Source organism: Lissotriton vulgaris, chromosome 3_2 (genome assembly GCF_964263255.1).
Source record: "Lissotriton vulgaris chromosome 3_2, aLisVul1.2, whole genome shotgun sequence".
NCBI classification, from domain to species: Eukaryota; Metazoa; Chordata; class Amphibia; order Caudata; family Salamandridae; genus Lissotriton; species Lissotriton vulgaris.
In genome coordinates, this window is record NC_141690.1 from 45,997,535 (window position 1) to 46,069,623 (window position 72,089).

The following is a 72,089-nucleotide window of genomic DNA, read 5'->3' on the forward strand; positions in this document are numbered from 1 at the left end:
ACTGGGTTATGGGGTATACACCTGTTACAACGCATCTTTTACAACTACCTACTATTACAACGCATCTTTTACAACGCATACCATTACAACGCATTGCGCTGGGGGGCGCTCTAGGATAGGGAATAAGTATAATTTACTATCCAACACCTTCCATAGTGTCCACGGGGACTGGAGTTAGAATAGTAAATTATACTTACCACTATCCAGCACCTCAACGTGCTATGCGTTGTAATGGTATGCGTTGTAATGGTCGCGTTGTAATAGTAGGTAGTTGTAACGGTATGCGTTGTAACATGGTACATCCGGTTATGGCTGTGCTGATGTAGGTCATTATGCAGAATACACCAAATGTGAAAGGTAAGCTTTTTCTTTGCTGAGCCATTTTGCTTCTTAACCGGCTGAGCCACCCTTGCAGCTTTATGGCCAGGGACAACCGAAACCCCCCCCCCCTTGTGTTAACCAACATTTATCAAAGATGGACATGGGAGGGATTTACTTTGGAGGCGGGGGTCGTACAACCCCCGGACGTATTTATTAAATCATAAAATCAAATACAAATTGAACAATATTTACACATTTACGCTGAAAAGGTTTCGTGGCATTTGATTACAATTGATATATACAGATATCAGATGGCTAACCTTAACATAATTCTAGTACAAGGTATTTCCTATCCGAATCTTACATATGAACCATGAACATACAGTAATTACTTTTCTGCGTTTCCTATTTGGGCCTACGGCAAGGTCACTAACTGGTGTCAGATCCTTAACAATTAACCACGATCTCCAGTCAGAGTGCGCATCCGCAGAGGGCCCATTTACCGTGAGGGTACCCCCCCATAGTTACCCCTGTACACTCTATTAACTCCATTAAATAGGGCCCTTGCATCTCTGCGTCGTGTGCTGACATTATTGTGCATGTGCAGGGTGGCAAACCCGCCTAGAGAAAGCGCGACTGCCCCCTCCCCCGCATCCATCCAGGCAACTGGCTGTACTGCCCCTGGAGTTCTAGGAGAGACCACTTGTCCCTCCCCTTGGGCAACCCCATTCAAGAATGGCGCCACCCTCTAAGGAGCTTAAATTTACTGCTCACCAATCATGACTTTACCGCCACAGGCCAGCGTAGTTGACCGACTATCTGCCCCCCCCCCTCCACCCTTCTACACTGAAAGGTCATGCCCTGTCCTTAAAACTCACTAGCTAAGCCATTATATTTTCTAACAGAATTTCATTACCTATCCTAGTCAGGTGGACCCTGTCTTCTAAGAAGCACGGCTTACCCCTGATACACCCATGTGCGATCATCTGTAGCTGAGGAGACCTGAACAATTTCCCTATTTTATTGTTGATCCTTCTTTCTGAGTGATTCAATGCTTTCACAGAATCTCCCCCTCTCCATTTAAACCTGGGTACCATCTACCAACTATGGTGAAGCCCTGGCATGTCTTGGCTAACCACCCCACTAGTGAGATTATGTCCTCCATCAAGCCTCTTTTACCCAGATTCACCAGGTCGTTCCGATCCAAGTGTAAGATAACTATCCTGGGTGGAGCCATGTGTCTACTCAACAGATCTGTAACGAAAGCCCTGAACTGACTGAGTAGAGACCCCCATTACCATGGAAAGATACCGTAAAACCATCCTGTTCAGCTCTGTGTCTGTAATTACCTGAAAGAAAAACTGAATTCAGACGCCTTACATATGAATGATTAATGACCCAAACAACCTGTGCTCCTGTGTCTTGTGGATGTGCCCACCATTGTGAAGTATCTTGCTGCTGGTACGCCAACGCCAGTTTCCCCCCTGCGTGACAGGTTTGAGATACTGAAATGTAAACAGAAGATAGGACAGGCATCAGCCCAAATGCATTGCCACACTCACAACATGTGTAGCTGCACATAGCGCTTATAAAAATTGGAGGACCATCTCCCAATTTTCTTCACACTGTTGCTGTGCAAACCTCTAGCTGTTGCATCTGTGGCAGGCCCTATTATGAATAAATGTGTTCCAAAGCCCTTTGGATCCTAACCTGTCCTGTCTATCGCCATGTCCAATACTCTTTTAAATTGGAACCTGGTAATAGGGGTACCGTCAGCATGCATTAGTAATGCTCCCCCATCGCTCGATTCCTCTGTCGGAGGAACACTTCTAGTTGCATCACTCGGCTGCATGGATTATCCTGTGCACGGTGAAGTACTATCCCTTCGCCACTGGCTTCTTGATCAGTTTTGGCCTTTGTAAGGGTCATTAGTAAAGTGTCGCCCTGTATCTTTGCATGCTCCAGCTGGAGCCCACCTTGCACATCCTGCTTATTGTGCGCCACCAGCTCCGCTACCCTAAATGCTCCTTAAAAGGCCAGTGAAAAAGCGGCTCTGAATAGCAATGCCTCCCCTGCTGATCTGCAAATGCCACCAATTGGGCGTCTTGTGTCCGGAGCAGCCCCCTGGAGGCGCCGTCACCCCTTTAGTGCCTTCCTCACAATGAAACTATTAGTGGGATCCCTGGTGTCCTTGATTTGCACGAAGAAAGAAATTGCTGCTACGTGTTGCCTGGCTGTTGCAGCAGAGCGTCCTTCCTTATTCAAGGTGTCTAAATACGATAGGAATGCCCGTCTCATGCCAGCTATCTGCCCAATCCTGCCCCAGAAAAATTCATTAAGACCAAAATGCCCCTTCATAAGCTTTCCTGGTCCTGGGAGCTAGGCTAGCTGTCACGAGGTTCTGTAGTACCAATCTGCCAGAGTACTTCCGGGAAGAGTGTTGGTGTAGCCTCTGCAGAGGGTAGGTGTTCCCTGAAAACCTGCATCTTGAAGCGAAAGAGTGCATCAGCAGCATTTTTTTGTACCACTGGGACATGTTTAGCCTTCAACTGTATGTTCAGTTTCATACACAACAGTACTATTTCTTTCAAAAGGCGAAGGATCCTTTTACACCGTGCAGCCTGCTGGTTGATGCATTCTACCACCGTCATGTTGTCTGACCAGAAAATCACAGATTGATTACGCAGATGATGAGGCCAAACAGTCAGTGCCACCCAGAGTTCCAATGTTGGCTGTCACACCATTCTCCACCCACCAAGTTGGCCTATGTTGTGCCACCCATTCATTCTCAAGTATGGCACCAAATCCCAAACTGCTATATATATATATTCACTGAAAACACCATAGGTTATAGACCATATATAGTTAGGAATTAGCATTTACAAAACCTTGAAAATTCACTGAAAAAACCATAGGTTATAGACCATATATAGTTAGGGATTAGCATTTACAAAACCTTATTTTATTCGCACAAAACCATAGAAATTCGCATATATAGTTAGTTGCAATAACTGTATATCGCGCACCCGCAATCCACTGCTGATGATGTCACATATTACATCATTCATGACATGGTCAGTGACATCACTGATGACTTCACTGATGACATCTCAAATGACATCACTGATGACATCACTGATGACAACTCAAATGACATCACTGATGACATCACTGATGACATCTCAAATGACATCACTGCGGCGTGCAGAGAGTGGGTCTGGTCAAGGCATCTAAAATGGCTGCCGTGCACAACAAAAGTGTGGCATTGGAAAAAAGCAAGATGGCGCAGACAATGTTTATCAATACGGATTAATTTATAACAATTAATTTTAACAATATATTTACTCGCAGTGTCAAAATGGCGGTCAACACTTCCTGATTTCCTTCGAATCGAACGTTAACAGAAGTCACGCAGCAAAAAAAAAGCGCTTCTACCGCGAAAAATCAAATTTTTTTTATTTGCCCCACGGGACCCTTTAATAACCCCAATATCCTTCCTAGGGGGTCAAGAGGAGTCTACCTTGCCCCCTTTCATTAAATTCCCCCTTCGTTTTTCTCCTCCTCTTGTCTCTCGATCCTACCGAGAGACAAGATGGCGGCCGCACCGGACTGTTTAGAATGTTGACAGACACCGGAGAGCCAATCAGCTTCGCTTCGCAAAGCTCCGTTACGGGAAAAGTACGCGATCTGGAGCGCTATCCGGGACGCTGTCACAGATATATCTGTTTTTTTAAACGTTGATTTCTCAAAATCCACTGGAGCACATATATTGAGACCCAGCAAAGGCACATCGGGCTAACAGTCCCTACAATTTTGCCAAGTTTCGTGTAAATCAATTCAGCCGTTCGAGCTAAAAGTGAGGCCAAACGCCCTATGGAAAAATGAATGGGAAAAACGCCTTTTGGGACCCCCCTTTTTTCTCGGCCCCCCCTTGACGAAACCCCCCCAAATTTTCAGGGGCTGCTCAGAAACAAAATGTGCCATTTTCCTGAAAATATCAGCCGATTCCGTCCACAAAGGCCAAAGTTATTAGACATAGAATTTTCAAAAGTTCCATAGAAAAAAATCCTAACTATATATACCTACTGGCGAGCGCCAGTAGGTAATATATATATATATATATATATATATATATATATATATATATATATATATATATATATATATATATATATATATATATATATTCACTGAAAAAACCATAGGTTATAGACCATATATAGTTAGGAATTCGCATTTACAAAACCTTATTTTACTCACACAAAACCATTGAAATTCCATATATAGTTAGTTGCACTAACTATATATCGCGCACCCGCAATCCACTGCTGATGATGTCACATATTACATCATTCATGACATGGTCAGTGACATCACTGATGACATCACTGATGACATCTCAAATGACATCACTGATGACATCACTGATGACAATGTAAATAACAAGGACCCCCTGTTCGGAAACCAAAGTTCACAGTACAGGGAAATAAACAGTGTAAACAAATTGGCAAATTGTCGACATAAATCAAGAGAGAAAAGTAATTAAGACACCAAACTAATTAGTTAAAAAAAATATAAAGTATCATTTAATTGATTGACATATGTTCAAATTTTAAAAACAGTTAATAAAATACAAAAATTACACACCTTCTTCAGGAAATTCCAGATACAGATAGCAATAATGCTTATATATTCCAATTCACATTTTTTGAGAAACACCATGTCCACACATTTTTATTTTCTTATCTATGTCCCCATTCCTTTAGGAATTTCGTGCTGCTCAAAAAATACTCTTGTAGTTTGTTCCTTATACAGTAACAACTTGCTGTATGAGTAGGGAGTTATAGTGAAAAAGACACCTTCTTTTTAAAATTGTAGAGATTTTTGATGAATGTATGGACAATACGTGTACTTTGTTTTGACACAAATTAAAAATAATTTGATTTCCATTGTTTTCATTACATGGAATATGTTTTTCAGATACTAGTGTGGTTCCTGAAGAAGGCGTTCCTAACAACGCCGAAACGCGCGTCGAATACCACCTGTTTGCCACAAAATATATGTTATGATTACAGGAATTTTTTAAGAAAAATATTGTGTTTACAATTATTTGGTTGTTTTGTGTAACAGATTTATTGTGTGTAATTTTTGTATTTTATTAACGGACATCACTGATGACAACATCCAGTGACTGTATGTTTCTGTAAAGTTAAAATATGTCTTACATATTGAAGAATGAGTGGATGTATAAGTGTCTGGATGAAGGATTTAGTAGGTGCATGACTGACTGTATGAGTGAGTGATTAAATGTGTCTCACTGAGTGCATGGGTTAGTGACTAAACTGTCTTAATTTGTGCATCATTATGTCTGTTGTTCTGTAAACTGCTGCATGTGTTTTTAAGTAGCTATATGAGTAACTATATGGGTTATTGATAGGTTGCCCAAGTATTTCTTTGGGAGACTGAGTGTGTGTGTGGGTGGCTGGGAGGTGTATGACTCTGTGCATAGATGTGTGAGCAGTTGATTCACTAGATGTATGGGTTCAAAAGAGCATGTGGAAATAGCTGTATGGGCGGTTGACTCTGTGCATGAGTGTATTGGTGAGTGAATGGATGTCTCAGTGCTACATGTCAAAGTAAGTACATATGTAAAACACAGTACATGTGAGAGTTGACATATATAAATAACTGTGCATAAGAGCCAGTGAATGTGTGAGTGGCTGTATGGATCATTGTGAACTTGTATCAGGGATTGTATAAGAGAGTAAATATGTGTTAGTATATGTTTGAATAAGTAGGGTGTGTATAACTGTATAGTTGAGGAAATGGAGGTGTGATTGATTCTTTGCATGACTGCCTAGGTGTGTGAGTAACTCCATGGATGAGTGACAGTCTGTGAGTGTCTGTTTACACTGTGTGTATCTAAGGTTATATTAGAGTCTGAAGAGGTCCATCGTATTATCACATGAATGATATCATCAGTGATGTCACCAGTGATGTCATTTGAGATGTCACCAGTGATGTCATCAGTGATGTCATTTGATATGTCATCAGTGATGTCATTTGAGATGTCATCAGTGATGTCATCAGTGATGTCACTGACCATGTCATGAATGATGTAATATGTGACATCATCAGCAGTGGACTGCGGGTGCGCGATATATAGTTAGTGCAACTAACTATATATGGAATTTCAATGGTTTTGTGTGAGTAAAATAAGGTTTTGTAAATGCGAATTCCTAACTATATATGGTCTATAACCTATGTTTTTTTCAGTGAATTTTCAAGGTTTTGTAAATGCTAATTCCTAACTATATATGGTCTATAACCTATGGTTTTTTCAGTGAATTTCAATGGTTTTTTAAAAGCTAATATCTGTAGCTGTAAAATGTATTCTTCTTTAAATCTTAAAATATATTTTACATGTTTTTTATACAATTTTTTGTAAAAAAATTTTTTGTTTCGTTCCCAGTCCGCGAACCGGTCAGCTTCCCGTTAGCTCAATTTAAAGCCGCGACTCGGTCTGCGAACCGGTAAACGTTCCTTTAGCGTAACTGTTACGTTAGAATGACGTTTTGCGTTGTCGCGTAATACGTCATTTGACGCGCCAAGTTAGCGGATTCGGAAGCGGACCGGAAAGCGGAGCAAAGCGCGAAACGTAAACACAGCAGGTCATGTGACTCGGTAATAACACTTTTCATTGGTTCATTTCACTTTTGGTTTCCTAATGATGTAATACTAGGTCATGTGATCTAAAATTAACACTTTTCATTGGTTTAGAACTTTTGCTTTTCCCAAATGATGAAAACCCCTCCTTCTTTCCTCACTCTGACTTTCATCTTGGTGAGAGAAAGACCCTTTTTCATTGTTGAGCAATGGCTTCAGTAGTTGCTTCAGCTGGTGCACCCCCACCACCACCTCCACCTCCTCATGGGAAGAGAGGACCACCTGCTCAAGTATTCATACAAGAAGAGGAGGATCAGGAAGAGGAGGAAGAGCAGGAAGAGCCAGAGTTTTTGCCAGAGGAGCCCAGGAGGTATAATCGAAAAGAAAACTACATCTGGCAATTTTTTTAATTTCCTGAGGGGCAAAAAAATGTGAATGCAAGATATGTGTTTTGCCGTATATGCGATGATAGACTGTCAAGGGGGACTGATAAGAAATACAGCTACGGCAATTACACTATGCATAGGCATATGAGTAGGTGGCACCCAAACAATTATAGTGCTGCCCAGCTTCGTGATGAGCAACAAAATCCCCCTGCGATGGCAAGAAGATCTGTTGTCCAAGAAGTGTCGGGACCAGAGGCGAGGGAGATGGTCCCAAACATTCAAATGAACTTTGGGGAAGTGAAGCAAGTGTGCGTGCGCTGTAACCAAATAATTTGCTACAGAGAAAGTAGCATTACTCTAATTGTGAAAGCTATCAGTAATCATGTTTGCCCGAAACTCCTGTTGAGCCCTTTTCAATGAATCATTTTTGTTTCCCCCCTCCCCCCAAAAAAACAAAAAAATATCAAAATGTTCCGAAAATACAAAAAAAATAAAAAAAATGTTCAGAAAAAAATTTAAAACAACAAAAACAAAAAAAAAGTTCTTTTCAGAACTACCTCCCCATTATAAAAAAAATTGGTAGAATTTTTGAAACTCTGCCAACCTCTATTTCTTTTAGTTCGCTCCTGGTTCGCACTCCGGTACGCGAACCGGGAGCGAACCAAAACATTTTTTTTTAAAAAAGAACAGTAAGTATAAGGGAAGGAAACAGACAGTTATGTTACAAGAAAGACAGCTATAGGGAGTAAACAAAAGATACTGTTACCCGCAATCCACTGCTGATCATGTCACATATTACATCATTCTTCACATGGTCAGTGACATCATCAGCAGTGGATTGCGAGTAACAGTATCTTTTGTTTACTTCCTATGGCTGTCTTTCTTGTAACATAACTGTCTGTTTCCTACCCTTATACTTACTGTTCTTGTTTTAAAAAATGTTTTGAGATCATTCAGAAACAGTAACATTAATAGAGACAGAATGAGTAAATAAGAATGAAGAAGTATGAGAAGAGAGGGACTGAGAAAAATACTGGAAGGAGTAGAATAATTAAGTAATAGAGAAAGGAATGAGGGAAGTAGCAAACGCAGGAAAGTAAGGATTAAAGAAATGAAGCAGTAGAACTAATAGATGTTAAATGTGATAGATTAAATGATTGATTCAGGATGACGATAAGGTGTGTCCTCTCCAAAAGTTTGTTTAAGGTGAGGCCTACTCAGGGTTGCATATCAAATTTATGCTTGTTGAAGAATACAGAGGAGATAATATCAATCAATCAATCAGTGACACTTATAAAGCGCGCTACATACCCGTGGGGTCTCAAGGCGCTGGGGGGGGGGGGAGCCGCTACTGCTCGAACAGCCAGGTCTTCAGCTTCTTCCTGAAGGAGAGGTGGTCTTGGGTCAGGCGCAGGTCGGTCGGGAGGGAGTGCCAGGTCTTGGCGGCCAGGTGGGAGAAGGACCTTCCTCCTGTAGTCGCTCTTCGGATGCGGGGGACGGCGGCGAGGGCGTGGTTGGCTGATCGGAGGTGGCGTTTGGGAGCGTAGAAGTTGACTCGGCTGTTGAGGTAGCTCGGGCCTTGGTCGTGTAGGGCTTTGTGTGCGTGGGTGAGGAGGCGGAAGGTGATTCTTTTGTTGACGGGGAGCCAGTGAAGGTCTCGCAGATGTCCAGAGATGTGCCTGGTTCGTGGGATGTCGAGGATGAGTCTGGCTGAGGCGTTCTGGATCCGCTGGAGTCTCTTCTGGAGCTTGGCGGTGGTCCCGGCGTAGAGGGCGTTGCCGTAGTCCAGTCGGCTGGTGACGAGGGCCTGGGTGACGGTCTTCCTGGTCTCGGTGGGGATCCACCAGAAGATCTTCCGTAGCATGCGTAGGATGTTGAAGCATGCCGAGGAGACGTTGTTGACTTGCCTGGTCATGGAGAGGGAGGAGTCCAGGATGAAGCCCAGGTTGCGTGCATGGTCTGTCGGTTTGGGTGCGGTGCCCAGGGCGGGAGGCCACCAGGAGTCGTCCCAGGCGGAGGGAGAGGAGCCCAGGATGAGGACCTCCGTCTTGTCCGAGTTCAGTTTCAGGCGGCTGGTCGTCATCCACTCGGCTACCTCTTTCATCCCTTCGTGCAGGTTGGCTCTGGCGGCGGCGGGGTCGTTGGTCAGGGAGAGGATCAGCTGGGTGTCGTCGGCGTAGGAGATTATGCTGAGGTTGTGTTTGCGTACGATGGCCGCGAGGGGGCTCATGTAGACGTTGAAGAGGGTGGGGCTCAGAGATGATCCTTGGGGGACGCCGCAGATGACTTCGGTGGCCTCTGACTTGTACGGTGGTAGGCGGACTCTCTGTGTTCTCCCGTCGAGGAAGGAGGTGATCCACTCCAGCGCCTTGTCCTGGATTCCGACGTTGCTGAGGCGCCGTACTAGGGTGCGGTGGCAGACCGTGTCGAATGCCACGGAGAGGTCTAGGAGGATGAGGGCCGCTGTTTCTCCATTGTCCATCAGGGCTCGGATGTCGTCGGTGGCGGCGATGAGGGCGGTCTCGGTGCTGTGGTTGGCTCGGAAGCCGGACTGTGAGGGGTCGAGGGATCCGTTCGTCTCGAGGAAAGCGGCCATCTGCTTGTTGACGGTCTTCTCGATGACTTTGGCTGGAAACGGGAGGAGCGAGATGGGGCGGTAATTCTTGAGGTCGGTGGGGTCCGCTGTTGGTTTCTTGAGTAGGGCGCTGAGTTCGGCGTGTTTCCAGCTCTCGGGGAAGATGGTGGTGTCGAGGGATGTGTTGATGATGTCTCGCAGGTGGGGTGCGATGACAGCGTCGGCTTTGTTGAAGACGTGGTGAGGGCAGGGGTCGGTCGGTGATCCGGAGTGGATGGAGTTCATCGTGCGGATGGTGTCTTCGGTGCTGATCGGGGTCCAGGCGTGGAGGGTGGTGGTGGGGGGTGGTTGTTCGGTCATGGTGTGCGTTGGTTGGTTGTTGAAGCTGTTGTGTATGTCCGCGATCTTGTTGTGGAAGTATGAAGCCAGGGAGTTGCAGAGGTCTTGCGATGGGGTGATGTCGTTGTTTCCTGCGCTGGGGTTGGAAAGCTCTTTGACGATGTTGAAGAGTTCCTTGCAGTTGTGTGCGTTGTTATCCAACCGGTCTTTGAATGCTGTTTTCTTGGCGGCGCGGATCAGCTGGTGGTGTTTCCGGGTGGCAAGTTTGAAGGAGGTCCTGTTGTCCGGTGTCGGTTCCCTTCTCCAGACTTTCTCGAGGGCTCGGCAGTTCTTCTTGGAGCTCTTGAGTTCGTCGGTGAACCATGGGGCTTTCTTGCTGCCGGGTCTGCTGGGCGGGGTCCTCAGTGGGGCGAGTTCGTCCGCGCAGTTGCTGATCCACTTCGTGAGGTTGTCGGCGGCCTGGCTGGGGTTCGCTGAGCTGGCAGGAGGGTGCTGGCTCAGGGAGGTGGCGAGCTGGTCTGCTGTGATCTTGTTCCAGCTTCTGCGGGCGGTCTGTTGCTGGTGGTGGTGGGTCGTTGTTTTCTTGAAGGTGAAGTGGACGCAGCTGTGGTCCGTCCATTGAAGCTCTGTGGTGTGGCTGAAGTTGATGTCCTTGCTGGATGAGAAGACAGCGTCGAGTGTGTGTCCGGCGAGGTGGGTGGGGGTGGACACCAGTTGCTTGAGTCCCAGGTTGGTGAGGTTGTCGAGCAGGGTGCTGGTGTTGCGGTCGTTGTTGTTCTCCAGATGGAAGTTGAGGTCTCCCAGGAGGATGTAGTCAGCGGAGGGGAGGGCATGTGGGCTGACGAAGTCGGCGATGTCCTCGCTGAATTGTGTGCGTGGTCCAGGGGGTCGGTAGATCAGGGTGCCTCTGAGGGTGGTGTTCGGGTTGGTGTGGATCTGGAAATGTAGGTGTTCGGCGGTGGTCAGGGAGTTGTCGGTGCTGGTCGTGAGACGGATGGTGCTCCTGTGGATGATGGCGATGCCTCCTCCCATCTGGTTGGCGTTTCGGTCCCTCCGGACGATCTTGTAGCCCTCTGGGATGGCGATGGCGATGTCGGGAGCTGAAGAGGCGTTCATCCAGGTCTCCGTGAGGAAGGCAACGTCTGGAGCTGTGGTGTCGAGGAGGTTCCAGAGTTCGATGGCATGTCTGTGGATGGAGCGGGTGTTGAGCAGGATGCACTTGAGGTGGGTACTGCTGGTGTTCGGCTTGGTGGGTGCTGGTGCGAGGCAGGTCCGGATGCAGGTGGACTTGCAGGCGTGGCAGCTGAAGGGTCCGTGGGTACGTCGTGGAGAGGCTTGATGGCATTCTGGGAGTCGGCCGGTGTTGAGAGCGGTGAGGGTGGCGGCGGAGTACGTCAGGCGGGTCGGTCGGGGTCTTCGTGGGCCAGGGGTCCTGGCGCTGGTCGCGATCCGGTCGCGGACGGGTGTAGACGGGCTTACCTTTGGCGCGCCTTCGGCGCACAATCGGCGCGCCCGCTGCGCGTGACCGCTGAGCGTGACCGCTGCGCGTCCGCACGGTCGCCATTTAAGGCGAAGTGCGCGGGTGGGCGGAGCAGCTGGGAGGCGGGAGCGGGGAGGGAACAGAAGAGAAAAAGGGGCGGGGCCAATGGCGGTGGCGGGAAGCGAGAGCGGAGGGCGGCGAGGTAGGCGGCCAATCAGGAAGGAAACTGGACACGGCACAGGGGATACAAAGAAATTAACAGGCACAAATTTAGGGCAAAACAGATAAAAACGGCAAAATACGCGAGCAGACGGCAGAAACAGACAAGCACAAATTTAGGGCAAAACAAATAAAAACAGCAAAATACGCGAGCAGACGGCAGAAACAGACAAGCACAAATTACGGTCAAAACGAGGAAAAACAGCGAAATACGCGAGCAGACGGCAGAAACAGACAAGCACAAATTTAGGGCAAAACAAGGAAAAACAGCAAAATACGCGAGCAGACGGCAGAAACAGACAAGCACAAATTTAGGGCAAAACAACTGGGAAACCAGAGGGGAGCGACCACGGCGTCAGCGAGGCCGGCGGCGAGGCAGAAGGCAGGCAGAGGGGAACACACGCAGCAGCTGGTGGCCGTGCGGCGCGGGGGTGTCCCACAAGTGGGTCACACTCACCTGCGCTGCACGGTCGCCATTTAAGGCCAAGTGCGCGGGTGGGCGGAGCAGCTGGGAGGCGGGAGCGGGGAGGGAACAGAAGAGAAAAAGGGGCGGGGCCAATGGCGGTGGCGGGAAGCGAGAGCGGAGGGCGGCGAGGTAGGTGGCCAATCAGGAAGGAAACTGGACACGGCACAGGGGATACAAAGAAATTAACAGGCACAAATTTAGGGCAAAACAGATAAAAACGGCAAAATACGCGAGCAGACGGCAGAAACAGACAAGCACAAATTTAGGGCAAAACAAATAAAAACAGCAAAATACGCGAGCAGACGGCAGAAACAGACAAGCACAAATTACGGGCAAAACGAGGAAAAACAGCGAAATACGCGAGCAGACGGCAGAAACAGACAAGCACAAATTTAGGGCAAAACAAGGAAAAACAGCAAAATACGCGAGCAGACGGCAGAAACAGACAAGCACAAATTTAGGGCAAAACAACTGGGAAACCAGAGGGGAGCGACCACGGCGTCAGCGAGGCCGGCGGCGAGGCAGAAGGCAGGCAGAGGGGAACACACGCAGCAGCTGGTGGCCGTGCGGCGCGGGGGTGTCCCACAAGTACATGTGAAGGCCTACTATTGAAGTAAAACATGTCCACTTCACTCTTGAACAACGGCCAGACCTCTTCTGTGTCCATAGACAGACCTAAACTTCATCTGCACAATGTCATTCGTAAACTTAGAAAACACAAGTAATGTAATTTTAAAAATGTGGAGTTTCTTTTGCTCATTTCACAATCACATCACCTGTGTTGCCTTTGCTTAGGTATCTCATAGTGCAGATGTAGTCCAGCATATGAAACAGTATGCAGAAGTGCTGCAGTGTATGCATTAATACATGTGAAGGCCTACCAATGAAGTAAGTCATGTCCACTTATTACATCATTCATGACATGGTCAGTGACATCATCAGCAGTGGATTGCGGGTAAAAAGTGTAGAAAACATTTACCTTATAATTCTTGTAAACTTTTTCAATTCTTTTTTCATACTTTCAATCTGTAAAAGAGAGAACAAACATTTCAAAAATATTAAAACATGTATTTAAAAATTAGAAAAGACAAGGGAAAAGGTTCAAGAACAAACAGTTTTTCAACAACTTTGACATTTACAGAAGCCTCTGCTTCTCTACGTCCCCTACACAATCCTAAAGATATATATTTTAAACAAACAGTACCTTGATGCTGAAAAACTGAGGCCTATTTTGGAACATGGTGCATCTTTTGCACTGCTGATGTCTCACAATAGTGATGCAATAGCAGCGCAAAAAAGATGTAAAGCCATCATAAAATTGTGTCTAACATTTTAAATGATTGTTTCAGGATGCAAATAAGATGTATCCTTTCAAGAGGTTTCTTTGAGGTGAGGCCTATTCAGTTTTAAAAAAAAACAGTACCCAGAAGTGCAGCACTGTAAGCATTAACTTTGACACTTACAGAAGCCTCAGTTTCTCCATATCTACCTTACATTTCTAAATGTATATCATAAGTACAAAAAGTAGAACATTAATTATACATGTTAAATGGTTTATTTTTGCTGTTCTCAGAATGTTTCAAATTTCACTTAAATCAGTGACTTGAAGGTATTCATCATGTAACAGCGGGGAAAAAAACACAATCAAAATGATTGTGTTTAAAAAACCCATACAACATAAGAAATCTGAATTCAAAACTCCTTAAAATTAACTTACTTTCCATTACGTCGAAGGATGTCCTATGAACAGCGTACACTCTATTGTGCTATAAATATTTTCAGCCCGCCACTTTCTGAAAGAAAACCTCCATCGTTTTGAAACATATGTTACATACAATAAAAGACTTCTCACATTCTACCACATGTTTCCACTTGGCCAAATCATGTTGCAGCGTTTTTCAACTCTTGTAATTCTTGTAATGAAATCCCGTCATTTTCTATTTTCGCAACTTTCAAAAAGAAAACATTTAAGATTACTTTCACAATCCTGGACTACTAATATCTTACCCTTCTTTCTCACTCATGTTCTACTTTTCCTATGACACAGATTTTTTTTTTTTTTTTAAAGTAATTTTTATTGTAGACATACTTTACACAGGCCAATAGTTGCACATATTCAGCATCATTCACAGTGCTACAGTCAGGTTCATCAACTTCTCGTGTACACAGCCTGCAGGCCCACATCCCGGGGGCCGGGCGGCGGCAGTAATTTCGCACCCCCATGCCTGGTTGCTCTTCCTCAGGAGTATGGACTCGGATTTGTGTGTGTGCCTACTTTTCCGTCCTCGCCTAATGAAACCCCGAACTCCCCCCCCAACTTGCCCCTCAGTCCCAAAAACCCCTTATCCCCCCCCTGTTCCCTCCTCCCCCCCATCATCCGCACGGGAACCTCCCGTTGTGTATCTCTAACCTCGGGTTCCAGGCTTTCTCCTCCACCGGTTCTCTTAACACCAGATTATTGTACTGTGCTGACCCCTGCCACGTCTAGGTCCTCCCCGTCATCCACTATCCCACTATCCCTGAGGCCTTGCACCATTACCTCCCAGGCTGTTGCTTGTTCTAGCGCTCTCTCATTAGCTGTTCTACGCGCCATCTGATACCTATGCGTGCTATCACAGGCCGCCCACTTCAGAAATTCGTTGTACCACCTCCTATATGTCGGGCTCGCCCTTGCCTTCCAGTTTCTGGTTATCTCACGCTTGGCTACCATTAAACCCATATCTATGAACTTGCTCGAGAGCTTGTTTTTGGGGGTATGTGGAAACCAATGCAGGATGCACGCCGCTGCATCAAAGTCAACAGTCCGGTCCGTCACCTCGTTCATGGATTCACCCACGGCTCGCCAATAGTCTGATAGGGCCGGGCAAGACCAGAGCATATGCACCAGCTCGACTCCATCTGCCGCGCAGCGGGGGCACCTCGCATCAGTCGCGCCAAAGTACCTCAGGATTCTCCCAGGGGTCATGTACACCCTGTGCAGTATGTAATAATGGATAACTTGAAAACGAGCGTTCCTTGTGCTATTACGCGCCCTCCGCACCAGCTGTGCCCACGTCGTGTCCGGGATGGGCTTACCGAGGTCAGTTTCCCATTTGAGTTTTAGTGCATCGAGAGGCGGCAGGTGCTCGTGGAGCATTCTGTTGTATAAGCAAGATACCGCTTTCACCGTTCCCGCCGCCATCATGGTGTATTGGCACGCCATGGCCGTCTCCGGCTCCGCCAGTCCCAGTCCCCAGTGTTTCTGCATTGCTCTCGTCACAGCTGCATGAAGGAGATAGCCCCCGCGTGGGAGGTCAAAGCGTTCCTGGAGGGCCGAGTACGGGAGGAGCTCCCCGTTTTCGAAAAGGTCCCCTACCACCTGTATTCCTACCTCCTCCCACTGCAGCAGGCGGGACCAATCGCCTCCATGGGGCAATGCTGTCAACATGCCCAGTGGCATCTCCGGGGCATAGGGGTGCTGAATCCCTGCCCGCTTCTGTGCCCTGTTCCAGCAACGCCGAAATGTATCCTGTTCAAGGGACAGATCCCGGGTGGCGAGTTTCTGTCCTAGCGCGATATAGGCTAGTATGTGTCGTGGCGTGCCCCGCAGTCGTTTATCTTCCGGGCCTCGGTAAACCCGAGCCACCTCTTGCGTGAAGATCTGCAATTGGGCAGCGAGATAATAGAGCTCGTAGTCTGGGAACGCCAAGCCGCCCTCATCTTTCGGGCGGGTGAGTGTCGCCAGCGCCACTCTACATCTGCCCGTCCCCCATAGGAATGAAGTGAGCTGGGAGCGAAGTCGGCGGAAAAAGGAGCTGGGGATCCAGATCGGAAGCATTCGGAAGAAATACAGCAGCCGCGGGAGGGCCACCATTTTTAGCAGCGCTATCCTACCAGCAATGGATAGCGGAAGCGTGGCCCAGAATGCCATGCTACCCTTCAGCCCCCTGACGCATCTCTCCACATTGCCCTCGAACAAAGCCGTCGCTGTGTGATAGACGTATACTCCAAGATAGTGGAGACAAGTCGGCTCCCAATGAAGCAGCGGCCTGTGTTCTGGGCGGGCCGCGTCCTCCTTCAGTGGAAAGAGGCTCGTCTTCGCCCAGTTAACTCTTAGGCCCGAGAGGTCGCCAAAACGTCCCAGCAGCTCCTCCGCCCCCTCGAGCTCAGTCGCGTCGTTGTCCAGGAACAGCAGGAGATCATCGGCGTACAGCGAGATAAACTGTCGCCCGTCACCAGTTTGCACACCTGCGAAGTATCGCCCCCTGCGGGCTTCCACAGCCAGCGGTTCGATCGCTAAAGCGAACAGTAATGGGGACAGAGAGCAACCCTGCCGGGTGCCCCTCTCCACTGGGTACTGGTGGGACACCAGGGATCCAACCCGCACCCTCGCTACGGCCGCCGTGTAAAGCACTTGTGTCCACCGGATATATCCTGCGCCCAGCCCGAAACGCGCCATAACTGCATATAGATAATCCCACTCTAGACTATCGAACGCTTTTTCTATATCGACCGAGAGGGCAAGTGGAGTTCCACTCCCCTCCCGCAGTTCTTCCATGAGTCGGATAAGCCTTCTAATGTTCAATGTCGTGTTCCGGGTAGGGATAAAGCCGTTCTGGTCCTCGTGGACCAGGGTGGTCATGTGCGGTAGGAGTCTCGATGCTAGTATAGAGCTCAAGATTTTATAGTCGGCCGTGAGCATCGAGAGCGGCCTATAGGAGGCCGGACTACTACCTTCTCTGCCAGGTTTCAGTAGCGGGATGACTATCGCTTCCCGCATCGATGGGGGGAGGCGACCCGCGGTCCTTGCCTCTTTGTACACAGCCAGAAGCCGCGGCGCTAAGGCGTCGACATATTTGCCATAAAATTCGATGGGCAGGCCATCTATACCCGGCGTCTTATTACGGGCCATGGACTTAATAGCTGTTCGGATTTCCCCTAAGTCGATGTCCCTTCCCAAATCCGTCGCCTGCTCGTCTTCTAGGCGCGGTAGGGTGAGGTCATCCAGGAAAGCCTCCGCCTTCATTTCCCGGTCGCCCGGGGTGCTACTATAAAGTGTCTCGTAGTATCGCTGAAAGCCGTCCACTATGGCCGACTGGGTGTAGGACAGATTACCCCCCTCCCCGGCAAGTTGCAAGATAGGGGAGCAGCGTTTCGTGGGGTTGGAGAGCCACGCCAACAAAGTGCCTGACCGGTCGCCTTCTACATGAGATCTCAGCATGTATGCCCGGTAATCGTAAGCCCGTAGCCTTTCCACTTCAGCCGCCACCGCCTCCCTGGCCGAGCTAACCGTGCACTGCAGCTCCGGCCTGCCTGGTCGGTCCCTCTCCGCTGCCCTCAGCTTGGCGTCTGCCCTCTCTAGGTCGGTCAGCAGCACCCGCCTCGTGCCTACGAACTGTGTGATGCACTGCCCTCTCATTACCGCTTTGAAGGCATCCCATTCCACTGCTCTAGGGCCCGTGGAGCCCTCGTTATTGGCGAAGTATTGTGTCAACCCCTCCTCCAGGGCCGCCCGAATATCGGGTCCTCTAAAGTCTCCGGCCGGAGCCTCCAGGTTGGCACCCTAGGCTTTTCCGTCATCCAGTCTAAGTGGATTAAGAGCGGATTATGGTCCGAGACCGTTCTCGTCAGGTATTCCGACCAGGCAACCTGCGTCAGCACGTCTCGTGTGCACAATATCGCATCCAGCCTAACGTGGAGTTCGTGTACCCCGGAATAAAACGAGTAATCTCGGTCTGTTGAGTGCTGCGCCCTCCATGCATCAGTTAATCCCCAGCTCTCTTGCCATTCTTGTCTACCCTTAGCTACGCGGTACACCGGGGAATCTCTCAGGGGAGGGTGGGACCTATCCAGTTGCACATCCGCCACCGAGTTAAAGTCCCCTCCCATGAGTATCGGACCCACCAGGAAGTGCGCCAGTGTCCCCGACAAGCTCGCATAAAAGGTTAATTGGTCTATATTCGGGGCATATACGCTGCATAGGACTATAGCCTTACCCCGCAACCTGCCCTCCACTACTACAAATCTTTCCTCTGGATCTATCAGCTCTAGTCATTTGAAAAGGCGTCCCCGCCCTCACCCAGATCAGAGCGCCCCTTGCGTAGGCCGAGTAAGAGGTGTGGAAAACCTGCCCCCGCCATCTCCTCTGTAGTGCCACCCCTTCCTGCTTCGTGATGTGTGTCTCCTGTAAGAGCGCTATGTGTATCCCTCTCCTCTGTAGGTAGGCGTGCACTTTATGCCTGCGCTGCATTGTGTGAAGTCCCCTCACGTTCCAGGTCATGCATTTCAAAACATTCGAGTTAACCATTGTCCCATAAGTCACGGTTCTTCTCCCCCTCCCTATTCACACTCCCGCGGATGATGGTCCCTCCCCGTCCCCAAACAGAACCTCCCAACTGGTCAACCCCCAAGAAAGTCAAAATCAGCGTCTGCAGAATCCCCCCATCACCAAACCCCAACTGTGGTGTTCCCCCTCCCCCCAGAACAGGCCCCAATATCAAGATACCAGACCCCATCCAAACTCCCTTAACTCAGAACCCCCAGGTATTTAGTTCACAGCCGGAGCTGCAATCGCCTTAAGGGCGTGCAGAGCGAGGCCTCGCCCAAGAGGGGGCTGCATGACCCAGGCCCGCCGCTATCCCCCCACTACGGAGAACAGCGCATAACCGGTCACCCAGTGCCCGTGCCTGGAGCTAACTCTCCCGCTGAGCGGGTGTACCCCCCTCAAGGCCCATTCCCCTTACCCAACAGGTCCAAGTCAAATGTTCAGGATTTCTTCTGCTGTTTGCGGCGTTACCACCGGATCCTTGGCATCATGGACCCCCGACAGGTCCGACTCCGAGCCCGAGGCCGATATGATCGTCTCTGTGTCCGTGCCTCGTGTGGATTGAGAGCCACCCCCATTCCCAATGGTGATCACTGCTTGCAGCGCAGCTTTACGCTCGGCTTCCGTTTGCGAAGCGGTCGGTTTCCCGGCTCCGCGACGTCGCTTGCGCAGTCTCTGCGATTGGCGCGGCCCCGCCGGCGCTCTTTCCCGTTCCCTTTCCTTCTCCTCCCGGACCTTGGCGCCATCCGTGCCCGCTTTGTAGGATTCCCACCAGTCCCAAGCGTCTGCGGCCAGGTTGAAAAACATCGTTTTGTCGTCCACCACAATTCGGAGTCTGGCAGGGAACAGCAATGAGTATTGGATGCCTTCTGTGCGCAGCTCTTTCTTGATCGACAGGAAGGAGGCCCGCTGCTTCTGCGTTTCGAACGTGAAGTCAGGGAACAGCGTAACCCTATTGTTCGCGATTTGGAACGGGCCATCGTCTCGGGGCCTTTGTAGCAGCAGGTCCCTGTCCCTGAGTGCAGCAGTTTAGCCACGATAGGTCTCGGTGGCAGGCCTGGTTTGGGTGGTCCGGACGGGACCCGATGAGCTCTCTCCAGGGTAAAGAAGGGCGACAAGCCCTCAGGTGCCACCACAGTTCTTAGCCAGTTGTCGCAGTAGGCCAGTAGGTCCGTCCCCCCTTCGCTCTCCGGCACACCTACGATTCGCACGTTGCTGCGACGGCTTCTGTTTTCCGCATCCTCTGCTCGACGCTCTAATACCTGAATCCGGTCAAGAGCCTCCGTGAGTTTTCCCTCAAGAGTTTTGTGGGCCGGAGCCAGGACTTTCAGGGCCCCCTCAGTCTCCGTCACTCTGTCTTTTAATTTGTCATGGTCGGCTCGGAGCAGGCCGAGCCCCGACGCCACCTGCGCAATGTCGTTATGCAGCGCTTCTCTCGTTGCTGTGATGGCCTCCAGGATCCGATCCTGCAGCATCTTCAGGTCCGTGGACTCCCCCACGTCTCCTTCCGCCGCTCCCGAAGCCGTCGCCTCCTCTTGCTTGCCTTTAGGCTTCCCCATGATGGCCTGCGCGTGGTCTCGGGGCTCGGTGCAGAACCTACTCGTCTCACTGCTCCGTTAGCGTGGCGCGAGCACTCACAAAGCTAGGCCACCCTCCCTGTTCAGGCATCCAGCGTTGGCAGTCAGTGTCGCCGGGTAGGGGACAGACACTAGGGGGTACGTGCGTGGTGCCCCAGGCCGTGAGTGGTGGGGCTCCGATGTCGCAGCACCGCCAAGGGTAGGTTTACTCCCAGCAGTCGTCCGCCACTATCCGGGGCCCAAGGCTCACTAGCTCTCGCGGCCCTCCAGCAGGCAGTCCCAATCACTCCCTGGTGTGCGTGCCTCCCTCGCGGTCAATTCAGGGCGCTCCTGGACGTTGGGCTCCCTCTCTCAACCCCCCCTGCGTGTCGCTCTGCTCTGCAGCTCACCTCACAGTTCAGGGGGGGAGGGGGGGAGCGTGCAGGATTCCTCCGGTGTGCCGGGCCCCAGCCGCGTCTGTCAGGCCTCAGGGTGTCCGCAGCGCGCAGCGCTCTCCCCGCAGCCTTCCCGGGCCGCTCGCTCGCGGCCGCTCCGCTGCTCCTCGGATCCTCCGGGAGAGAGCTCCTCAGGGCCCCCGGGGGGGGGAAAAGGGGCGCCTCCTCACCGGTTTTGATCCTCGGCGGGTCCCGGCCGTGTCCCCAGGTGTCGGCCCACAGTTTAGGCAGCCGGGCGTCTCGAGTCCGTCGCTGCGGCCGCCATTTTGGGCGTTCCTTCGGCTTGGCTCCGGCGGCTCTGCATTGCGGCGGAGGTCGGTCCTCTCAGCGGCCCCTCGATCGCTCCGCTATCGCTCCAGCAATGCCCACGCTCGGCCCGATGATTTCCAGGCACAGCGCCGGGCTCCCCGCAGCAGCAGGCAGGATTAGTTTGGGGAATAGGCGCGGAGCTCCGGGCTCACGCCGCCATCACCCTCAGCGTGCAAGCCACGCCCCCTTCCTATGACACTGATACTGCTTACTATGAAGCAGACTTACTTGCATCAGGTTTATATAGTTGGATTTTTAAATTGACATTATAATTAAAAGTTTTGGACCAATAATCTAGACAGCATTGCAGACTTACATTCCCTCTACTTCATGAACCTTTTGCAATTCCTCAGAGAAAATCCCGATATTCTTTCCTTAAAATTTTGGTTTTAAAAACACCAGGTAAGAATTTTTAAGGTCAAACGGCAATTTTTTTTTGAAAGTTACAACAGAATCGTTGCAGAATGACCAGCCGTTTCTAGACTTTAAATAAGCTGTGCAATTTCCTGATGTTGTTGAAGGACCATCGTGATAGATAATTGCTACAGTTACAAAAGTCCTTCCTGATATTGACAGCTGAGAAGCAACAATTTTTTTTATTAAAGTTGACAATTTTGATCCATCAGGCCTACATCGTTGGATCATTAAAATGACATACTGGCCATATCTTCGTATAAATAATGTTGACATCATTTCAGATTTACATTGGCTACACTCCATGTTGTGATCAGCTGCATTTACTAGCTTATTAAAGGAGACTGATTTACTGTCTGGCAAAGTTAAATATATAAATCTTTCTGCGTCTACACTAGTAGTACTTGATACCATACAGTTCTCGCAGTCATGCTGCCATTGATAAGAAAGCCCAAACAGGTGATCTACATCTACACCCTCATCTTGCAATACATCAAGCATATACATTAAAAACTCCTGACAATCCTGCTGATTATTTTCAGAGAAGTCTGTTTGACCTGAACATTCATCTAACAGATAACGAACTTCAGACACACTTTCTACTTTTGTTCGATCAGTGCTACATTTCTCTAACACAGAATTCAACAAACAGCATAAACTTTGTTCCGAATTGAACACAATCTGTTCTTTTAAAGTCTCTAGTGAAAAGAGAACATTAACCACTACATTTGCATAGCAGTTGACACCAGAACTGTTTTCAAATTGAAAACCAACAACATCTTCAACAGAATCCGTTTTCTTTCTGCTTACAATTTTCGGTTCATCGACTTTTCGGCTTTTTGCTACAACCTCCCTACTATTGGTGATATTTCTTCGTTTACGGCCTACCACACGTTTCTCAAACAAAGGATAATGAGGCAAATGTGGCGCATACTCTCTTCTTAACCTATTGTATTCCTTAACACAATCTAGATCCGCACAGATGTTTGTGACATCACAATCAATCAAGTACAATCCCGATAAAGTTCTAACTCGTGACAATGCCACATATGCCATACCCTCTTTGAACACAGAACTGCCAATATTCACTAATGCATTATCTACACTTAAACCTTGCGATTTATGGATTGTCACCGCATATGCCAAGCAAACAGGAAACTGTTTACGGCGAACATATAAGTCTTTAACAAGCAAAAACCTAGCAGAACAACGACCAATTAGCTGTACTTCCTCAATGCCATCAAATTTAATTTTTAAAAATTCAATACCATCTCTACTTCTGTATTTCTCAAAATCAACAACATTACCCATTGATCCATTTACCAGACCTCTTTCAACATGTAAATTCCTTCTCAAAATGATTCGGCAATTTAAACACACATTCAAAGTCTTTTCAAAACCCGCTGTTTTAGATATAGTCTTCTCTAATGAATCCAATTTTGATTTCAAATTCTCAGACAAAATAATTGTTGATCCCATATGCTCTATTCTGTCAATAGCTTCAAGTTTCACAATCTCTTGCTTTTCTAAATTCAACATTTTGTTGTTGAAGATGGCACATTCTGCAAGAGTTGGCATCAAACATATTCCGGATTTCTTCTCAGTAATTTTTTGAAAAATATTCTCAGGCACAATGTCTTGTTCTGGAAATAAACTTGACAGTAATCGTGCATTTAAAGCTTCTTTCCCATGCTCGGTCACTTTTCCAATTCTAATATCTTGTAGAATATTCTTGTAATCTTCATCCTTTGCCTGATGCATATTTTCATGCAGTTCAGCATAATTGAAGTATAACCATATATTGACGTTGCCAATGCTCCCTAGGCACTTCCTGGTATCTTCATGCGTGAGTATTTTGAACACAGGTTGTCCTTTTACTGGTGTCAGCTGCAGAAGATCTCCGAAAACAATGATGTGTTTGCCACCAAATAACACATCATACTCAGTTTTAAGAACTTCTTGCATTCTCAAATGCACAAAGGCAAGCATGATATTGGAAACCATGCTTACTTCGTCAATGATAAGAAGTTTCATTTTCCTCAAGACTCTTGAAACTTCACAACAAGCATCCCCAGATAACTTGTGGTATTGTAATTTGTTGTCATGCTCCACTGGCAGCATCAGTAGACGATGCAAAGTAATACCTTTAATGTTATGTGCTGCCAGTCCAGTAGGAGCGGTAACAACACAAGACAACGATGACTCAGTCCTTTCCTGCAAATAACAAGAAATTGCTTTAATAAGGAAACTTTTTCCAGTTCCCGCTTCTCCACTCACGTACAGTCGGACAGGCTTCAACGACGTACATGAGCACTCTTTCTTCTCATGACTTAATCCATGATCAATTTGCTTGGTAACTTCATCATATATTTTCCTCTGCTCAACGTTGAGTTGTTTTTCCAAGTCTTCTAAGTTAACCGCATCCTCCTGAGCATGTGCCATGGCTCTTTCCACTTCATTCATAGCAGTGGCAGCTTCATTTTCGATAATAGGTCCTCCTAGTGGATCCTGACTCAATGAAACAGAACTCTGACTGTCCTGAGAACTGTCTCTGGCAATCTCGGCTGCAATCGTTGCTTCCTGCTCAATTTCCAAAGTCAACATTTCTTGATATTTGGGAAAAGCAGGACATTCTATGGTCTCCTTAGCAGCAGTGAAAGAGTCTTCGTAACAGAGGAAATCTCCAAGCAGTTCCTCTTCTGCACGCCAAGGCTTGAAAAGTTGCAAAAGTGCTAAATAGAAAAACTCCTTTTTTTCTGGAGATTCGCCACTCAATTTTCGATGGTTTACTAATTGGCATTTTCTTTGCTTGACCAGACATCCCTCACTTCCAATTACAGCATACACTCCTTTCTCAATATCTTCTTTGATGTTCCTCTTGAATATATAATTTTGTAGAACCTCATATAGACAAACATTCTCAAGGTGACTGCTTCGATTTGGATAATATGTATCCAACATGTTGGTCTTTAAAATGTCGGTACTGTTTGGTTCCTTTTCTGCCAAATACTCAATTTCCCGGACAGGTTTTAGAACTCGATTTCGCGTTGCAGCAAGACCAAGACTCGCCCAAACGATACTCCTGGATTTGGCATAGAGACTTGCTGAAGACAACCGGTCAGAACATTCGTAAGCTCCGATTTCTCGATGCGACAACATCTTCAGACTGAAACTGTACAACTTCTTGCTGAGGCTCTTTTCATGGGAAATGTCCCCCCACGTATCCTTCAATTCTGTCTTTTCTTTTTTGGTGATGTAAGATGTCACATACTGAGCCACAGCCATACAGTTGTCAGCCACAAACTGTATATCCATGTTAGCATTCCACATGGACAAAATCACTGGGTTGTAGTCGTTGATGTACTTGGACTCTTCGTTCCTTTTCAAATTGTATGTATTTTTGGGTGATTTCCTCGTCACATTATGTCGCAGCGAAGACATCAAACTGTTCACTCTTCCTTTAGAAATCACCGGTCGTGGAAAGTTGAAACGACATTTGGTGTAGAACTTGTCCTTGTTTCTGAATTTACGACGACAGTACTTTCCACAACGATGGCTTTGGAAACGTAGAACTTGTTCTCTTAGGCTTTTCTTCTCCGTTGCGTTTGGAACAGCACACGTAGAATACTGTTCTATGAAATTCATCACTAAGTCATCCGGATCTGTTCCAAATTTAGGTGCATCCTTGATCCACAGCAACATATGTATATGAGGAGCACCTCTTGCTTGGTACTCCTTTCTCCAGAAGAAATCCAACACCTCTCCAAGAGGTGGATTCTTCTTATTTGTGATGAAAGACATCATAGCTTCAAATCTATGATTGAAGTACCTGCATACATTCACTGGACCCAAAGAACACAGTTCTCCAGGTGTCTTGAATTCAATGTTTTCAATATTTCCATTTCCCTCTCGTAGAAATTCAAGTAAGTCTTCCCAGCCATACTCGGCACAGCTCAGAGTGAGGAACCATGTTGGAGTTCCTAAGTTCCTCAGCATACATTTTAAATCACCATGACAACGGTACCAGTACTCATTAGTACCACACTGACACGCCATGAGATTAATTAGGTGAGAATCCAAAATACTGTCTTGGACATTGACTTTATGCATAAAGTCACTTGCCGAGATGTTTCGCATCTGTATACCACTTTTTAAGATGTGGTTCACTGCATATGACAGTCCAGACAGATCGCTTTCAAACAGGAGATGAAACAAATAGGGAATGCATTGACGAAACCTAGGATCTTCTGCATACAATCGTAAAGTCCGGTATTCAGACGCAGGAATTTGATGAGGTCGCTCATCATATCTTCCTCCTTGACCTGTTGGAAATAGCTGTGGGAAACACCGAGCTTCCAAACTTTCCTCCCAAACACTAATGGGACTCCCTTTGGCTTGTTTCATTTGAAACAACTCAATTGCATTCCCCATGACTTCCTTGGAATGCAAAGGATGAACACTATAATGTTCATATATTTCTTCACTTTTAGAGGCCTCTACTTTCTCAATTTGGCCAATACACAAATCGCTATCCTCTTCATCACTTACTTCCTCTTCTGCAACATATACATTCTTATAGTACTTATTATTTTTCTTCAAATACAATGTTGCCTTTTTGACTTTCCTAACATCCACTAAATCTTGCCATATTTTCTTATTCTTTGTCGGAACCCCATTAACCAAGATAACCAGAGGTTCCTCTTCCACTTTTTCTACTCCAATTGTGTTAATGTTTTTGTTCAAATCTAGAGGCAAATAAACAACTCTTCCCTTTAATCCTCTCTGTAAATCTGATGGAGGCAACTTCCCTGTCTTTGGCTCCATTCTTACAATAGCCTGAAAAGGATGGATACTTTGAATCAAAATAGATTCATAAGTATTTAAATCCTTCAATTCAGAAGGAACCTCAACCAATTCCAGATTATTATGAACCGCCCTAGCAGGCATCTGGTTTTGGTTTAATTTGTTACAACAATAAGTACACACACGTTGATCCGATCCCAAATTAAAATAATTTTCTACCATCAAGTATGTGGCAAAATCCTTCCATTCACTATTATTTTCCCTTTCACTTTTTACATATAAATCCACTAACTTAGTCTGATTCTTATAATAAGTGCGTCGACAACACACACAAGTGAAATTAGGCCTCTCACTTGATTTCATCTGAAACGTGGCAATTTCCTTCTGAAATGTATCTGTACTAGAAACCTGTACATTATCTTCAACATTACCCTCTACTTCTGGGTCAATTTGAACATTCTCATCTTTACTTCCAAAGTAACATAACTCAATTTCTTCACAAATATTCTTGACATCTATTTCAGAACCATGCAAAAGAGCAGCACATAATTGTTTAAGCATAATTGCTGGACTCTTAGCATGATACAACATTCTCACTAATTTTCTCACTTTATTATGATGCACTGCTAGCATCCTGAAATGATGAAAAGCACTCTGGCATACTCTCCTGGAAAGACAAGCCAGTGAATGACCACGCAAACCTGTCATTTGTCTCACTCTGCAAGGATCTAATTCTTGCAACAACTTCATTTTCTGCTTCAAACTTTTCTTATTAAATGTCCGTACAAAATCACAAAGCAAATTGATGGAATCCTGTCGCACACTGCAAATAGAACTACACTTCCAAATGTACACAGGACCCTTAGGATGTCTTCCTAAAACCTCATTACCTAACACCTCGTCTGTCTCTGTTGTCACAAGTTTTTCTTTTTCAACTGGACAACCATCCTTCACTTCATAAGCTCGACCACTGGTGTCAACTGCAAACAGCAAATCATTATCCTGAAAATAACTCTCCTCATTAAAAAATGCCTCACAACTTGAACTATGCATCCATTCTCCGGAAAAAACTTCACAAAAGTTACTACGATTTACTACTCTCTTCCATCTACTATTTGATTTGAAATCAGAAATTACCTTGTTTAGTTTCCTAATTCTATTGATTACCAAAATAAACAACTTTCGCTTAATTTCAAAAGCATGATCAATAATTTTCTCTACATTTTTCTTCTTCTTATAAAATGCCACTTTCTGTTGGATGTATGACGTTACAACGCATACTTTTACTCCGCATACCATTACAACGCGGTATTTACAACGCATACCGTTACAACGCATAGCGCTTTGGGGTGCTGGATAGTGGTAAGTATAATTTACTATTCTAACTCCAGTCCCCGTGGACCCTAGGGAAGGTGTTGGATAGTAAATTAAACTTACCTCTTATCCTAGAGCGCCCCCCAGCGCTATGCGTTGTAATGGTATGCGTTGTAATGCCTGCGTTGTAATGGTAGTGCGTTGTAAAAAATGCGTTGTAACAGGTGCATACCCTTTCTGTTGGCCTTTCTTAATATTTTTTAATAAATTAACTATTATCCTGTTGCGGAACATTCGTTTTCGAATGTCCCTAAACTGTTGTTTCCTTCTACTATCATGCACAGAGTTATCTCTTGCTCTACCAGTAACATTTTTGATTGGTCTTTCCTTTCCATTTAAATTGCTTTTCTTTTTCTGGACTGAAACATTTTTTGGAGAAATACTTTTTTTACTACAAATATTTCTTATGAATGATTTTGTGCTCTTACCCGGAGCTTTCTTGGTGATTTCACGAGTATTTTGGGGAGAGGACTGCTGCAATAATAGATGATCTTGCTGTCTTTGACGTTTTCTAGCCTTTCTAATTCGATTCTTAGTTGGCATTTTTCAAATTTTGAAATGATGTGCAGTTGAATCTGTGGAAAAATATAATAAAAAATGTTATTAACCACTATTACCAAACAGTAAATGAATAACAGTCATCAAAAACTTAACACCCTACTTATTATTTAACATAGCAAATCTTTTGCACCACCACTGCGTCACAAAAGTGACACACAGTGGTACAAAACAGGCATACACCTATCATAAATCTCTCCCTAACATTTTAAATGATTGATTCAGGATGACGATAAGGTGTGGCCTATCTAGAGGTTTGTTTGGGCCCAGATCTTTGGACTGGGGTGAATGTGTGTCATTGATCCACATTCGGTTCATCACCTGTTTTGTTTGTTTGAGGTGAGGTCAACACATGGTTGCAGATGAGATGCACATGAAAGCGTTTTTTTGATTGCCCTTGCACCATTTTTGGGTCAATTTGAACATGGCTATGTTACTCCCATAATCAAAATCTAAATTTGCCAAGCACAGGTGGGAGCGTATTTACAAGAAACTTGCCCCATGAGGAACGCTTTCCATTTAAAAAGGGAAAAATAACATCATAGACACTCAAATGCCTTATAAATATGGCCCAAACAACCTATGAAGCTCTAGCAGTACATATCCAGAAATGTAATTGATTTCAAAAATCGTTTTTAAACACAACATATAAATCAATTGTATACCTACATTCAGTTGGAAATGACTGTAAATGTCCTTGAGACACATGAAAGCGTTTTTTTGAATGCCCTTGCACCATTTTTGGGACATTTTTAACATGACTATGTAACTCCCAAAATCAAAATCTAAATTTGCCAAGCACAGGTGGGAGCGTATTTACAAGAAACTTGCCCCATGAAGAACGCTTTCCATTTAAAAAGGGAAAAATACCATCATAGACACTCAAATGCTTTATAAATATGACCCAAACAACCTATGAAGCTCTAGCAGTACATATCCAGAAATGTAATTGATTTCAAAAATCGTTTTTAAACACAGCATATAAATCAATTGTATACCTACATTCAAGAGGAAATGACTGAAAATGTCCTTGAGACACATGAAAGCATTTTTTTGAATACCCTTGCACCATTTTTGGGACATTATTAACATGGCTATGTAACTCCCATAATCAAAATCTAAATTTGCCAAGCACAGGTGGGAGCGTATTTACAAGAAACTTGCCCCATGAAGAACGCTTTCCATTTAAAAAGGGAAAAATAACATCATAGACACTCAAATGCCTTATAAATATGACCCAAACAACCTATGAAGCTCTAGCAGTACATATCCAGAAATGTAATTGTTTTCAAAAATCGTTTTTAAACACAACATATCTGTTTCAGCTTACATGAGAGACCATGGAATGGGCTCCATGTACAACAATAACTTGTGTTACTGCATGCCAGAATGCTACACCGAATATGCAATTACAATTTCTCAAAGAAACAAAATCTATTTGTATATCACTTGAGACAAAGCCACATTTTAAAAACACAGCTTTCTTCATCATTTTCTCCTTAAATCATACTATTCTCTATCTAAATTAAATAAATCTTTTCTCACCTTAGCAAATACTTTTTGAGTTTCAAAACAGTCTCAGAAATACTCCAAATTGTCTTCAGCAGAACAAAGAGGATGCACTCCAGAGGCTGCAGCTATAGAAAGCACAGAAATGCTGATATTCATTACACATATCTCTCATATTAACCAATCATAACTCTTCCCTCACTTTTTTCAAATCAAAACCCTTCCCCCCTCTGCCCTCTCTGCCTTTTTTGCTTAGCAACCACCTGCTGAAAGACCTCTCATGTTTGCAAGTTCACACAACAATGTTTCAATTGAACTCTCAGTGCACCTGCGTATCCAGTGCAATCCTTCATTAAATGTTTCTTCCTTGACCATTCAAATTACATCTTTCAAAGAACACATCCATCCTAACTTTCTGTTTTCAGAAATGGAAATGCACCAATCACTGCTAATGAATCATTAGCACTGGAAATCCACAGTTTTTTTTCTTTACAAACTCCTACTGTTTCAACTGCCCTTTCATTACCACACTTCATCTGACTGCAGCCCAACCTTCTCTCACCATGTTTAATGTCTGGATTGTTGGACATAGTTACATCTACTGGGCTCAAAGGTATGCTGAGAACAGAAATTTACCTAACCTCAATTTACAAGATGTAGAAATTAAGTGGTTGGGCCAAAGAGGATTAAAATGTCACCAATTGATACCATTGGTGAAAACCTTTATGCATTTGCCAAAACCCGACCTGTTAATTGTGCACTGTGGAGGTAATGATTTGGGCACTTTGACTGGGGTAGGTCTGGAAATGCTTTTAAAGGACACCTTTGAGCAATTAATGGCACTTTTTCCTCAAACTGCCTTGGTATATTCCAATATATGCCAAAGACAGAAATGGAGGTGGTCCAACCAATTTTGTCCACAGAAAGCGAGGAAGCATGTAAACAAATCTGTTTCAGCTTACATGAGAGACCATGGAATGGGCTCCTTGTACAACAATAACTTGCGTTACTACATGCAAGATATCTACAGAGGAGATGGAGTTCACTTCTCAGATGAGGGCAACGGAATTTTCATTTTGAATTTTTGAATTTAAGACTGTGCATTGGTACCTACTTATAAGTACCAAAATGTACCATAAACCCAAAAGCTCTTCTCAGAGCTACCCTACATCTGATCACTCACAATTATTATTTTTCTCTAACTTTTTTCTCAAATTTTCAACAAACTACGCTCAAAGAGCGCTACCCGGTACGCGAACTGGAAGCTAACCGCGCAAAATTTCTAAAAAAAATGTGTTTTCCCCGCACATATGGTCCTCCTCAGCCACCCTCAGAAAACCTAGGGGGTCAAGATGCTTGTACCGTGCTCCCTTCTACCCATTCTGAACATTATTTGCCCTCCATCTTGTATCTTAATTCGACCGAAACACAAAATGGTGGACTCCCGTTACGCTCCTGGTTCGCGGACCGGGACGCATACCGGGAAGCGGTCCAATAAAAAAGGTGGGAAAGTAATTCACAGAAAAACGACTGGAGACACTCTCACCAAATATACATTAGCTCATACTACATAACAATCCCTTTAATTTTCACAAATTTGATTGAAATTCCATTTAGCCATTAAGCCTGTAGACCTCTCTAAATACCGTGAGGTAAATTACTTCACAAAACACATCTGAAGTGTTGGAATTGACAACCAATGAAAATGTTACTTTCATTTTCTACTTTTATTACCTGACATTTGATTGGTTATATACCTGAATATATATAAAGGAAGAGAAGAAAACACAGACATTTTTACTGCTACTTCTTGTTGTACATTACATTTGAATAGCTACTAAACACTTCAACTTGTTTGTGAAGGTAAGTTGTTATTTTTAAAACTGAAGTATATTGTGCACTACAACTTAATATGGTGGACTTTTTCTGATAGAAATATACTATCCCTCTGTAGTAGTTATGGATTTAGATAGACTTCTCTGTTATAGTTATGGATGGAGTTAGGCTTCTCTTGGTTAAATCACATACACTTTTTTATAGTCCTATTTCCACTCTGATACTATACACTGCCAAAAGATAAATTCACTGATAAAAACTGCCTATCTAAAATTAATCCCAACAGTGCCCTATCTCTACTAATATATATTTTTTTAATCCAAATTTCAGGCAAAATGGAAGGCGAGCAGCAAGTTCAATTTAAAATTGTACTGCAAGAGAGCAGCCAAGGAAACATTGATGAAAATCAAAATGAATTTATGGATCAAAGTAGGGACCAGGAACTACTACAATGTGTGGAAGCAGTGGATAACCTGCTTAAAAATGAGGACATTTTACACCCTCATAGACTAGAAAATATATTCAATGACAATTTTGAAATTTCTGACAATGAAATGTTAGAAAGTTTAATGAATTATGAAACACAATCAAAATAAAAAAATGCTTTAAAAATAAAGAAAACAAAAAAAATCAACAAAAACAACAAACAATTAACATACAGTATTTGAAAAGTCTATCATTCTTTTATCCTTATAGTACGCTGCCCAGAACGCTTTCCGGTTCGCGGACTAGGCGCTCACCACGCAAAAAAAAAAAAATTTTTTTTTGCCCTGCTGGGCCCTTTTAAAACCTCCACATAAAACCTAGGGGGTCAAGGAGGATCTACTATGCCCCCTTATGGTAATTTCCCCCTTTGTTTTGGCCTCCTCTTGTCTCTCGATCCTACCGAGAGACAAGATGGCGGCCGCTCCGGACTGTTTAGAATGTTGACAGACACCGAAGAGCCAATCAGCTTCGCATCGCAAAGTTCCGTTACGCGAAAAGTACGCGAACCGGAGCGCTACCCGGAGCGCTGTTACAGATATATATCTTTTTTTGAACGTTAATTTCTCAAAATCCACTGGAGCACATATATTGAGACCTAGCAAAGGCACATCGGGCTAACAGTCCCTACAATTTTGCCAAGTTTCGTGCAAATCCATTCAGCCGTTCGGGCTAAAAGTGAGGCCAACCGCCCTATGGAAATTAACATGGGAAAAATGCGTTTTAGGACCCCCCTTTTTTCTCGGCCCCCCCTTGCCGAACCCCCCCCCAAATTTTCAGGGGCTGCTCAGAAACAAAATGTGCCATTTTCCTGGAAATTTCAGCCAATTCCGTCCACAAACGCCAAAGTTATTAGACATAGAATTTTCAGAAATCCCATAGGGAAAAAATCCTAACTATATATACCTACTGGCGACCGCCAGTAGGTAATATATATATATATATGTAGAATGTATCACGGAATTTAAAACCCAGAAGGTGGTGATCCAGAGAATGTACAGACAGCAGCCGAAAGGCAGACTCAATGTAAGATTTGGCCCAAAACCCTTAGCATATCCACTGCCTGGTCAAAGGAGGCATATTTCAAGCAATAGGTTTCCTCATTGGTGGCGTCATTTATTGACTTGCTTCTGGGGACTGACAGATTGTGAATCAACCTGAACTCCCCCTCCTCCTTCTTTAGGACCAGCTATTCTGCCCAAGCATAATTCTTGTTCAATTTCTGTAGCTGCAACCATCAGATTGGTCCTTACAGAAAGTTGATTCCTACACTCCGGTGCCCCTATGTAATTTAATGCAGGAATCCTGAAGCCGTACAAAAACCCTTATTGTAAAGACCTAGCTGTGGCATGATCTGGGTACATGTTTAACCAAGGGGTCATCGCCATAACATCAATGGGTGAGTATGTTACCAGTTGTGTCCCCTACTCAATCCTGTTTCTTCTTTCCTTCATAACCTCCTTTCTTAAGACATTTAGATTCTGGGTGTGAAGGGTTGTTGCAGATAGAACATGCATGTCTGCACTTTCAAGTGCCTTGGGCCCTGGTGCATGTCCGTCTATCAAAATCCCAACATGTCCCTTTCCATCCCCCCCTGTCCCTGGACTAGGAACCGTGCCCGTGGTTTGGGGCAGCCGAAAGGGCTGTGACGTTTAAAATGTGTGACCCTTGTTCAAATGTTGGACTGTGTTACGCGGATGCCCTGGCCCAAACTGATCCAACCATGATAGAGTGTCGACTCTGTCCCAGGAGAGCAATGGGTCAACTGCTTTGGCCTTCCTGAAATTCATGTCATAATCTTCCCACCCCACGCCCCCATATTTTTCATTAAACATAGTAATCCTGATCTGGTAACAAGCCATCTCTGGTTGTAAATTAAGTGAGCGCTCAGCTATTATCGTCATTAATACAGAGAAGACCCTAATCCAGTTGCTCAAACTCTCCTCTACCCAGAATTTCAACAGTTCACTAGGAAGCGTCCAATCCTCCTGTTTTCTTGAATACTCAATTTCCCTATCATCCCCCAGTAGGGAGAAAATATTAATGTAAGCACTAGACCATACCAATTCCTTCACTTTGCATGTTAAATGTCTGGCTAAATGCTCCCTTCCTGTGGGTAGCACACCCGGGCCCAGCAATGGCAATGTCACTTCCTTACCTGTTGCCACCACTCCAGCCTGCTCCGTCACTTTGTCTTTTCCATTGTTGGTGGCTGGCAACTCTTTGTTGTCTCCTGCTAACGGCACCACTCCTGTTGGTTGTGGGTGAGCTGGAGTACCCAGCCCTTGGCCTGAGCTCCCGCCTGGAGCTGCAATAATCTTTGCCACCAATTTCTTTGCCTCTGCCCACGGGTCCTCACCTACTTCTTTTGCCCTCACTGACATTGGCAACATCCCCTCTTCCTAGCCAAGGAAGAAAAGCTGCAATCTGCGCCACTAGCTCCTGTGGGACCTGAGTGATGTCTACTGGCATTGTGACAGGAGTAGGGACCACTGGACTCGGAACCGGTAATGCTGTTCTCGGTGTGGGCACCACAGGAATTGGTGTGGGGACAGCCGGGATTGGTGTGGGTGCCACCAGATTTGCCAAAGGCACCACTGGGACAGGTGTGGGGACCAATGGGGTACTTGTAGGCATCACTGCTAATGGTGTAGGGCTGCCTGGTGTTACTGGAACTCCTGAGGGACCTTCACCCGATGGTATTTCTCCTACAGGCTGACATGGCATGGGGTCTTTATCTTGATTCTTCCCCTTCCTGGTCCTAACCCGCCTGGGGAGCAGATATAATTCACCCCTGGGTTTTGGGGGCACTATGGTACGCTTAGGCCTGCCCACCGCCTGACTCTGGCCATCCACTTCTACAATGATAAATCAAAAGGTTGTCTTACACACTGGGAACCCAACTAATAATGGACCCTGTTGTAACCTCTGGCCTCTCACCACAATGTAGGCAACATGAAACCCGCACAGCGACTATGCAAATAAGGCACTTCCCAAAATACAGTGAACATTTACTTGAAAACCTACATCATATCCCCCCTGCTAGCTGTTTCAAAAATAAACGGCACCATTTAATGATTAAGGGCCCGATGTAGGTGGCCTTTACCGGTCGGTAACGGCCGATTTTGGCCGTTACCGACCGGTAAATGGGTCAATGAGATGTAGGGGGACCTTGTTTACCGATTCGGTATATTTACCGAATCGGTAAAGTTACCGAACCTCTAAAATACCGAATCGGTATTCATACCGATTCGGTATTTTACATATGTAGGTGGGACTCTTCTGAGTCCCAGAGGCCCTACAGAATCGGTATTTTACCATAAAATAAAACCTCATGGTAAAATACCGATTCCGGTGTGCATGCACACCTATGCCATGTGACAGGCAGACATGCCCTTAGGGCATGCATGCCTGCCACATGGCACCCACGCCTGTATTGGGGGTGCCAGAGGGTGTCAAAGTGACACCCCCTGCACCCTTGATGGATTCGGTATTTACCGATTCGGTAAATACCGAATCGGTAATGCCCATTGATTCCTATGGGCTTCAAAGCCCATACGAAGCAATGGACATTACCGATTCGGTATTTACCGAATCGGTAAATACCGATTTTTACCGAATCGGTAATCAAAACATCTGGATTACCTACATTTCCCCCCCTCCAATTTACCACTTCTTAAATACCGAATCGGTATGATTCGGTATTTAAGAAGTGGTAAAGTGGAGTTTACATACATCGGGCCCTTAATGTATTATGCACCCAATCCCTCGTTTAACATACAGTGCTTCCACTTGTGTATTTTTTGCCACAACACCACTTTAGCGCTGGAAAATTGTCACTTCATTAAACACCTTTTAAAGATGTCAATCACTCCACTACAGTCCTCCGCTCTACCAACTGAGCTACTGAAGGCTCATGGAAAACATCTCCCCGTAGCCTGCTGAAACTCTGACCCACAGTGCTAATCATGCTCAGGCTGACTCTTAACTCACTTCTGGTGCACAAAATAATGGGGCGCCTGAGCACACACAGTATTTAACCAATTTGGCCCCCTGTGGTACCTCCGTAGCATGTGTGTGTGCTTAAAAAGACCCAAGCCTCCCACGCACAAGCACACACAGTATTTCAACAATTTGCCCCCCTTGCGGTACCTCCGTAGCACGCGTGTGCGCTTAAACAGACCCAAGCCTCAAAAATAGCAGCGTCGACGGGACCGGTTCTGGTGACACTATGCTCCCGATCTCCCGACCTTGCTTTCCATGCCACGGAGTCCGTTCGCTGTCCACTGCCGCTTGTTTCCGGCCCAAACCTGCAGATAGGGAAATAGACAAGAAAACACTCACCGCCCTCCTAAAATGCTGATGCGATCTCGATGTCCACCGCCGCTCTCTGCCAAACGCCACCTTGCTCCAAAGCAATCTTCGAGTTCACCTGAAAAACAGAAAAGAAAAAGAATTACAGCCTCCTAGAGGTTGGGTGTGCAGACCGTGTAGCGCAGGGTCAAAGAGGCAGACTCCCACGATCCACGGCCTTTTAAACCTCTCACTGGTCAGGCCGGTTCTAACCAGCCTGACCTTAGCTCCCCATTGACCCGGAAGTGATTCAATCACTTCCTGGTCACTGTGAAGCCCAGGGTCCAATCTACGGTCAGGCGTGCCCGTTTCTCTTTTTCTCTATTTCTTTTTGTTTGACCGCCAGATATTTATGTATTGAATGGGGCTGGTGCCCCGCCATATTTGAGGCGGGGCCGATGCCAGCCCCGCCTTTCTCAACTCACTGTCTAGACTGCCGTTTTTCCCCAAAAGTTAGTGTTAGTCTGAATTCTTTTTTTTTTAAAATTGTCTTTCAATCATCTTTCACGAACTGTGCACTTAGGGTATTATACAATTCCTTCACTTCAGCAGATGCTGTAAATAAACATTTGATTTACTTACAAACCCCATTCTTGTAAGTATGTGAACTGCGTTATCAGGGTAACGTGTGAAGGAATAACAAATTTGGCTAGATTGGCATGTCGCATACACACTGTGCAAAATGGCGTTTGTCCCTTCTCTTTGCTCTCTTATTGTTTCTCTCATTGAGACCTAGCCACTTGACTGATGCCTGGTGGAGCTACCTGATAGCTATAGAGGAGATGGGCTGTGGACTACCCCCTCGGCCGTCACCTACCCAGCTAAACATTGGGCAGACTTCACTATGTTTCTCTGTTGTACTCTCCCTCCTACCCCTTTACTCCACCCACTTTCCCCTTTAGGCTCCTTTTATCTCTTCTCTTTGCTCTCTTATTGTTTTTCTCATTGAGCTGGATTTATTTAACTTTCAATTTTCTACTGTATGTACATATCAACTTATACAATTATTTCCATAGAAAATTTTCATCAGTTTTAATCTCACATCATCCACTGTTCAATGTTCAAACAGTGATGTTTACACTTATAACATAAAAGCTATTGGGGCGTTGTTTGCGCGCAGATAAGATGGCTGCATATTTGTGAGCTCTGGTGAGCTTCCATGAGGCCGTTCGGATTCCTCAGCTCGGAGTTCTTGAAGGCCGGTTCCCGATTTGAATATTGGGAGCAGAATGCAGCGCGGATATGGAGGAGGAGTTGCAGCGCATTTGGAGTGCCTCTAACACCTTTTTTTTGGATGTGCTCCTTTCTCCTCAGACGCAGTGCTTAAGATAGCGGCAGCGCGAGGAGTACGGGTCCGTTAATACTGAAGGCTTCCTGTTCAGAGGTACCGCATTTCGTCTCACAGTATATAATACGCTGTTTCTTTATACGTATGGCGCTTTATGATACAGATTCAGTTGTGGGTTTTAGAGGAGCTCTGAGATGGTCTGTTGTTAACCCTCTACTTACTGAAGGAGTGCAACGCTGCCTACCATGAGGTGAAGTTCAAGGGATGGTCAGCTGCGAGTGCCTTCACCATATTGGCTAGTAACTTATGGAATGCTGCTCTTTTTTTTGTGGCACTTTTTTCCTGAGATGCAGTATATCCAGTGTGAAGGCACTTTGATTGAGTGAGGTGACTGGATGGTTTCATCCTTTATCAAATTAATGTGGGAGGCTTATAAGAGGAAACATCAAAGGTCCTTTTGCCCTCAAACGTATATGTTAGTTCCTAATTTCCAACGTGAAAACCACCCTGTTACCAGTTTATGATAGGTAACGGCTCTGCATCTGCTTTCTAATTGACTGGTTCACTCCTATCTTCTGCTAATGTGACAACAGTCTGTGAATATCTGCAATTACTTTTCTAATACCACCTCTGGTTGGACACCAGCTTCTCAGTGGCGCACCCTTTTGTGAGCCAAGTCTTCCAGATGGTGACACTTCCTGGGGCTCAGCTAAGTGTCTGATTACTGCTGACTGCTCCCTGAGGGGCTTCCTCTGTGGCCTTTCTAGAAAGTGATTTTGTGGTCTGATGCAGTGAGTTGTCGGTAGGGGTGGCTTCTTATCACCTGCATATTTTTACTCCAATGGCAGACAATATGGGTCTCTCTGCAAAGGATTAGGATGCAAAAGGTACTCTCAAGAGATCCAAGCAAACTTCTCCCAAGCCAGAGTTAACGCCTAAGGAATCAACTACTACTCTAGAGATAATCCTTTTACGTCTAAACACAGTTCATGATATTGCGCAGAGTACTAAAACAAACACGGACCTACTTCAAGTTGAAGTTGCAGCTATCAGAAGTGACTTCAAAAGTTTGTCATTGCATTTTTCAAATACAGAATCTCGAATAAGTTCAGTTGAGGACACATCACATCAACAGGTTAGGCATGTGCAGAGTCTGGAACGCTCTATGGCTTCTAGGATAGGATAGGATAGGAACCGTGGGAGTAATTTACGTATTTTTGGTCTACCAAAGGAAGTGGAGAAAGCTGCTCCTTCAATGCTTGATTTTTTACTGGATTGGATCCTTGCGGTTCTCCATATCTCCTTTCAGAAAGACTTTGAAATAGAGCGTGCTCATAGAGTTCCCTCGTTTCGACCTAAGTCCTCGACACATCCTAGACCTGTAATTTTCAAGCCTCTACGAGATCAACACTCAGAGCTTATTCTGTCTCAGATGAGGAAGATCAGATCGATTACCTGAGAGGGCAACAAGATTGCTGTATCTCAAGATTGTGCTAGAGATATTGTCATCAGGCGAAAAGGTTTCTTGAATCTTCGAGAGAGGCTTTCGGAAATGGACATTCCTTTTTCTTTCGCTGGTCCCTCACAATTTAGAATAACTTTTAAAGGTCGCTCTCTGATTTTATATGAACCATCTGAGTTAACAACATTTCTGGATAATCAATCTGAATCACAAATGGATTCTGACTCTCCCTCGGTCTCCTCTGGTTCTTGAAAGAGATATCTTTTCTCTTTTTAATGTCTGGAAATTGGCACTTCTCTGTGCCTATCTTTCCCTTTACAGGTTTTGAGGTTCCTTTTTTTCTGTTGGAAGTTATGGGGCCCCTTATTTCACTTGTGTATATGGGCTGTTCATGTTATTTCCATATTTTTCTTAATATTAAAATTTCCTTTGCAGGTTCATCTCTTCAATTACAGTTTATGGTGACGTCTCTTACACTTTTCGTTTTTACTACCTTTACTTTATAAAACAGCTTATGTAATGGTCTCTCTTTCTTTGTGCTCTGATCTGGATCTCTTTTTTCTCTTTTGAGGGAGATGAGAGACCCTTCTTTCCTTTGGTCTGTTTTTTATTTGAGTATACATGTTATAGTCACTTCTTTGCTTTTTCATTATCTTCTAGTTTGTTTTTTATCCTCTATGTGGTACTTTTTTTTTTTTACTATTTAAATGGTGTCTCTGGATATCATTTTTATCACCTGGTATAAATGCGAATTGCTGGTAACATTTAGGGTCTGCATAAAAAGGCTCATTTATTATTAGCTATGTATTCCACTAACTCTTTTTTCTTCACAGGTAGTAGCCAGAGCGGCTTTAAGAATTTGTGCTTTATTAATTCATTGCATATTGATTGCTTTTTAGATTTGTCTTAGGTATTTCACTTTCTTGTTTCATAGCTCAATTTTTTCAGAGGTATTGCTGAAGGTTAGTTAGAGGCTGCAGTTTTATTTCAATAATTTATGCTTTTACTCTATATTATATATTTCATGGATGGCGTTGATAAATGGATTGAATATTCCAGTTTTCTTCTGGGGAGGGTCGGATCTAAAAGATATTTGATTTTAGGTGATCTGATTATTTTTGCTGTTGGGGACTCCTGAATATTCCTTTTCTTCACAGGCGTTAGAAATGCATGGATTTAAAATTTTTACTAGGTATTTGTTTGATAGCGTTTAATGGTATGTAAAATGAGGTTCTAGATTCAGTTTTTTATCAGTTGTCAAAGTCGATTATATATTCATCAATTTTTCTAGTTGTCTTCCCTTTCATATCTATAATATTGGTACACTTCTTATTTTCATACATATCTTTTATGATTTTGTTATTATAGAGAATATTGTACCTGATAGCTGTGAAGCTTTTTAATGTCTATGTCTGTGTTGCTCTCCTTTCTCTAATGCTTCAATTTTCTTTTCTATTTCATCTTTTCTATGGCTGGTGGTAAACAATAGCCTTTTCGGCTGCCCTTTTCATGTTCCCCCCGTACATGGTTCTGGTCTCTTATAGACTTCCCCTGGTGGGGATTTTCTTCTCATTTGTGCAATTTGTGGCTCTTTTCTTATTTCTTAGTTCTTTTTCTTTTCTATGTTTCTCTTTTTCTCTCTCCATTCCTTTCCTCTTCATGATTCCAGCCTTACCTTCTTACATCTATTTCTATGCGTTTCCTTCCTTTGTTGTTTCTTTTATGCAGTATATATTCTTTGTTGTTTTTCATTCATGGACTTCTTTTATCTTTACTAATTTCCCTTATTTATGGCGGGCTTAAGTGTGCTGACACTTAATGTGCTTGGCTTGAATCATCCAGTAAAGAGATGTAACATTCTGGATTACTGCAAAAGTCTCTCTACCGATATTGTGTTACTGCAAGAAACTAAAATAGCTTACAAGGAAGCCTTATAAACAACGGATTCCAAAAGTGTTGTGTTCAGAGGCTGCTGGGTAGAGAAATAGGGTGGTTACTTTACTTTCTAAAAATTCGGGTTTGTCCATTGTTTCAGCAGAACAAGATCTTGAGGGTAGGTGGCTGCTTACGGATTTATCTAATGGGTCATATGATCTTTATATTATGAATATCTGTGCTTCCAATAGTGACGATCCATCTTTTTGGCAAACAATAACCAAGAAACTTTCAGGATTATATATAAGTTATAAACTGATTGTTGGAAGGGATTTTAATTTGCCAATGGAACCTCTCTTGGACAGATATTCTGCATTCAAATTTTGGCCACCTAGGGTGCATAAAACAATGCTTACCATGTGTTCTTCTCAACGGCTTACTGATGTGTGGAGAATGTATAATCCCACTGGTAGTGACTTTACCTTCTTCTCTTCTCCCCATTTTAGCTTCTCTCGCATTGACTACCTCTTAACCCATGCTAGTATGCCGAAACATACTACAAATGTGTCAATTCACCCTATAGTTGTCTCTGATCATACAGCAGTTTCTTTCACTTTTCTTAATGTGACGGATCTTAGTGGATCACGTACTTGGCATCTTAATACAGAAATCTTACATGATGACAAAGAAGTTGAAGTTCTTGATGCAATTATACATACCTTTTTCATAGAGAATGTATAATCCGTGACATCCCCTGTAGTTCTATGGGACGCTTTCAAATATACCCTTAGGGGCAACATCATTCAAATAATGGCATGAAGGAACAGTGTTATTAAAAAAGAGCTCCTTTCAATTATAGACAATATTAAGCATAAAGAATCATTATATAGCGGTTCTAAAGAGAAAACGCTACTGCAGGAAATTAAAAATCTTAAATATAAGTATAACTCTATCTTGACCAAGAGGGCACATATTGGGGTACAATTACAAAAATCAAAACGTTTGCTGCTTAAAAATCGAGCGGGTAAAGTTCTAGCGGCAACTTTAAAGTATCAGGACACTAACGTTCGATCTACTCAGATTACCTGTATCACAGATTCTGCGGGTACTCGGAAATTCCTGGCTAAGGATATTTGGGAGGTATTTCGTGATTTTTATTCTAAGTTATATACCCCTAAACACCAATATTTTTTGGCGCAGTGCCAACAATTCTTGGCCTCTATTCCTATTTCCACCATTGCTGACACGGATATAGAATCTGTAAGTAAACCAATCGAGTCTGAGGAAGTCATTCAAGCTATTAAGACAACTAGATCAATGAAAGCGCCAGGACCGGATGGTTTTTCTTTTGAGTTTTTTAAGAAATTCAGTTAATCTTTAGGACCATATCTTCAACAGGTTTTTGACTTTTTTGTTTCCTTAGGGAAGGTATTGGGCTCAAAAACAGAGGCTACTATAGTGGTTATCCCTAAAGAAGGGAAGGATTTGTCAGACCCCAAGAACTTCTGTCCAATTTCTTTGCTCAACATGGAAGCAAAAATGTTTGCAAAAATGTTGGCAAAACGTTTGGAGTGCCATATTCCTACACTCATGCATCCTTCCCAGTAGGTTTTGTTAAGAGAAGACTGGCTAGGGATAATATCCACACTTTCTGTCACATCTTAGAGAAAGCAAAGAGATCTAGCTCGCCATCGGCAGCTATTGCACTTGACTCTGAGAAAGCTTTCAATAAGGTCTCCTGGCCTTTTCTTCAAGCAGTACTTCAATCTCATAACTTAGGTGATGTGTCCAATGGAATGGTCATGTCATTATATACTCAACCCAAGGCTAATATTAGAATTCCTGGAACTACTTCATCCTTCTTTGATCTTGGCCAGGGTACCCTGCAGGGTTGCCCATTATCACCACTTCTCTTTTTATTGTCTTTTGACCCGTTACTTAGATTACGTAACCTTAATCAGGACATTCGGGGTTTTCAATTATGGTTCACAGCGCATAAAAACGGCTGCGTATGCAGATGATGTTCTTATCTTCTCAGAAGATATAGTGAGAGCAATTCCTGCTATTTATAGCATTATCAAGGAATTTCCTCTTGTTTCTGGATATAATTTAAACAAAGACAAAACCGAAATGTTTCCTCTTAATCGTTTATAATTTTCTTCTCACATGGGAGATGCGGGATACAAATGGCAGTCTGAACGGCTTAAATACTTAGTGATTTGGTTTTGTGCAACTTTGTCGGATACAGTCTCTTACAATCAATCTCAGGCAATAGATAAATTGAAAAAGTTATTGGAGGTTTGGTCGTCTAAGTTTATCTCATGGTGGGGACGTCTCCAGATATTGAAAATGATAACTCCCATTGTCAATTTTGTGTCATCTATGCTCCCTATCGTATTATATCAGATACCATTTTAGCATTGAAAAAGATTGATAAGAAAGTTTCCTTACACATTCAAAACGCTAGTTGGTCTTCTTTGTGGCATAATCCCAGGATTAACATTCAGGTGGTTGGGCCAACAAAGGAGTTACATTGATCAAGCATTTTTATAATGTTAACAATGAACCTTTACCTATCTGGTGGAATCTTCAATCGTTCTAACAGGAGAACAACAACATACAGTTCGTCCCTTCCTCAGGGGCACTATGGTGGAATCATCAATCATTCCAATAGGAGAGCAACACCATACAGTTAGTCTTGGTTGGCACTTTCAGCAACCCCACCTTTTCTAACTGGCTATCCGGTATTCCGTTGTGTCATTTGTAAATTACAGCTGTTAATTGCTATGCTCTGCACGCCCATCGTGATTTGTGTGCACAATAGTGCTGGATTACCTGGGATCTTCATTACCGGTCCAATTGCGCAGGGCCCTAAGGCGGATGAAAAAAACTAACGGGTCTCTCAAAGGGTTGTGGTTAATGTAATTAGGGCGTGGCTTAAAATACGCAAGCTAAAAATGTGTGCTTACTTAGCATACTGTCCCGCAGACTTGTATTTTGCTGTTTCTGTCATTGCATCTAGATATATGTTACAAGAAGTAACATCATACCTACAAAAAAGTCAGTATTATTGGCTTTGTCAATGGTTGTTAGTTGCATAAGATAAATAAGCAGCAACTATGGCTTATATGATATTGAAAAAGCTTCCACTTGAAGCCCTGGTGACACCACAACAATGTTGCTGCTCCGGAGTTTCAAAAAGAGAAGGGAAATCGAGAGAGAAAATTACTCTTTAAAGGATTTTCCTTCCCCCTACAATGCTCACCTGGCATGACAGCATGCGTAACTTCTCCACTAGTGAGAAGTGAGCAGTGAGAGCAGGCGCACATCAATGTGCCTGCTATCACTGCAGTCCTGAAAAATATGGACTGCCTGTGCGAGGGCACAAAACAGAGCCCGATAGAGACCCGTTTCGAGGCCCCCTCTAAAAAACTGCTGGTGCTCAGCAACGGTAAGACCCGGCCCACTTAAAGCCCTGCAGTGGCTTTTGTGATATGCACCGCCTTTCACACCGATGAAGTCCTTCACGGGCAACAAGGGGGTCCATTGTGATTAAGTATGGGTGAATTTTGCGGATTCGCGGTCCGCGAATTCACACGAAATGGCAAAAAAATACGCGTGTTCGCGGATTTTCCCGCAAACTCGCAGAATTTTTTGCCATTTGCACAAATAATGTGACACGTGTGTCTGTAACTTTGCCACCGCGCCAAAAGGTGCCGAGGTCCCTCGAGTGAGCTATCCATCATAGTGAGGAAAGGGGGGGAAGACGTTGCATACCCTAGTGTGTGTGTGGCGGGGCTTCTATGCGAGTTCACATGCCTCTTGTTTATGAAGGGTCAGAGACCGATCAGAGCAGCAGATGAGGAGAAAGCAGCCTCCTGGTCACAGGAAGAACACAGGGATTGCGCTTGAGAAATTCGTGGATGCAAAGACCTCCATCAAGGATTACATATAATTGTAGGCGGTAGATATGAGGAGGAAGCTCACCTGGACCGTGCTAACTAGTTGTTTGGGCTGATTATAATGTGCAACTGAATTTGAGCTTCAACTCGGGCACCTGCTTATATCTGTAAGTGCTTCCTACTAGTCTCCAGTTACCACGTGTGTCTGTAACTTTGCCACCGCACCGAAAGGCGCGAGGTCCCTTGAGTGAGCTGTCCATCATAGCGAGGAAAGGGCGGGAAGATGTTGCATACCCTAGTGTATGTGTGTGGCGGTGCCAAATGGGCGGGGCTTCTATGCAGGTTCACATGCCTCTTGTTTGTAAAAGGTCAGTCACTGATTAGAGCAGCAGATGAGAAGAAAGCAGCCTCCTGGTCACAGGAAGTACACAGGGATTGCACTCGAGAAACTCATGGATGCAAAGACCTCCATCAAGGATTACATCTAATTGTAGGCGGTAGATATGAGGAGGAAGCACACCTGAACTGTGCTCACTAGTTGTTTGGGCTGATTATAATGTGCAACTGAATTTGAGCTTCAACTCGGGCACCTGCTTATATCTGTAAGTGCTTCCTACTTGTCTCCAGTGACCACGTCTGTCTGTAACTTTGCAACCGCGCCGAAAGGTGCTGAGGTCCCTCGAGTGAGCTGTCCATCATAGTGAGGAAATGGCGGGAAAACGTTTCATACCCTAGTGTGTGTGTGTGGCCGGGCCAAACGGGTGGGGCTTCTATGTGAGTTCACATGCCTCCTGTTTATAAACGGTCAGTCACCGATCAGAGAAGCAGATGAGAACAAAGCAGCCTCCTGGTCACAGGAAGTGCACATGGATTGTGCTCAAGAAACTCATGGATGCAAAGACCTCCATCAAGGATTAAATCTAATTGTAGGTGGTAGATATGGGGAGGAAGCACACCTGGACTGTGCTCACTAATTGTTTGGGCCGATTATAATGCGCAACTGAATCTGAGCTTCAACTCGGGCACCTGCTTCTATCTGTAAGTGCTTCCTACTAGTCTCCAGTGACCACGTGTGTCTGTAACTTTGCCACCGCACCGAAAGGCGCGAGGTCCCTTGAGTGAGCTGTCCATCATAGTGAGGAAAGGGCGGGAAGACGTTGCATACCCTAGTGTGTGTGTGTGGCGGTGCCAAACGGGAGGGGCTTCTATGCGAGTTCACATGCCTCTTGTTTGTAAAAGGTCAGTGACCGATCAGAGCAGCAGATGAGAAGAAAGCAGCCTCCTGGTCACAGGAAGTACACGGGGATTGCACTCGAGAAACTTGTGGATGCAAAGACCTCCATCAAGGATTACATCTAATTGTAGGCGGTAGATATAGGGAGAAAGCACACCTGCCTAGCCTAGACCGTGCTCACTAGTTGTTTGGGCTGATTATTTGAGCTTCAACTCGGGCATGTGCAAAAATCCGCTTGCAAGCGAATTTGCGCATTTTTCGGCAATTTTGCGAGATTTGCGGATTCTGAAATTGCAGAAAATTCGCAAATTCCGCGAGTGGAACGGATTTTGCGCCCATACTTAATTGTGATGCTGGAAGTTTTAGAGACTCGACTGGTTCAGCACAAAATACACTATTCGAGCACTGCAGATGCTACTTTAACAAGTTATGGGGTGACGCATGAATTCTCAGAAGGTTAAATTGGTGCTGCCCCATGGACGCTATTCTCAGTGCTTTGCTGATTGGTTAACAGCACTGAGTTATTCAGGAGCTCATTGGCCACGCTCCTCTGATGTTATACCCAAAAATTGTAGACTGTTTTCGGACCTTGATCACAGCTGGTACAGAGTTCCCCTGCTGCTGTTTTGCATTGGTTACCTTCTATGTGCAAGGTCAGTGGGCCATTTTCATTGGTCTTGTTTGGAAGGCATTTAGCCGCACCCTTGACTCCTAGCCCAGTAGCTCAGTTTTCATTGTACTTCACGCAGTGTGTCTCCTGCTGTAGAAAATTAGCCTGAAGAGAGAGTCTCTGTGGGATTGCAAAGGTTTGCAGCAAAAACTCTACACAGTAGTACAATTCCATTTAAAGCCTTTTATATTCACATGGAAAGATCTTTTCAGGTACCATTTTCAGATACCAGAGTTCCTCTTTTCACAACTTTGTAGCACCTGTTTATTGGGCATTGAATAACATTACTGTGAGTGTCACTTATTGCACTAGGTTGTTGACTGTGGGAAAGCTAAAAGAGTTTAAAAGTAGAGTTCAAGGATAACGCTCCACGATAACATTACAGTCCTAAACTATTTGGAACATTTTAAAGCTCATAGTTTTCACTTGTTAGGAAAAGTGGTGGGTGTTTTGTGGATGATTACATTGTTGGAAGTGTGATACCAATAATTAGCTAATACGCAAAACATTACACCACCACCTTTTTTCCTTTCGACCCCTGGTGAGCCCACTATCAGGTGGGAAAAGTGGTAAAAGCTGTTTTCCTATTATACTCGAGTGTGCAGTACTCTAAAGCACAGAATGGAAGTCCTCTCTTCTTCATTGTCTGGGACTAGAAGGACAGGAAGTGTTTCAACATCTTGCGGACATTGCGGATGATGAAGCAGAGGGATTAAGTGAATTTGACCCTTATATCAGACAATTAGATAGACACTGCCTTTCCAAAGTAAGTACAATTCATGAGAGATACCACTTTGGCAAACAAATACAGAAACCTCACTAACCCATGGAAAGTTATGTTACAAGTTTGTGCAAGTTGGGGGCAACTTGCAAATTGAGGGAGTCTTGAAGAACACATCCACAATCAGTTCATGCTAAGCTGCAACATTGAAAAAGTGAAAGATGAATAGTGGCAGAAGGATGACCTGAAACTTGACGAGGTCTTGTTGATAGTGAAATAGATTGAAAATCCTTTGCTCTCTGTTGACATCATTAAAAGAGAACTTAATTATACGTCTCAATATAAAGTACATGTAGAGAACAAAATGCAGACTAAATTGCTGATCACACATACTGACCAACAACTTTAAAAAAAACATTTTAGTGGAAAATGTTTTCGGTTTTGAGCTTCGAGTCATCAGGCGAATTATAAAAATTGTCCAACCTTGGCAGTTAAGTGTCGCATTTGTGGCAAGGTAGGGCACTTTGTAAAAAATTGCAGCTGCCAAAACAAGAGTAAGGTTAAAAATGTAAAAGAAATGGTTGTAGATAATGACAACATATATGAGTAGTATGATTTTCAATGTGGGGAGGTGGTACTTTAGATCGAACAATGGTGTGTGAAGAGTCCGACTAACAGTAAATGTGAATGGTCAGCCAATTAGTAAGTTGTTCAGTTATGGTGCTATAGTCTACTTGATCCCCAAGGAATTCTTTACAAGCACATTGATTAGTAAGAGCTAGCTCTTTAAAACAGACATTTGGCATTTTGCTTAAGGGGGGGCAACCCATAAAATTACTTCGGTATTTATTAGGTGACTTAGAGTTTATGGGACGATTTACTGCTGGGAAGATTTATGTTTCTTGCATGAGAGATAGTATTATCAGCTGGTTTCTCCAGAAATATGTAAATGTCATCCTGAACCCTAACATTGCATACTTTCAAAGCAATTACCTACAGATGCATGGGTGGATGATGACATTAGCTTTTCTACATCTAATAGTTTTGTAGCTGAGGTTTGGGGGGGGTAGTAAAGAACTCCTGATGACTTACTCCAGGAATTTAAGGACGTTTTTAAAGCCTAGATTGTTTTAAAGGATAAAGAATCCTCATTAGCTTGCAATGTAAGAGAAGTACCCCTAAGTATTAAATAGGATATGCTCAGTGAATTAAATACATTGGAGAAAGAAGGGATTATTGTGAAGACAGAGGCAACTGAATGTCTTTCTTCTGTGGTCACAGCATACAGGGCTTTGGGTAAAGTTCGGTTGCAGATTTGCAGGGACTCAAAAGGGTAGCAGTGGTAGACAAGTATCATCTTCCCAATATCTCATAAAAACTTGTTCAGTTGGAAAGGGCTGATGTTTTCTCCACGTTATCCCTAAACGCGGTGTACCATCAGATCCATTTAGATATTGATTCCATGGGTTTGACTTCCTTTATCTCGCCGTTTAGCATGTTCAAGGTGACCAGGTTGCGTTTGGGCAAAATTCAGCGATGCAGTCTTCCAAAGGCCAATGGAGGATGTTTGTGAAAATATTGCAGGAATAAAGATTTACCAAGATGATGTTTTAATCTATGCTTCCGGATTTTCATTTGCTTTTGCATTTGTCTTTGTTTCATTAGAATAGTCTGAGGCCACATCATTATAGATTGGTGTTTCTTGACGAATTGGTATTATTTGGGTTTCAAGAGGCACTAGTTACATGGCATTATTGCACAGTCCTTTTTTATTCATTACTGATTTCTCCAATTTGATTAGTCTCTCAGCATGAGCCTCTTGGATTGTAGCAAACTTTGGTATTCTGCTATTTCTTGGGAGTCCACTGGGCCTACTACTTATAATTGGCCACATGATTGTGGTTTTACCAGGTCGATGGATACAACTCGGTTCTCCTTTTTACCAGCAAGGGGCGGTAGTACTGCTGATCTTGTTCCGTTGATAGCTAAGACAGGTACTGCTTTTCTGTATGAAGGCCCAAATTCCTTCTTTACCGCGATCTTTTCTCTGACCAGATCCCCAATCTTTGGAATCCAGACAGGTATTGCTGGGACAGGTGGTTTTTCTTCAGTGGATGTCGACTGTTTCAACTTTATGTTACTCAGGTTTTTTCTTTTTTCACTTAGATCCTGTGAAACAGCCAAACGATCTTTGATATCAAAGCTTTTTTCATCTACCACTCAAGTGTGACTATCTAAGTCCTGAATAAGCATTCTAGTTCCGAACAATAGTTCGTATGGAGTGAGACCTTTTAAAGAGTTTCTTGGCAGATTATTAAGACTACGTTGGACACGTGTTAAATGTTTGACCCACCCATCACCTGAACCTAATACCCTTGCCGTTATAGATTGCTTTATGTTCCGTTTTTTTCTTTCCACAACCGCATTTCCCTCAGGATGGAAGGGAGAAGAATACCGCAATGCGATGCCCATACTGTTCATGGCCTCTTTGTAAGCTCGAGAGCTAAACGCGGGACCCTGATCAGAATGTAGCATGCCAATTGCGTATGTGCCGATAAAGACTTGCAAATCTTTTATAACAGTTCTGGCGTCAGCCGAGTGTGGTGGTCTACATTTTAAGTGAATTCTGTCTTAATAATTATGGGGACGCATTTGTCCTACTGGATTTCTGCGTTAAAGATAGCATGAAGCTTTCTAGTAAAAGGGTCCTGGCATTACTCAGGTCGGTTCACAACTGCGATCTCTGTTGCAGTCCGGACAATCCTTTGCAAATTCTGAAACATTGCAGGCTCATCCCCGGCCACCAATACTCTGATTGTAATGGGGTATTGCTAGCTCTTGGTGCCTTGGACCCAGTCCCATGTGTGCGTCTTCAATGAGGAAGACTCTCCTGTTCGTGTTTGGAATTACCCTATCCCCCACTCCAGGGATTCGAGCAAACGGAACGGAGTGTGCATCAATTATGTATGTATTACTGAGTGGATAGTTGAGAGGTAATGCTGAATAATCGCCTTTTAATGAGGCTTTTACCTCTAGCATGGTTTCCCCATCTATTTGTTTTTCTGAACGCTTTTCAGTGGCTACGGAAGCCGGGCGAGCCGCTTCCGCTATGGCTGTGTTAGCCAATGAATTCCCTGCAACGTGAACGCCATCACGTCAATGACTCAATGCGTGTATCACGTGAGTCTTTCGTAGTTCTTTCTGTAAAAGAACTATCTGTTCCCAAAGCCTTTTATGCTTTATTGTGGCACCTGTGTCATCTTTGTAACCGTTTTTGATCCATGTCTGCATGCCACTGTTGTAGGATTTGACGCAGAAATACGAATTGCACACTATTAGTGTGGGGAATTCAAGATCAGCATTTTCAAGCACCATCTTTAAGGTTCTTATTTCAGCTCGCTGAGTTGAACATTTCCTGAGTGATTCCGTTTTGGTAATCATTGATTTGAAACTACCAGAGCGCCAGCGACCTTTAACAATCGCGCACGCTGCATCATAGGATTTGTTTTCTAAATCAAAGTGTTGTGCGAATCTGTCCATATAGATTACGCAGGTATATTTTTCTAGAGGCAGAATTTCAGCTGGCAGAGGATATTCTCGCTCATATACTAGATCATCTAGTTTTTTCAGTTTTGGGTCAAAATAGTATTTAACATCTTCTGTAGCCAAAGAAGTTTCCCATTCTATCCATTCTGGATCTAATACTCCTTTAACCAGGTTATGTGGACTTGTTAACGCCTCAAGGGCTGATTCTGCTGAAAAAATAGTTATTCTCTTGCCTTGGGCTAGGGCTCTTTCTTTAGCTACAGTTAGAATTTTCTCTGTGGAACTGAATTTCATTTCAGCTTCAGTGTACAAATGTGATTTGTAGGCTATAGGTACCGTTTCTCTCTCATTAGAGGTCAGGTATGGGAATCCGCATCTTCCTGGGATGACTCGGATTACAAGATTGCGTGTGTTCTCACGTGTTTGCAATTTTGTTTTAAGTACCATGTCTGTTTGTAGTGATCTCAAAATTTCTGTTTGTTTCTGAGTCGAATTGATTTGTTTGAAATCTGGTTTTATTAATTGAGTTTAAGTTTGAGTTTAAAAAGTTTTCTAAAGCGCTCATACACCCAGCGGTTTCTTGGCGCTACCTGGCTACTGCTACTCAGGGGGCAGGAAGGTTGGGGAGTCTGACCATTTTAAGATGGGAAGGATTGGGTGAAGAGGAAGGTCTTGAGGCCTTTACGGAACAGAGGGTACTGGGTGCACGTTCTCAAGGCGGTTGGGAGGGAATTCCATAAGGTTGGGCCAGTGGTCGAGAACTTGGAGCCCCCCCACTTCTTCCGTTTGAAACGGGGGACCACAAGGAGGTGGTGGGAAGAAGATCGGAGATTTCTTGAAGGAGTGTAGTTTTGAATGGCTGAGTTGATGAAGGAAGGAGCAGCACCTGTCCGGGCTTTAAAGATGGTACAGCCCAGGTTGAATAAGGCACGTTGCGGGACAGGGAGCCAGTGCAGGGAAAGGAGGAGAGGTGTGATGTGATGTGATTTTGATAAGTTGAAAACCAGCCGAGCGGCTTGGTTTTGGACCAATTGCAGACGCATCATGAGGTAGTCGGGCATGCCATGATAGAGGGCATTGCCGTAATCTAGGCGAGATGTTACCATGGCCAGAAGTATTAGCTTGAGCGCCTCGGAGGAGAAGAATCGTGAGACTCTGCGTATTGTCCTGAGGGAGAGGAAGGCTGAAGATACCACGGCGGAGACTTGAGAGTGTAGGGAGAGTTGGTTGTTAATTTTGAACCCAAGAGTTTTACCGGAAGAAACAGGATTAGGTGGGGAGCCTAGGGAAGGGGGCCAAAAGGAAGGGGACCAGGGACTGGAGCAACCACCTGTCAACACCAACTCCGTTTTATCGGGATTGAGTTTCAGGTGGTTGAAATTCATCCAGTCCTGGATGAAGGTCATGATGAACTGAAAATTGGTTATTGAGTCGGGGGAAGAAGAGAGGGAAAAGATGAGCTGGAGATCGTCTGCGTAGTTATACACAGAGACCTCCAGTTGCTGTAAAGCAAAAATAAGGGGGGCAATGTAAAGGTTAAATAAAAGGGGGGATAAAGAGGATCCTTGGGGAACCCCACACTGGATGGATCGAAATTCAGCTGAGTACTCTCCCAGACGAACTGCCTGAGTCCGACCGCTCAAGAAGGAGGATAGCCATATCAGGGCTGACCCTCCGATTCCTGCCGCCTCGACACGTGAAAGTAAGATGGTATGGTCCACCGTGTCAAATGCGGCGGAAAGATCAAAAAGGATCAGGGCCTGAGGTTGATTGGTGTCCATTCCTTGTCGCAGGTTGTCCAGAACGGATATTATTATGGACTCGGTTGAATGAGCCGGGTGGAAACCGGCCTGTCTCGGGGCCAAGACACCATGTCCTTCCACAAACTCACTCAGGGTTTTTACTACATGCCGTTCCAATACCTTTGCCAAGAAAGGCAAAAGAGAGATGGGGCGGTAATTGGCTGGATCCGAAGGATGCGCCCCTGTTTTTTTTAGGATCGGAACGATCACTGCAAACTTTAATGCTGGGGTGACAATACCCTGGGACAGCGAACTATTGAGAAGGGTTAGGGGTGGTGAGGGGCAGTGAGAATAGATCTGCCTCAAGATATGAGCAGGGCAAGGATCCAGCGGAGAGCCGGATTTAACCAGTGGAAGGATGGAGGAGAGTGAATCGGTCGTGAGGGGCGGAATTGAGTCGAGATGTGCTGTAGCTGGTGGGCAGCAGGGGTCGGTGAAGGCCGGGGAAGGCGGGGGGATTTTGGCTTTAATCTTACTGATTTTGTCTAGAAAGAAGGAATTGAGAGAATCGCATAGTGGTTGTGAAGGGGAAGGTTTGAGTGAGGCTCTGTCAGAGTAAGCGAGCTCTTGGACGATGGGGAATATTTCTCTTGGCCGGTTCTCCGCAAACTGGATTTTGGACGAAAAATAGGCTTTTTTGGATTCCAGAATGGATTTCTTGTAATGTACAAGAAGATCAGTGTAATGGGTTTTGGAAACAGGACAATAGTTCCGTCTCCACTGTCGTTCCGCTCGGCGGAGATTAAGTTTCTGGATCATCAGATCATCCGAAAACCAACGGTTAGCATCTTTGGGGCGTTTGGATGAAATGCGCCTTAAAGGGGCGATGGTGTCGCAGCACGCTCTCAGCCAGCTGCTGATAGCTTCTGCTTGTCCAGAGGAGGGCAGTCCAGTAAGGGCAGGGCTGGAAGAGGAGAGGGTGGTAAATAGGGCCTCAATATCAACACGGTTCCATGATCGTGCCCAGACATTTCTCGCCGGGGTGGGTTTAGGTAATGACAAGGGGGATAGGGAGAAGGCGATCAGAGAATGATCTGACCAAAGGCAAGGGGAAATGGATAGTGAAGTGACAGGGCAATCACGGTGCCAGATTTGGTCAAGGATATGTCCCAGCCTATGCGTGGGGGCCTTAACGACTGAGGTGAAATTGAGCGATTGAAGCGAGTCTGAAAACTCTTTGGAAGTAGCACATTGCGCTGGGTCAGAGGGCCAGAAGTTAAAGTCTCCCAAGACTATATTGGAAGAATGATTGACTACCAGAGTCGCCATTAGGTCTTGGAAGCTGGGGAGGAACGTCTGAGGGGGTGATGGAGGTCGATAGATAAGAACGCACGTGAGTGGGGGGGTAAGAGAAGTTGAATGCACAACTAAACAGTCTGATGTTCCCATGGAAGGGGAGACTAAAGGATGGAACGTGAGTTCTTTACGGGCGATCAAAGCGACCCCTCCTCCTGGCCTGCCGGAGGAGCGGTCGGCTCGAATGGCGTAGTAGGATGGAGGAAGTATAGCCAGCAGGGAGGGGAGAGAACTGTCCGAGAACCAAGTCTCGGTAAGGAATAATACGTCGGGTTTCTGGGATTCGAGTAACGTGAAGAGGTCAAGCTGGTGTTTGACTGCCAAACTAGTATTGAGGTACATTGCTGTTACTGCTGTGGGTGAAGGGCCAGCCGGAGACACGGTTGGGGAGTGGTTAGTTGGAAACGAGGCCGTGGTGTTGGTATGTACTTGATTATGAGGAGACAATAATCCCAGATTGGATATTCGGGCTATGGAGGTAGCAGGTAGAGACCACTTGCCTTGCAGATCGATGAGTTGCAACCGGGAATATTGCTTGGGAGAGGCAGAATGGGTGGCCTCTGGCCTCGGTCGGTCGCGGACGGGCGCAGACGGGCTTTCCTTAGGCATGCCTTCGGCGCGCAATCGGCGTGCCAGCTGCGCTCGTCCGCTGCGCTTCCTGGGGAGGCACATTCTTATGTGATAATTGTTGGATGAGCGGTGGGCGTGGCCTCCAAGGGGGGCGTGGCCTATCGATAGTTCGATGCGCTAGATAGCGTTTTACACGCCGGTTTCTGCTTAGCGGAGGGTCCGCTAGTCAACACAGAAGACTGGGGTGAGTGAAAGTTTTGAAAAGCACAACACAATTAACAGTTTTAAAAAAAACGACTCTCCCGGCTTTCCGCCTCAGGAGCAGCGTGGCAACAGGTGGAGACGCTAGTGATCAGCGTCCCTTTTAAGCTGTGGGCGGTGGGCGTGGCCTCCAAGGGGGGTGTGGCCTATCGATAGTCCGATGCGCTAGATAGCGTTTTACACGCCGGTTTCTGTTTAGCGGAGGGTCCGCTAGTCAACACAGAAGACTGGGGTGAGTGAAAGATTTTGAAAGCACAACACAAGTAACAGTTTTAAAAAAACGACTCTCCCGGCTTTCCGCCTCAGGAGCAGCGTGGCAACAGGTGGAGACGCTAATGATCAGCGTCCCTTTTAAGCTGTGGGCGGTGGGCGTGGCCTCCAAGGGGGGCGTGGCCTATCGATAGTTCGATGCGCTAGATAGCGTTTTACACGCCGGTTTCTGCTTAGCGAAGGGTCCGCTAGTCAACACAGAAGACTGGGGTGAGTGAAAGTTTTCAAAAGCACAACGCAATTAACAGTTTTAAAAAAAACGACTCTCCCGGCTTTCCGCCTCAGGAGCAGCGTGGCAACAGGTGGAGACGCTAGTGATCAGCGTCCCTTTTAAGCTGTGGGCGGTGGGCGTGGCCTTCAAGGGGGCGTGGCCTATCGATAGCTCGATGCGCTAGATAGAATTTTACACGCCGGTTTCTGCTTAGCGGAGAGTCCGCTAGTCAACACAGAAGACTGAGGTGAGAGAAAGTTTTCAAAAGCACAACACAATTAACAGTTTTAAAAAAAACGACTCTCCCGGCTTTCCGCCTCAGGAGGAGCATGGCAACAGGTGGAGACGCTAGTGATCAGCGTCCCTTTTAAGCCGTGGGCGGTGGGTGTGGCCTCCAAGGGGGGCGTGGCCTTTCGATAGTTCGATGCGCTAGATAGCGTTTTACACGCCGGTTTCTGCTTAGCGGAGGGTCCGCTAGTCAACACAGAAGACTGGGGTGAGTGAAAGTTTTCAAAAGCACAACACAATTAACAGTTTTAAAAAAAACGACTCTCCCGGCTTTCCGCCTCAGGAGCAGCGTGGCAACAGGTAATTCATAGAGAGGTTTAACCCTCTCAGCATAATTTAGAATGTATGTTCTTCCGAAATTCAGGAAACCTAGTAGTGATTGTAAATTCTTCAGCGTTTTTGGAGCTTGGAGTATAGCACATTTCTGCCCGGCTTTTGCCTTCACTTGATAATTCATAACCTAAAAATAGGACAGTTAGATGGGCAATTCGTGACTTTTTAAAAATGAATTTGTAACCCTCTGAGGCGAGTCCAAGTATTATGGTGTTCATCCTTTTTAAGTGAGTCTTCAGGTCATCATCTGTGAGACAGATGTCATCGACATATGATAATGCTTCATCATCATATATTTGTAGTAACTCTGTTACCCTCGCTGAGAATAATCCTGGGCTATTCTTGAATCCCTGTGGGAGTCAGCAAAATTGTTTTAGCGGTCCAAATATTGAGAAAGCGGTCAAATAGCTGCTTTCTGGTGCAATGTTTTGACAGAAGAATCCATTAGAGATGTCTAATGTCGTTTTATATTTTTTGCGCACAATGTTATTCGTTAGTGCCGCACTATGTGAGTTTTGAACTGCAAATGTTTTACAACAGGAGTTAAGGTGTCTGTAGTCCAAAACTAGACGATAAGAATCGTCTGGCTTGGAGACAGGAAACAAAGGATTGTTCATTTGAGAGGTGCATGTTTGGATAACCCCTTGGTACTCAAGTTGATCTAAAATTTCCCTGACTTGTTTTTTAGCTTCTTGTTTAACTTGGTACTGCCTTTGTGCAGTTTGCTGATTTTTTTTACTGGATTTTGTGGTGAGGTGAATCCTCATCCCATCCTACATGATTTTTGTATAAAGCCGGAGCTTGGGCTACTGCCAACTTTCTTGCATAAATATATTTTTTATGAATCGGGATATGATTTGAGAAGGCAGGCATAATCATTTCTTCGCCATGAGGGCACTCCCTGACAAACTCTGGTGGCCAGTCTTTCTCAGCTAACAGAATGTCATAGCCATTTGAAAGTTTTTCCCAAAAGAGACTTTTAATTTTCCTGGTTTTATCTCCCTCTATACGTAATGTTATTTCATATAGCTTATGGGGCACACTAACTCGTGTGTCTGCAGTTTCCACTTGAATGTACTCATTCGTGTCCACTGTCTCCAGAAGATTCATCAGGGTCTTGTGAGCTATGGTAACTTCTGCTCCGCTGTCTAGCATTGTCTGTGCCCACTCTACGTTTTTCAGCTGTGTCCTCAGTATCCTCGACATGTTTATTCTTAATACTTGCTACCTTCTTTCTGGGAAATTGTAATTTTTTACTTTGATGAGCAGGTTCCTTGTCTTTGGACTTGACGTGATCTTCTCTGTGTTCTGACCGTCCTCTTCTTTCCGATTTCTGTGAGGAAGATCGAGAAGAATTCAGTGAGAATGATCTAGAGGGTCGTGTATCAACATCTTGATATCTGTATGGTTTTCCTATTTTATCCCTATCTCTAAGGTTGTATCTTTTTTCAGAGGGTTCCCTTTGGGGAGACTTGTCTTCTCGGCCTGGAGATCTCTCTCTATGCTGAGGAGACCTTCCTCTGGACTGCAATCGTTTTTCCCTGGGAATGGTTTGTTTATTACCTTCCCAACTCTTTTTTGGAGTTTTAAAATTATTTTTAATAAATGTTTTTTCAGGATTTTCAGTTAGTTGGGGTTTTATCGGTTTCCCACCCAACCTATCCCTTCCTAGTTCTTCATAGGATTTTTCTATGATTCTGGCAAGTTCCAATGGTTGGGCTGCTATATCTGTTTCCTTCAGTTTCTGGAGGATCGCCACAGATGCTGCTTCACCTTTTATGTTGGCTAATAATATAGCCGAGACCAGCTTGAAGTCCTTTAGTAATTTCATACCCAGAGTTAAAACTGGTTCTGGACCGTATTCATTTTGAATCTATCTTAATACATCTGGTATGACCGCCATAGATGGGACACTGTGTGTTTTTGTGTAGATGGAAGCAAAGACTGTGCCCCAAGTGTCACAGTCCTCCACATGTGGTGCGATCCCCATCGGGAGGCAGATAGTCAGAATTCTGTGTTTCTCAGTAGGAGTAGTATCCGGAAATACTGCCTCTATTTGAGTAATTTTCTGTGCTAACCAGAATGGGATTTGTTCCTGTTTTATGGGTACTTTACCAAGACATGATTGTATTTTTTGTGGTGTGATTTTGTTTATGTTCCCCTGGTGAGGGGTCTGCTGTGGAATGTTAAATTTCGGTTGGACTATTGAAATCTGCATGACATATTGGACTAATTGTCTATGTATTTTAATTAAGAGTTTTAGCTGAGCTAAAAGTTCAGGAACTGACTTTTTATCAATGTCTGGAAGTGGTGTGTAGCTGGCTAGAACCGGCTATGTTGCTCCTGGTCTACATAGTGGACCTAGCCTGGTGATGTGATTATTATGTTTTAGGGCGCCTTTAAACCAGAGCAGGTGCTCTTGGTCTTTTAGTGGAATCTCAATCTCCTCGAAAGGAGTGTATTCATCCGGAGGTTCTTCTATTTTGTAATAGTGGAAGTCTTTTGTCGTAGCGTGTGCTGCTGGAAAGTGTATCCATGAATAGAATACCTCTGTCTGCCGATGTTTGTGTGCCTCTATCACGAATATGACTGTACCACTTTGCGGTGTCAGCCCATTTTCTATAAGTTTTAGAGTTATAGTTCTTAGATTAACCAGAATGAGTATAGCATTTGGTTTGGTTTCATGAAGACTTGTGTCTTCCTCTAAGAGTTGAGCTGCTATTCTTAATCGCTCCCTTTCTTCGTCGCTTTCTGTCATTTTAACTGACTGAAGGTTTTTTGTTGCAGATCGAGTTTCAAGGAAACAAAGATTAGGTGCACAATATTTTGGAACACTGTATCCTTCAACGTTGATCAAAACCAGAAACTAATACATAGGATTCTCATCCTACTAAGTTCTGGTGGATATTAACCTGTCACCCACTCCAGATGTCTACTGGAGTTTTTACGGGAAAAGGGTTCTGTGTGAAAAAGCACGACTGAGTTATTCTATTGTCTTGCGTTAGATTATCGCCTTACCAAACGTTGGGCGCCATGTAGTGTAGTTCCTATTTTCCCAGTAGGCTCTGCGCATTGGAATAACATAAACAGCAGTGTAGACGTAGGACTGAGCTCATCTAGGTCTCTACTGACTATTTTAAACTTAATTTAGGTTTGCGCCAGCTAGCTCAGAGGTCACTGGAAAGTTTCTTGAATGAAGAGGGAGGGATAACCTTCCCCTGGCTCAGACAAGAAGGGATTCAGTTTCCGACAACCGCATAAACATGACAACTTTGCTCCCTCAGAATAAGAGTATATCTCTAGAGTCGTGTGAAAACAATAGACAGATATTTCACTCAGTCAGCAGTGCATACTTAGTTTCACCAGAATACAGAGAAATAGAGAGACGGGCGTTTTCAATAAAAAGGTCTTATTTATTGAGCAGTCTTCCTTCTCATGCAAGAGAAATGAATTGCCCCAATTGCAATACTTAAAGTAAAGTAAAGTGCGTACAGTAAAAGTAGTATTATGAAATAATACTGTAAAAGCATTGATACGGTTTCTTAGCCATATGATACTTTAAAATGGTTAAAATATATACATACATATATACATTGGCTAAAAGGCTCAACTGGTGCTGCTAACTAAGCCTACCCCGGTTTACCTGACCTAAGCCTAATACGTGGGAAGTAAGTAGCAGTGTTAAGTTAAGTTGGTTAAGATAATTTTGCCAAGAATCTGCATCAAGAATTCTCCAAAGGGTTTAATCAACTCCGTACCTTGGTAATAGAATGTGGGAGGTCTGGTATCTCTTTCCTCAGGACTCGATATCCCAGCAACCCGCAAGGGTAGGCTGGAAACACAGGAGCTGTATTTTCTCGGCTGGAGAAAAAGACAGCGTCTCTCTCAGTGCGTCAAACAGGAGGGGCGGCTTCCGCAGGCACTCGCATCAGCTGGGCTCTCGGCAAGTAGATGGCCGCTCTGCTCCAAACGACGTGTGTTTGCTTAATGCAACTGTTGGTATTTTATACCTGAAAGGTGCCGGGTTTGACGTAAGGTTGGACATAAGACATCACCAAGAACTAACAGTTCTTGCAGGACTTCAGGAGTTCTTGTCCAAATCAAAACAAAAGCAGGGGGGGGCTTCCCGGGCTGCTGGAGGCTTGGTTTGTTTAAAGAATGAGTTGTGCTTTCTAGGAGTCGATGGGAGTAGCCATGCTGTGCTTTGGATTGCATGGGCTATTACTGAATATGAATCTGATTCTTATGCCTTTGTCAGGACATTATTGATTATAACCTCACAAGGGCATAAATCGTGAATATCGAATTAGGGTCCTAGATAAGAACACGACAACTGAAGACATTATCAGAAAGGCAGAAAGGAAATCATTAGTGACTGTTTTAGAAGAGGTGATCAATTTGCTCAGCTATGGGTGGAACTCATGGAAAGAGGAAAGTGAAGGAGGACTGATATTTTGGAATGTAAAGGATGTGTTGTCTGAGGGTGATGGGATGCTGTGGAGGGGAACTAGACTGGTTCGTCCCAGTAAAACAGAGAGAAGCTCATTAAGTTGTGGCACAAAGGCAACCTAGGAATTTCAAAAACCAAGGAATGGGTCAGGTTACACTTTTAGTGGCCAGGGGTAGACACCCATGTTGAAAGAATTGTCAGAGAGTGCATGGAGTGTTGCTCTAGCAAAAACGCTTACAAAACAATAGTTCAACAGATGCTAGTGTGAGGTATCCATGAGATAGTATGGTAGGAGGTAGGTTTGGACACATTGAGACCAGTCAAAGGTAGGGCTGGTCAATCTTATTTTAATGTTAAGGTAGAATGTCAAATGTGTGGGACAAAGAGTCTCTGGTTAGCTGCTTGCCTGCTTGTTTGGTAGCTGGGATGTTTCCCCTGAATGTCTGTACTACAATAAACTCCTTGTTTACAATCTTCTACTGGCCTTCCCTGGCCTGGCCTACTTCATCACAAACATGTTATGTTATGTTATGTATATTTGTATAAAAGATATACTGCTACTAAGCACTGAGAGGTGCTCATTAAAGGAGAGCGGAGCAGGATCTTTTAAAAAAAGTTTTATTATTATTTTCCAATAAACCAAACAATGAGTACAATGCTCGTGTGGTTTCATACAAAGTTAGGATCCTGTAATTGAGCACATTATTCAAAAATAGAAGAAAGTTTTGGAGCTACCATGGTAAAATATGCAGTTCAATTATCCTCAGGCAAACCTTCCCGCAATCCTGTGAGATCATAAGCATATATCTTATTCACTGAAAAAACAATAGGTTTGATGCCTGATATAGTTAGGAATTAGCATTTACAAAATCTTTGAAATTCACTGAAAAAAAACATAGGTTTTAGGGGTGCTATAGTTAGGAATTAGCATTTTAAAAACCTTTGAAATTCACTGAAAAAAACATAGGTTTTAGGGGTGTTATAGTTAGCTGGATATTTCACTCACACAAAACCATTGAAATTCCACCGTCATAATTAGCGCCCACAATCCACTGCTGATGATGTCACATATTTTTTTTTAATTTTTATTTTTTATCCTCATTTTGCGCATGATCGTATAAGGAGTACATAGGGGAACTTTAAGACTTCCACTTTTTATTCCTTCACTCTTTTTATTTTCCTTGCTGTGCCGGCCACAAAGAGTATCCCTTTGGTGGATCTTCGTGTATTATCCTCCTATATCCTTTTCCATATTCAATAATTCTTAGCAGTTGGGTGAGAGCTGGCCATCCTGGTCGCTCGGCGGGAATTATTCCCGTCTGAATTATTGTCACCGCTTTAATCATCGGATATATTGGTGCTTTGTCAAGTTCCCTCATTACCTTACACGTTACTAGTATAGTAATTTTCCCAAATCTCCCAGAAATTAAATTATTTGGAGGGTTTTCCTTTCCTATCTAGTTTATTTATGGTAATTATAGACTTTAGCCAATCCTCATACAGAGGTGGTACTGGTTTAACCCAATTTAGGCATATTTCCCTTCTCGCGTAGTATCAGTACAAATAGCAGATTTTCTTGTTTTTTGGTCAACCATTCATCACTTACATTAAACTTGGTACATATCCCAAAAATAATTAGTGTTGTACTTACTTTTAGGTGATTTCCCAATATCCGACATAGCATATTACCTACTTCCTGCCAGAAAAGTTCCAGTCGCGGGCAGCCTTGGAACATATGTAGGTCATCCGCTTTTTCAAACCTGCACTTAGGGCAGGACTTTATACTTGCTCCTTTGAATTTTGACACTCTTTTGGGTGTCCAGTATGCCCTGTGCAGTGTAAATAATTGATTTCTCTTTAAACGTGTCGGTTTGATGATAGACCAGCATTTTTCACATGATTTCTGCCATAGATTTTGAAGTTCCGGCTCTATAATATCTTTACTCCATACTGACTCTGATATTGAGACATTTTCTTCTCCTGCAGCAATTAGAGCTCAGTACCATTTTGAGACTTCTTTCTTTATTGGGGAGATTTTAATAATCTCTTTCTCTATTTCTATATTTCCTGTTCTTTTCTCCGTCAGAGCACCTACCCAACTTGTAAGTTGATAGTATTTAAATTTTGACAGAGTTCCGTTAGTGATTTCTGTAAAATGCTCCCAGGATTCTAATGAGTTCTCTGTCATCATTTGGCCCCATTTGTCAATTCCTGCCATTCTTAGTGGGGATGCTAGGGTATCTTTTAAGCATTCAGGAGTGCCTGGTGAATCCCACATGGGGGCCAAAAAGCTGTAATAAGGGATATTTAGGGTGCTTATCATTTGATACCAGAGTTTAGCTGTGTTTTTTAGTACCTTTAATTTTATCTTTTTAAAGAATTTGGGGTGTCCGAATTTAAACAGGAAATGATCGGTTTTGTTTGTCAATATTTGGAGAAATTGGGGATATAGTTCATATTTTTTCGTAAGAGATCTCACATTTTTGAATTGGAAAGATCTACAGTATTCCACGATGTCTGGACTAGCTATTCCTCCTTGTTCTTTTTTCCTTCTTATTTTATTCCAGGCATCCTTGATCCTTTTGAAGCCCAAATTAAGTTCGCTATTTCTCCCTGAATCTTCTTCAAATAGTCTCTTTTAAACTCCAGTGGAATAACATTAAAAAGGCAGGTAAATTTCGGAAGGATCAACATTTTTACCAGGTTTGATCTTCCTATCATGTTTAGAGGTAACTTGCCCCAAACTTTGAGAAGTTTTTTGATCTCCACTGAAATCCTATTAAGATTTAATTGAGGGATTTTTTCGAGGTCTTTCACTCTGGTTGTACCCAGATATTTTATTTTATCCTTTGTGTATGGGTTATTCTGTTGTGTATTCCAGCTCATTGACTCAGTTTTTGCTTCATTGGTAAGATACCCCGCTAATTTTCCAAACTCTATAATTGCCTTGTTTATTGCTGGGGAGGAACTTTGGAGATTTTCTGTAAAAATCATTAGATCGTCTGCATAGAGCGCTACTTTTTTAACCCACTCCTGATGTTTAAAGGGGTTAATTAAATCGTTGTTTCTGATTGTGTCTGCCAGTGGTTCAATGTACATGTTAAATAGCAGGGGAGACAGAGGGCACCCTTGCCTCGTTCCCCTTTGTATCGCTATGTTATTTGTAAGGTTCCCATTAATTAGGATCTTCGCTCTTGGATTTCTATAGGTCTCGGTAATCAGATGGCTAAAATTTTGACCAAGGTTATATTTGTTAATGACTCCGTTTAGAAAAGACCAATTGACCCGGTCAAAAGCTTTGGCGGCATCAAAGGTTACTATCGTTAGGGGGATTTTTTCACTAGTTGCTATATCTACCGCAGCAATCAGTTCATGCGTTATTTCTGATATTTGCCTTCCTTTTATAAAACCTTTTTGATCCGGGTGTATCAGCTTTGGCATTATCAGGGCCAGTCTCCCTACTATTATTTGTGTACAGATTTTGTAGTCACAATTTAGCAGGGATATGGGCCTGTATGATTCACAAACTGTGGGATTTTTTCCCGGTTTTAAAATAATGCTGATTATGGCGCCATTCCAAGAGTCTGGGGTTTTACCCTTTTCCCTGTATATTTTGTTTAATACCCTCGTTAATGGGGGGGCTACAGTTTCTCTCAAAGCTGAGTAAAGTTCATTTGGCAGGGCATCTGGTCCAGCTGCGTTTCCTTTTTTCAGGGCTTTCAAGGCTGTTTTTACTTCTTCCGTTGTTATTTCTGTATTTAGCTCTTCGCTTTCTGTTTGGGACAACTTCGGTAGATTTAGAGAATCAAGATATGTTCCTATTTGATCCAAAGAGGAGGAGGAATCTTCTTCATACAGTTTGGAGAAGAAATTTTAAAATTCCTGTTTGATTACTGATTCATCAGAGGTTACACCTAGACTGTTGCTCTGTTGTATACTGGATATTTTGTTTCTGGCTTGGTCCATTTTAGTTTTCCAGGCCAATAGTTTCCCACAGCCCTCACCATACTCATGATTTGCTACTTTATTGGCCTCCCACTTAATTTTCACTCTGTCTTCTAGATAGTCTGCCAGTTTTTCTTTTAATTCTTTTCTCTCCATCTCTAATGTATTTCTTTTTTCTGAGTTGAGTTCTGCGCTGATCTGCACATCCAGTTGGCTTATAGAATCTTCCTTGTCTCTGATCTCTTGTTTGACAAGTTTTGTTCTGTGAGCACCAAGAGGGCGAACAATACCGCCCAAGAGAAAGAAAGTAGGCTTCCTCAGGGAGGGCAAAAATGAACACAGAAAAACACAAAACCAAATTAAAAAAGTCACCGTGGGTGGGGAGTAAATTAGGGAAAAAACTGAAAAAATGTATCCTCAGGAATAAAGTAAGAAGGAGTGCAAGGGAACGACAAGAAAAAATGGAATTGGAACTAAATAACCAGCAAAAAAGAAAAAAGCATGGCTAAAGTAACGAAAGAGGTTAAAATTTTATCATGGAACGTAAATGGACTCAGAACACCGAGCAGACGTAGGAGGATCTTTGAATACTTAAAGTCTGCAGCTAACGAAGTAATCATTCTCCAAGAGACTCATCTCCTAAAGGCTGAATGGGAACAAATAATAAAATCCCTAAATTGGGTGTATACCTACGTTTGTACCAACCAAAATTGTAACGTTGAGGGTATCGCAATACTTTTCAAAAAATCGCTCAATGTAAAAGTCGTATATAAGGTAGTGGACAATAAGGGCAGATGGGCCTTAGCAAAAGTAAAAATATATGACAATAACTTTATCATACTATAAACAATAAACTTAGGGGTCTAGATCAGAATCCAATTGTGATTCACTAATGTTGTACCTATGCCAGCTCGTGTGCGTAGGAACCAGAAGTTATAGGTGGGGATAACAAACCAAATCCCCAAAATGTGAGACACCGGTAACCGTGAGTCACCCCTGGTTGAGGATTCCCATCAAAGTCTTGTATGGATCAATATTATCATCTGGTAATCCATATCGGGTATTGTGTCTCTTGATCATTGAGACCACATGCATACCCTGATAGATGGTTCGGGGTAGCGACCCACAATCACTTCTGGACCCAAAAATAAGAGAAGAATTGAACATAACCTCAGCCAATTTCTTTGAAGATAATAGAGTAGGCACCTCAGATCAAATATCTTGGGACATACAAAGCAGTCATTAGAGATGATGTCACATATTACATCATTCATGACATGGTCAGTGACATCACTGATGACATCACTGATGACATCCTAATTGACATCACTGATGACATTACTGATGACATTTTCCAGTGAATGTGGTTTGGTTCTTTATTTAAATATGTATTATATATATAGCAATCTGTTGTGTAAATTACTAAACATGGGCGAAATTTGTGAATTCTCGTTCCGCGAATTCACGGATTTCCCCACAAAATCTCAAAAAAATCTGTGAATTCGCAAATTTTCCCACAAAATCGGGGATTTTTTTGCGATTTGCCCTGTAGTACTTTCTACTGGCTAATCCAGTAAGTGCTCTCTCATTGGGTAAATGTATAGTGCTTTTACTATACTGCAGCTGCGTAAAGGGCCAGAAGATGTGTCTCCAGTGATCATGTGTGCCTGCAACACAGGCACGGGCACACATGGTCACTGGAGACACATCTTCTGCCCCTTAACGCAGCTACAGTGTAGGAAAAGCACTATGGGGCAGATTTACAAGCCGCTTGCGCCTCTTTTGCGGCGCAGTTGCGTCACTTTTGTGATGCAGCGGCAGCACAAAAGATGCGCCATGGTGCTGGGTATTAACAACGTGACGCATCTGAGAGATGGGTCACGTTGTAAAGCCCTGCGCCATCAGGAGGAGTTCCAGCGTAGGGGAGGGCGTTACTGCGCAGGAACGCCTCCTAAAAGTGGCTGAGTGAAATCTACAAGATATCACTCAGTCACTTTTTAGCCAATGCTGCGTCAAAACCCTGCACCTGCTTGAAGCAGGTGCAAGGCTTGATGCAGCATTGGGGAGATAGGGCCTCCCAGAGCATTGCTGGAGCTGCGTTGCGCTTGCCACGCAGCTCCAGCAATGCGCTGCTTTTACAGCACAGATGCCTGACGTATCTGTGCAGTTTTTGCCACATGGTGCGCGGCATTGTAAATGCCGCGGACCATGGGTGGCGCAGCTGCGGTGCAAAATAACTGGGGCATCCCTGAGGATGCACCAGGTATTGTAAATCTGCCTTATACATTTAGCCAACGAGGGAGCACTTACTGATTAGACAGTAGAAAGTACTCCAGTTGAGTAGAGGTATTCCACAAAACGGTGGCATCTTCGTGGACAAACACGCAGGGCGGGATTCATTCTGCCCCCTGTTAGACTTGTTTTTTGTGCCTTTCTGCCCTCTGTTAGACTCGTTTTCCCCTTGTTTTTCTGCCCTTCTGTCCTCTGTTAGACTCGTTTTTCCCTTGTTTTTCTGACCTTCTGCCCCCTGTTAGACTCGTTTATTGTGCCCTTCTGCCCTCTGTTAGACTCCTTTTTCCCTTGTTTTTCGGCCCTTCTGCCCTCTGTAAGACTTGTTTTTTGTGCCCTTCTGCCCTCTGTTATTCCCTTGTTTTTGTGCCCTTCTGCCCTCTTTTAGACTCGTTTTTTGTGCCCTTCTACCCTCTGTTAGACTCGTTGTTGTGCCTTTCTGCCCCCTGTTAGACTCGTTTTTTGTGCCCTTCTGCCCTCTGTTAGACTCGTTTATCCCTTGTTTTTCTGCCCTTCTGTCCTCTGTTAGACAGTTTTTTGGGCCCTTCTGCCCTCTGTTAGACTCGTTTTCCCTTCTTTTTCTGCCCTTCTGCCCTTTGTTAGACTGCTTTTTGGGCCTTTCTGCCCTCTGCATCACCACATCATCACTCAGCGCTACCCCAGCATCACTCAACACCACCACATTATCACTCAGCACTACCACATTATCACTCAGCACCACCACAGCACCACTCAGCACCACCACAGCATCACTCAGCTCCACCACATTATCACTCAGCACCACCACAGCACCACTCAGCACCACCACAGCATCACTCATCACTACCACAGCACCACTCAGCACCACCACAGCATCACTCAGCATCACCACAGCATCATTTAGCACCACCACATTATCACTCAGCACCACCACAGCACCACTCAGCACCACCACAGCATCACTCAGCACCACCACATTATCACTCAGCACCACTCAGCACCACCACAGCATCACTCAGCACCATCCCAGTTTCACTCACCACCACCACAGCACCACTCAGCATCCCCACAGCACCACTCAGCACCACCACAGCACCACTTAGCGCCATCCCAGCATCAATCTGCGCAACCATTCAACAACAATGGGTTCAAATATGTTCTCTCAATGTTTCAAGCTTTATTACAAATGTCACAAAAAGATGTAAAAATTTCACTTCTGTTCTTGGATTTTCGTCACAATAAAATACACTGAACATAATCTTCACAAAAGTTATTTTCAAAAGTTTAAGCTATTGCCATTATAAATTAAAATCACTTTTATTTAAGTATTAATTATTTAAAAAAATTAAAAGCCATTGTAATTTGTAATATCAATACATCTAAGTCACGTAAATACAAAACATGTTGCAGTACAAATGCTATAGGTGTCACATTTGCAAAAGTTATAACTATTGGCATTGTAAATGACAAAGCTATTAATTTAGCTATTTTCAAAACCAACACATAAATAAAAAAAATGGTCATTTACAAGACCAATAGCTCAAACTTTCCTAATGCGAGACCTATTGAATTGCAAATGCTTTTATATCTGTCAGTGCTTCCTGTTGAGGTTTAATTTTCGTCACAGGCACCTCATTGCCTACTTGTAACTATTCTTTGACCCTGCTTCAAGGGTCAGAGCAGGGTCAGAGAATAGTTGCAAGTAGGCAACGAGGCACCCGGAAGCACTTACAGGCTTACAGAAGCAGGTGCCCAAGTTGAAGTTAATTTATTTGTAACCCTTTTGTAATAGGATACAAAAAATTAGCTTCTACTTTTGCACCTGCTGCTGTAACTCGGTAAGTGCTTGGCTGAAAATTCGTCCCCGCTGATTCTCGGATTTTACCGCGATTTCGCGAGATTCGAGGATCGCAAAATCACGGAAAATCCGCAAATTCGGCGAGCGGAACGAATTTTCAGCCCATGCTTATAAATTACTACATGATCAAATATTGCATAAGTGAGAAGGATGACTGCATAAGTCAATATGATGTATGCTGGTGTGTAATGTTGATGTAGGTGTATAAATATATTTAATAGTATTGATCTTTGTTAGCATGTATGAGTGAATCTGTAGGTAAGTGTTTAGATGTGTGTGTAAATGTAGTAATCACTGAGTGGGTTTTCAGAAACTTGTATTGGTTTGACAATGGTTTCAAATATGGTACTTCAGATTTCATATTGAGTGTTGAAAGGTTATACTAGTGTATGATGAGATGTATCAGAGTGTCACGTGAATGATGTCATCAGTGATGTCATTTGAGATGTCATCAGTGATGTCATCAGTGATATCACTGACCATGTCATGAATGATGTAATATGTGACATCATCAGCAGTGGATTTATAGTTAGTACAACTAACTATATCAGAGGAATTTAAATGGTTTTGTACGGGTGAAATGTTTAGCTAACTATAACACCCCTAAAACCTATTCAGTGAATTTCAAAGGTTTTTTAAATGCTAACTCCTAAGTATAACACCCCTAAAACCTATGTTTTTTTCAGTGAATTTCGAAGGTTTTTTAAATGTTAATTCCTAACTATATCAAGCCTCAAACCTATTGTTTTTTCAGTGAATTTTGAAGGTTTTTTAAATGCTAATTCCTAACTATAACATGTCTGAAACCTATGGTTTTTTTCAGTGAATTTCAAAGGTTTTGTAAATGACTAATTCTAAATGTATTAATTGTAATATTATTTTTTTTATACCGATTTACTACATTTTTTTACACTATTTATTTTAAAATAATTTTTTTTAAATTACATTATAATTACATTATAAAATATACCTTCTCAGAATGAATTACTTTAGTTTAAATACTTTGGAAATAGGCAATAGACTTTTAAGTACAGTTACAATGCAACATTGAGCTCAATGTGAATTTCTTGTTAAATGCAATTAGTTAGTTTATGGATTACTTTTCTTACCACAGGACTGGATACTAGATTCAGTCCTTGGACATCTCCTGTAAACAGTTGAGTAAAAGCATTTTGGTTACAGTAGTGATTTTTAAGGAATATTATTGTATTTTAAAAGTTGACAGAAACTTTTTCACATAGAATTACCAATGTTAACCTACGGGAGGAAATTCACTTAGCAGGTAAGTAGTGTTGTCGTTATTTTTTCTTACTCAGTGGTAGATCCTGGATCCAGCACTGATGCAGCTCCTGTAAACAGTTGAAAGAATGGGTTTAAGTCATACAGGCGTTTTTAAGGGAATATTTGTAGTTTGTGAAAATCAATACTTAGAAACTTTTCTGGTGAAAACCAGACAATGGATTCCTATGGAAGGAAATGCAAGTTACTGGTACGTATGGTTAGAATTACTTTTCAGGTTCAGTGCTGGGCTAAAAGATGCAGCACTGGGTTCTCTCCTGATAACAGGTGAGTAAATCTGAGTTTGTTGTTCGGATGATTTTAGGTGAATATTTTAAAGTTCGAAAACTCCACACTTGCCCCCACTGTCCCTCAGGTTTGAAGTGGAATTTTTTCCTCAACTTAAAACGTGCCACAGGGCGTGTTTGCACACATTACGTCAGGCCCCATCCCCTTCCTTCACCATTGTGTAAACACACCCTGTCACCGTTCTAAGTTGAGCGAATAAGTCCCCATCTAACCTAAGGGTCCCTAGGGTCAAACTAGCCCACTAGGTATCTCTAGTAAGCCCCACAGAGCTGTGTTGCAGAGAGGTGTAAAAAGGGGTGTGGTCTCTGAACACCTGTCTGCATCACAACTCCCTGGCGCATACTGGAAATACTTGTTGGGCTGTTTGGCCCTCAGGGACCCTCAGTATTGAAAGATAATTAATTCCTCAACTTAAAACGTGCCACAGGACGCGTTTGCACAGTGGTGAAGAAAGGGGGCATGGCCTGAGGTGATATGTCTGCAAACATGCCCTGTGGCGCGTTCTAAGTTACAGAATTAATTCCCACCAGGTACCTCCAGTATGCACCAGGAGGCTGCGTTGCAGCGAGGTGTTCAGCGGTCACGCCCCTTTTTACAACACTCTGCTTCAGGTTGGACAGTGCCTCTATCCTTGTTAAGAAAGGTGTTAATCCCCTCACCGACTCATTTGCAAGGAATTTTGTGCAACCCTATGTCGCCTGGAATTTGCCTCATGGCGTCCGGAGATTTTGGTTTCTCTTGAGGCAGGACTTGTTACCCCTAAATAATCTTTTGTCTAGATGGTACGGAGTCCCTGCAATCTGCGACCTTTGTCACTTGTCCACTCAAGATCGAATGCATGTACTTTTTATATGTCCAGTGCTGCGTCCATTTCGCCGTAAGTGGTTAAGGCAAATATGCTTGCAAATGGGTATCTTACATGCTAATTCTTTTATGCTTGCCTTACATAACCCCCCAAATGAAAGATTCTGTTTTAACATTTTTTACTTTTTTAAATGTTTTTTAGCTATTTATTGATGACTTGCTTATGCAGTATGTATCAATAGGGAAGTGCAGTGGTGTTTGTGTAATGTAGGGGTCATGCTGGGGGTTGTGTTTTAGGGTTTAGGGTGGTGCAATGGTGTTTGTGTAGTGTAGGGGGTCGTGCTGGGGTAGATTTAGGGTAGTGCAGTGATGGTTATGTAGTTTAGGGGGTCATGCTGGGGTAGATTTAGAGTTTAGGGTAGTGCCGTGGTGTTTGTTTAGTGTAGGGGTTCGTGCTGGGGTAGTGTTTTAGGGTATTGCAGTAGTGTGTGGGTAGTGTAGGGTCGTGCTGGGGTATATTTAAGGTTTAGGGTGTTTGGGCAGTGAAGGGGGTCGAGCGGGGTAGTGTTTTAGGGTTTAGGGTAGTGCAGTCATGAATGGGTAGTGTAGGGGTAGTGCTGTGGGTAGAAATTGGGTTTAGGGTAGTGCAGTGGTGTTTGTGTAGTGTAGGGGGTCATGCTGGGGGCAGTGTTTTAGGGTTTAGGGTAGTGCATTGGTGTTTGTGTAGTTTATGAGGTAGAGTTTTGGGGTTTATGGTAGTGCAGTGGTGATTGGGTAGTGTAGGGGTTTGTGCTGGGGGTAGATTTAGGGTTTAGGGTAGCGCAGTAGTATTTGAGTAGTGTAGACGGTCGTGCTGGGGCTAGTGTTTTAGGGTCATTCAGTGGTGTTTGTGTAGTGTAGGGTTTGTGCTGGGGTAGTGTTTTAGGGTTTAGGGTAGTGCAGCGCTGTTTGAAGTGAAGGGGGTCATGCTCGGGGTAGATTTAGGGTTTAGGGAAGCACTGTCGTGTTAGTGTAGTGTAGGGGTCATGGTGGGGTGCTGTAA